At 51.7% G+C, this 55684-nt stretch overlaps 1 protein-coding gene across 2 annotated transcripts; it reads right to left on the bottom strand.

Annotated features, from left to right (window-relative positions):
* Positions 1–28709: 28709 nt before the first annotated feature.
* LOC144737365 (dual specificity tyrosine-phosphorylation-regulated kinase 3-like) lies at positions 28710–55374 on the bottom strand. 2 transcript variants are annotated; one of them, XM_078620033.1, is made up of 12 exons: positions 54682–55374; positions 53556–53963; positions 53081–53183; positions 51958–52106; positions 51183–51319; positions 50287–50426; positions 45512–45650; positions 43948–44029; positions 34482–34654; positions 33094–33154; positions 31480–31591; positions 28710–29173 (listed from the first exon to the last, which is right to left on the bottom strand). In XM_078620033.1, the coding sequence occupies exons 2-7, from the start codon at positions 53952–53954 to the stop codon at positions 45604–45606; spliced, it is 975 nt and encodes a 324-aa protein (XP_078476159.1). In that variant the 5' UTR covers positions 53955–53963; positions 54682–55374; the 3' UTR covers positions 28710–29173; positions 31480–31591; positions 33094–33154; positions 34482–34654; positions 43948–44029; positions 45512–45603. The 2 variants fall into 2 exon arrangements, with proteins under 2 accessions (XP_078476159.1, XP_078476160.1); XM_078620034.1 differs by lacking the exons at positions 28710–29173; positions 31480–31591; positions 33094–33154; ... (1 more) ...; positions 43948–44029; positions 45512–45650 and having other exon boundaries at positions 49189–50426.
* Between the last annotated feature and the right edge of the window lie 310 nt (positions 55375–55684).

Raw genomic sequence — 55684 nt, 5'->3', positions numbered from 1 at the left:
CCCACCCACTTACTCACCCACTCACCCACTCACCCACCCACCCACCCACCCACCCACCCACTCACTCACTCACTCAATCAATCACTCACCCACCCACCCACCCACCCACCCACTCACTCACTCACCCACCCACCCACCCACCCACCCACCCACCCACCACTCACTCACTCACCCACCCACCCACTCACTCACCCACCCACTCACTCACCCACCCACTCACTCACCCACCCACTCACTCACCCACCCACTCACTCACCCACCCACCCACCCACCCACCCACTCACTCACTCACTCACCCACTCACTCATCCACCCACCCACCCACCCACCCACCCACTCACCCACCCACCCACTCACCCACCCACCCACCCACCCACCCACTCACTCACCCACCCACTCACCCACCTCTCTCACCCACTCACTCACTCACTCACCCACTCACTCACTCAATCACTCACCCACTCACTCACTCACTCAATCAATCACTCACTCACCCACTCACCCACCCACCCACCCACCCACTCACTCACCCACCCACCCACTCACCCACCCACCCACCCACCCACCCACTCACTCACCCACTCACTCACCCACTCACTCACTCACCCACTCACCCACTCACTCACCCACTCACTCAGCCACTCATTAAGCCACCCGACCCACCCACCCACTAACCCACCCACTCACTCACCCACCCACCCACCCCACTCACCCACCACCTCCACTCACCCAACCACCCACCCACTCACCCACCCACACACTCACCCACCCACCCACACACCCACCCTCCCACCCACCACCTACCCACCCACTTACTCACTCACCCACTCACCCACTCACTCACCCACTCACTCACTCACTCACCCACTCACTCACTCACCCACCCACCCACCCACTCACCCACCCACCCACCCACCCACTCACTCACTCACCCACCCACCCACCCACCCACCCACTCACTCACTCACCCACCCACCCACTCACTCACCCACTCAATCACCCACCCACTCACTCACCCACCCACTCACTCACCCACCCACTCACTCACCCACCCACCCACCCACCCACCCACTCACTCACTCACTCACCCACTCACTCATCCACCCACCCACCCACCCACCCACTCACCCACCCACCCACTCACCCACCCACTCACCCACCCACCCACCCACCCACTCACTCACCCACCCACTCACCCACTCTCTCACCCACTCACTCACTCACTCACTCACCCACTCACTCACTCACTCAATCACTCACCCACTCACTCACTCACTCAATCAATCACTCACTCACCCACTCACCCACCCACCCACCCACTCACTCACCCACCCACCCACTCACCCACCCACCCACCCACCCACTCACTCACCCACTCACTCACCCACTCACTCACTCACCCACTCACCCACTCACTCACTCAGCCACTCATTAAGCCACCGACCCACCCACCCACTAACCCACCCACTCACTCACCCACCCACCCACCCACTCACCCACCTACTCACCCAACCACCCACCCACTCACCCACCCACACACTCACCCACCCACCCACACACCCACCCTCCCACCCACCAACCTACCCACCCACTTACTCACTCACCCACTCACCCACTCACTCACCCACTCACTCACTCACTCACCCACTCACTCACTCACTCACCCACTCACTCACTCACTCACCACCCACCCACCCACCCCACTCACCCACCCACCCACCCACCCACTCACCCACCCACCCACCCACCCACTCACCCACTCACCCACCCACCCACACACTCACTCACTCACCCACTCACTCACTCAATCAATCACCCACCCACTCACTAACTCACCCACCCACCCACTCACTCACCCACCCACTCACTCACCCACTCACTCACCCATCCACTCACTCACCCACCCACCCACTCACTCACTCACTCACCCACCCACCCACTCACTCACTCACTCACTCACTCACTCACTCACCCACCCACACACTCACCCACGCACCCACACACCCACCCTCCCACCTACCCACCCACACACTCACCCACCCACCCACACACCCACCCTCCCACCCACCAACCTACCCACCCACTTACTCACCCACTCACTCACCCACTCACCCACTCACCCACTCACTCACCCACTCACTCACTCACATCACCCACTCACTCACTCACACTCACCCACCCACCCACTCACCCACCCACCCACCCACTCACCCACCCACCCACCCACTCACCCACTCACCCACCCACCCACCACACACACTCACTCACTCACCCACTCACTCACTCAATCAATCACCCACCCACTCACTTAACTCACCCACCCACCCACCCACTCACTCACCCACCCACTCACTCACCCACTCACTCACCCATCCACTCACTCACCCACCCACCCACTTCACTCACTCACTCTCACCCACCCACCCACTCACTCACTCACTCACTCACTCACTCACCCACCCACACACTCACCCACGCACCCACACACCCACCCTCACCACCTACTCACTCACCCACTCACCCACTCACCCACTCACTCACCCACTCACCCACCCACTCACCCCACCCACTCACTCACCCACCCACTCACCCACCCACTCACTCACCCACTCACTCACACCCACCACTCACTCACCCACCCACCATCCCACCCACCAACCCACCCACTCACTCACTCACTCACCCACTCACCCACTCACCCACTCACTCACACACCCACACACACCCACCCACCCACCCACCCACTCACTCACTCACTCACCCACTCACTCACTCACCCACCCACCCACCCACCCACCCACTCACCCACCCACCCACCCACCCACTCACTCACCCACCCACCCACCCACTCACCCACTCACCCACCCACCCACCCACCCACCCACTCACCCACCCACTCACTCACCCACCCACCCACCCACTCACCCACTCACCCACCCACCCACACACTCACCCACTCACTCACTCACTCAATCACTCACCCACCCACCCACTCACTCACTCACTCACCCACCCACCCACCCACCCACTCACTCACTCACCCACTCACCCACTCACTCACTCACTCACTCACCCACCCACTCACCCACCCACTCACTCACTCACCCACCCACCCACCCACCCACCCACTCACTCACTCACTCACCCACCCACTCACTCACTCACCCACTCACTCACTCACCCACCCACTCACCCACCCACCCACCCACCCACTCACTCACTCATCCACCCACCCACCCACCCACTCACCCACCCACCCACTCACTCATCCACCCACCCACCCACTCACCCACCCACCCACTCACTCACCCACTCACTCACCCACTCACTCACTCACCCACTCACCCACTCACTCACCCACTCACTCACCAACCCACTCACTCACCCCTCACTCAGCCACTCACTCACCCACCCACCCACACACTCACCCACTCACTCACTCACTCACTCAATCACTCACCCACCCACCCACTCACTCACTCACTCACTCACCCACCCACCCACCCACCCACCCACCCACTCACTCACTCACCCACTCACCCACTCACTCACTCACTCACCCACCCACTCACCCACCCACTCACTCACTCACCCACCCACCCACCCACCCACCCACCCACTCACTCACTCACCCCACCCACTCACTCACTCACCCACTCACTCACTCACCCACCCACTCACCCACCCACCCACCCACTCACCCACCCACTCACCCACCCACCCACTCACTCATCCACCCACCCACCCACTCACCCACCCACCCACTCACTCACCCACTCACTCACCCACTCACTCACTCACCCACTCACCCACTCACTCACCCACTCACTCACTCACTCAATCAATCACTCACCCACTCACCCACCCACCCACTCACTCACTCACTCACTCACCCACCCACTCACTCACTCACTCACTCACCCACTCACTCACCCACCCACCCACTCACTCACTCATCCACCCACCCACCCACCCACTCACCCACCCACCCACTCACTCACCCACTCACTCACCCACTCACTCACTCACCCACTCACCCACTCACTCACCCACTCACTCACCAACCCACTCACTCACCCACTCACTCAGCCACTCACTCAGCCACTCACTCACTCACTCACCCACTCAATCAATCACTCACCCACTCACCCACCCACTCACTCACCCACCCACCCACTAACTCACTCACCCACCCACCCACTCACCCACTCACTCACCCACTCACTCACTCACCCACTCACTCACCCACTCACCCACCCACTCACACACCCAATCACTCACTCACTCACCTACCCACCCACCCACCCACTCACCCACCCACTCACTCACCCACCCACCCACCCACTCACCCACCCACCCACCCACTCACCCACCCACTCACCCACCCACCCACCCACCCACTCACTCACTCACCCAGTCACTCACCCACCCACTCACCCACTCAATCAATCGCTCAATCAATCAATCACTCACCCACTCACTCACTCACCCACCCACTCACTCACTCACTCACCCACCCACTCACTCTCCCACCCACTCACTCACTCACTCACTCACCCACCCACCCACCCACTTATTCACCCACCCACCCACCCACCCACCCACTCACCCACCCACTCACCCACCCACCCACCCACTCACCCACCCACTCACCCACCCACCCACCCAATCACCCACCCATCCACCCACCCACCCACCCACCCACTCACTCACTCACCCACCCAACCACTCACCCACTCACCCACCCACTCACTCACCCACTCACCCACCCACCCACTCACCCACTCACCCACCCACTCACCCACCCACTCACCCACCCACTCAATCACCCACTCAATCACTCACCCACTCACTCACCCACTCACTCACCCACTCACTCACCCACTCTCTCACCCACCCACTCACTCACCCACTCACTCAGCCACTCATTCAGCCACTGACCCACCCACCCACTAACCCACCCACTCACTCACCCACCCACCCACCCACCCACCCACTCACTCACCCACCCACCCACCCACTCACCCACCCACACACTCACCCACCCACACACCCACCCTCCCACCCACCAACCCACCCACCCACTCACTCACCCACCCACTCACCCACCCATTCACTCACTCACCCACACACTCACCCACTCACTCACTCACTCACTCACCCACTCACCCACTCACCCACTCACTCACTCACTCACTCACTCACTCACCCACTCACCCACTCACCCACTCACCCACTCACACTCACTCACTCACTCACTCACTCACCCACTCACTCACTCACTCATTCACTCACTCACTCACCCACCCACCCACTCACCCACCCACCCACCCACCCACCCACTCACCCACCCACCCACCCACTCACTCACCCACCCACCCACCCACTCACCCACCCACCCACCCACCCACTCACCCACCCACCCACCCACTCACTCAATCAATCACTCACTCACCCACCCACCCACTCACTCACTCACCCACCCACCCACCCACCCACCCACTCACTCACTCCACCCACCCACTCACTCACCCACTCAATCACCCACCCACTCACTCACCCACCCACTCACCCACCCACTCACTCACTCACTCACCCACCCACCCACTCACTCACTCACCCACTCACTCACTCACCCACCCACCCACCCACTCACTCACTCATCCACCCACCCACCCACCCACTCACCCACCCACCCACTCACCCACTCACTCACTCAATCACTCACCCACTCACTCACTCACTCACTCAATCAATCACTCACCCACTCACCCACTCACCCACCCACTCACTCACTCACCCACTCACTCACCCACCCACTCACTCACTCACTCACTCACTCACTCACCCACTCACTCACTCACCCACTCACTCACTCACTCACCCACCCACCCACCCACCCACTTATTCACCCACCCACCCACCCACCCACTCACCCACCCACTCACCCACCCACCCACCCACTCACCCACCCACTCACCCACCCACCCACCCAATCACCCACCCATCCACCCACCCACCCACCCACCCACTCACTCACTCACCCACCCAACCACTCACCCACTCACCCACCCACTCACTCACCCACTCACCCACCCACCCACTCACCCACTCACCCACCCACTCACCCACCCACTCACCCACCCACTCACCCACCCACTCAATCACCCACTCAATCACTCACCCACTCACTCACCCACTCACTCACCCACTCACTCACCCACTCACCCACACACTCTCTCACCCACCCACTCAGCCACTCATTCAGCCACTGACCCACCCACCCACTAACCCACCCACTCACTCACCCACCCACCCACCCACTCACCCACCCACCCACCTACTCACCCACCCACCCACCCACTCACTCACCCACCCACTCACCCACCCACACACTCACCCACCCACCCACACACCCACCCTCCCACCCACCAACCCACCCACCCACTCACTCAGCCACTCATTCAGCCACCGACCCACCCACCCACTAACCCACCCACTCACTCACCCACCCACCCACCCACTCACCCACCCACCCACTCACCCACCCACCCACTCACCCACCCACCCACCCACTCACCCACCCATTCACTCACTCACCCACTCACCCACCCACTCACTCACTCACTCACCCACCCACACACTCACCCACTCACTCACTCACTCACCCACTCACCCACTCACTCACCCACTCACCCACTCACTCACTCACTCACTCACTCACCCACCCACCCACCCACTCACCCACCCACCCACCCACCCACTCACCCACCCACTCACTCACTCACTCACCCACCCACCCACCCACTCACCCACTCACTCACCCACCCACCCACCCACTCACTCACTCACCCACTCACTCACCCACTCACTCACTCACCCACTTACCCACTCACTCACCCACTCACTCACCCACCCACCCACTCACCCACCACCCACTCACCCACCCACCCACCCACTCACTCACTCACTCACCCACTCACTCACTCACCCACTCACTCACCCACCCACCCACCCACCCACTCACTCACTCACTCATCCACCCACCCACCCACCCACTCACCCACCCACCCACTCACCCACCCACCCACTCACTCACCCACCCACTCACTCACCCACTCACTCACTCAATCACTCACCCACTCACTCACTCACTCACTCAATCAATCACTCACCCACTCACCCACCCACCCACCCACCCACTCACTCACTCACTCACCCACCCACTCACTCACTCACTCACCCACTCACTCACCCACCCACTCACTCACCCACCCACCCACCCACTCACCCACCCACCCACCCACCCACCCACTAACTCACCCACCCACTCACCCACTCTCTCACCCACTCACTCACTCACTCACTCACTCACTCACTCAATCACTCACCCACTCACTCACTCACTCAATCAATCACTCACCCACTCACCCACCCACCCACTCACTCACTCACTCACTCACTCACTCACTCACCCACCCACTCACTCACTCACTCACCCACTCACTCACCCACCCACCCACCCACCCACTCACCCACCCACCCACCCACTCACCCACCCACCCACCCACTCACTCACCCACCCACCCACTCACCCACCCACTCACCCACTCACCCACTCACTCACCCACCCACCCACCCACTCACTCACTCACCCACTCACTCACCCACTCACTCACTCACCCACTTACCCACTCACTCACCCACTCACTCACCAACCCACTCACTCACCCACTCACTCAACCACTCACTCACCCACTCACTCACTCAATCAATCACTCACCCACTCACCCACCCACTCACTCACCCACCCACCCACCCACTAACTCACCCACCCACACACCCACTAACTCACTCACCCACACACCCACTCACCCACTCACTCACCCACTCACTCACTCACTCACCCACTCACCCACTCACTCACCCACTCACACACCCAATCACTCACTCACTCACCCACCCACTCACTCACCCACCCACCCACTAACTCACTCACCCACACACCCACTCACCCACTCACTCACTCACCCACTCACCCACTCACTCACCCACTCACTCACCCACTCACTCACTCACTCAATCAATCACTCACCCACTCACCCACCCACTCACTCACTCACCCACCCACCCACTAACTCACTCACCCACCCACCCACTAACTCACTCACCCACCCACTCACTCACCCACCCACCCACCCACTCACCCACCCACCCACTCACCCACCCACCCACCCACTCACCCACCCACCCACCCACCCACTCACCCACCCACCCACCCACTCACTCACTCACCCACTCACTCACTCACCCACTCACCCACCCACCCACTTATTCACCCACCCACCCACTCACCCACCCACCCACCCACCCACTCACCCACCCACTCACTCACCCACCCACCCATCCACCCACTCACTCACTCACCCACCCAACCACTCACCCACTCACCCACCCACTCACTCACCCACTCACCCACCCACCCACTCACCCACTCACCCACTCATCCACGCACTCACCCACCCACTCACCCACCCACTCAATCACTCACCCACTCACTCACCCACTCACTCACCCACTCACTCTCTCACCCACTCACTCACTCAATCAATCACTCACCCACTAACTCACTCACCCACCCACTCACCCACCCACCCACTCACTCACTCACCCACCCACCCACTCACTCACCCACCCACTGACTCACTCACCCACCCACTCACTCACTCACTCACCCACCCACCCACTCACCCACCCACTCACCCACTCACCCACCCACTCACTCACGCATTCACCCACCTACTCACCCACCCACTCATTCACTCACTCACCCAATCAATCAATCACTCAATCAATCACTCTGTGTGTCTCCGTGTCTGTGTTTTGGCTATCTCTCAAATTTAGTTCTACCTGATGACGGTTGCTTGTGTTGCAATCGCAATGTCGTACTCTATTATTTAATTTATTTTCTTTCTACGTGACTTTACAGAAAGAAGAAGAGTAATTCCTGCAGTCACCAAAGCTTCAAATCAAGTTATAACCACAAACACCACAACCGCACATATAACCACAACCTACTCAACCACAATTATAACCACAACCAAAAACACCAAAGGCACCACAACCAGAGCAACCACAATTACAACCAACACTACAACCACCTATACAACCAAAACTAAAGCCAAGATTATAACCGCAACCAGAACAACAACCACCATAACTAAACAACGAAAACATTGATGCAGATACTACACAACCACTGCATAAAGGGTCTTTATCCCTCTGTGGGTGGGTGAGTGGGTGAATGACTGAGTGTGAAATGGACTCGAACCTGCACCTCTGCATTGCAAGTGCAGTGAGCTGACGCCCCCCGCGTGTGGAGGGGTAAAGTTGTGGGTACACCCACCCCGCTCCAACGGGTCTGGACCAGCGTGGAAGAGTAGACCAAATACCCCACATCGCGGCCTCTAGTGGAGGCCATTTCTGCCACGACAACAAATCCGTCCCTCCAGATACAAAAAAACTAAATTTAACTCATCCCATCAGCCACAATCTGGCAGTGCCTCTCATCATCAGCAGGACCGCGCTCTGCTTGGAGCAGCGCCGTGAACTCAGCAGGCGCCCAGAACGTAACGGCTGTGAGCCAGGCGCCTCCTCTGCCTCCCCTCTCCACCACCGCCACTGCTGATGTGTCCACACCATGCAAGGTTCTCACCTTCTTCGGGCTGAGTCGATGTAGAGGAGGACCAGCCAGCTAGCCGCCGCTTCAGCAGCTCGCGAGCCACCAATGGTGGCCGCGAGCGGGAATCCAAATCAGCCGCTCGCCACCCACAATGCACAGCGCTGCCTCCACTCGCCCCGGCCTCAGCGGGGGGAGGGGCGGGGAAGAGGGGGCGGGCCGAGGGGGGTGAAGAGGTGGGGCCAGGGGGTGGGCATGGGGGGAAGGCTCGGGTGAGGGGCTCAGGGCTCTACGTCTCGGTGGGCGTGGTCACCTGATACTGCCCCCTCGTCTCGAGTCACGCGCTTCCCCCTGGCAGTTTGTCCGTTAGAGGCGGGGAGAAACTCTGGCGAAGGTGAGGAGTGGATCCTAGCTGTGGGTGGGTGGTGCGGTGGTGTGAGTCTGTGTGTGGTGTGAGTCTGTGTTTGTGTGAGTCCGTGTATGTTTGTATCCGTGTGTGAGTCTGTGTGTGTGTGGAGTGGTTAACGCGCTGTCAACACCAGTGACGATTATATGAACCGGTCCTGGGCCTCCCCTAGGTCGACTCAGCCTCAAATGAGTACCTGGTGTGGTGTGTAAATATCGCCACTCGGAGACAAAGGCGTGGTGTTGGCCACCCACGCCCTCGTGTGCTTTTCCGGCCTTCATAGGTGATGCTGGCTAACAGCACTTGCCCCAACAGTTTATTTCAGCTATAAGGGGGATATTTATATTTGTTGTTCGTGGTGGTGTTGTTGGTGGTGTTGATGGTGGTGGTGTTGATGGTGGTGTTGTTGGTGTTGATGGTGGTGATGGTGGTGCTATTGGTGTTGTTGGTGGTGGTGCTGTTGGTGTTGTTGGTGGTGCTGGTGACGGTGTTGATGATGGTGATATTCTTGTTGGTGGTGGTACTGGTGTTGTTGGTGGTGATGTTGATGGTGTTAGTGGTGTTGGTGGTGGTGTCGGTGGTGGTTCCAACGAGCCATCCTGGGTTTAACCTAGCTGGATTGTGTGAGGAGCTCACAAATCCTTGAAGGATCTGGACACATTCCCACCAGTAAGCTCCTCCAGCAGGCAAGGCTGCGTTTGCTGGGTCTTGTAGCCCGCATACCCAAGCAGTTTCTTTTTGGCTGCATAAAGGGGGCTAAACGGCCACGACATGGGCTGTCGAAAATATGGACTGATACTGTATGGGAGGATGTTGAGTTGAGTAGACTTGTGAAAGACTGGTACCAGCGGTGTAAATAGCATCCTTCACGAGGAAGCTCGTGAAGGAGGCTACTGGACAGTTGGAGGCAGACTGCCTCCTACAACAACTGAGGGCAGAGGAGTGACCCTCACAACGAGTGGCGGATAAAATTCGGTAAGTTGGCAGAGTTGGGCATACAGCTGGTGTATCTACCAATCATCTCAGCCAACCTTTGGAACCTGGGTCTGTCCCGTGACGTCTTGTCAGCGAGCCTTCGACACTTCGTGTGGCCTGAAAGTGCACCTGGCCTGGCAAAGGCGCCGTGGTGACATCATCGCTACTAAGTGGCGAATTTCGGTTGTTGTTTTTGTGTTTCGTGTTGTGAGTGATTGGTGATGATGTGAGTCTGTGTTGATGATGTGGGTTCATGGTGTGAGTCCGCATTGTGACTTGACTCGTGTTGAGATGTGGGTGCCGTCACACCCCCTCGACTCTATGTGATCCTCGGCTTCGTCTCCTGCTTCGCACGCAGAGACCTGGACTGCTCGAGAGACGCTGTTAGTTCTGTGCACCCTGCTCTGCAATTGGCCACCATGGAGGTACATGTGGCTCTTCGACTCGTGTGGTGAAGTATTAATGGACGTGTGCTCTCCACTCCGCGTGTGGCTACCTGTCACCTATCCATACACCTAAGTGTGCATCTGCTTGGCTGCCTGAGTGTGTGTGCATCTATCAGAGTATCTCCCCAAGATCCTCTCTATGTACCTGCCTTTCTACGTTTTAATAATCTACTGTACTTTTATCTATCTACTACTGGATGAAGGCCTCCTTCCTTGAGACCCTGCTACCCCTCACGATCATGCGATGGAATAATCCACCAAGCACCGATTTTGTCGCTCCATCTTTCTAGCAGCCGTCCTCTCAGACGTGTTCCGATACTTGGCTGCACCTCCGTTATTGTTCTAGACCATCAACCATCGTTGTTCCTCGTGGCCGTGGCATGTCCTGGCCCAGCCCTACTTCTCTTAACAGTTTGAAGGATGTCATTAACCTGCGTGTGTCCTTTAAATACACACGTGTCTCATTGTCAATCCAAGTGTGACATCTGACATTGGCCAAATATCCGAACGCTGAGAACTGACATCTCAGCAGGACCCTCCTGAATGTGGAGCCCAGGATCTCAGAGATCCTGGCTCAGTGCTCGCCGCTTGCACTATCCCCCACATCTTGCTAAAGCCTATGTGGTGGACCTTTGTCTTTGTGTGTGTGTAGATGAGTCAATCTGGAGAGGCGAGGAATAAGGGCGAATTTTGTACCACGTGGAGGGCGCTGGGTTCAGAGGGCACCGCCTCCATCTGCATCAAATCACCGCAAGGTAAGAACAGGAATGAGGGATGTCACAGAGGGCCATGGTGAATGGTGGAACATCACGATGGCCATGTTGCATGGTGGTTGTCACAGTGGCCATGATTCATTGAAGATTTCATAGTGGCCATGATGCATGAGTGATATCCAGGTGGCCAAGTTGCATGGGAGACTTCATGTTGGCAGTGTTGTATGGGGGACTTAATGGTAGCCATGTTGCATGGGGGACTGCATGATGGTGGCCCTGTTGCATGGGGATGATTATTTGTGCTCTGGCACATCACACGCTTTCAGATGCGCTTCCGATATTAGGAAGCCACTGGAGCTATACACTTTTAAATCATCTAGATTGAAAACTAATTTCTTGAGAACTTATTTGGGGCATCAAGTCCGATTTAGTTACATTTAATTTGTATCCCAAAGCACCTCCATATTCCGTCACTAAGGCCAGAACGGCGGGGAATGAGGCCTTCGAATTTTGGTGATGAGCAGGCGTCGCCACCCCACGCCAGCAGGGGGCGGCATAAGGGTAGCCGGTTCGTGAAGACCCGGCCCACGGCGCCTGGAACCCCCCTCCCACCTTCTCGGAGCTCCGGACCCCAGCAAGCCTCCCGAGGAAGATGCTGAAGGCAAGCGCTGGTGCGTTCACGGAGGATCGCAGCTTCCCAGGTCCGCGCTGCCAGGGTCACCTTGTAGGGGAAGTGTGGCCACCGAATGGAGAACTTGGCAACTTGTGAGGAGACGGAGCATTGTAGGAGAGGAGCGCAGGGAGGGGGATGGAGGTCAGACGTTGCACGAGAGGAGGCGAGTCACGTCTGAATGCCTACGGGATGGAGGAGAGCACCGGCCTCGCTGAAACCGGGGGCTTCCATGCAAAAGAATCGACGAGATTAAAAAAAAACAAGGAAAAAAATCGAGCGTGTTGTGAGGATTTATAGACAGTGGAGAAGTATCAAGAGGCGTGATTAGGGAGGGTGGCTTGCTACAAGGGGTAGGAGTGGTCCCTTCATCGCGCCTTCTTCTCTCGTGATTAGACTGCTCTTTCTCTCCATCGCGACGCTCAATGTTTACTTTCAGCCGGAACGCTCCGGATCGCTTACACCGGGAATAATTTTGCACTCACACTCACCAGCGTGGTGAAATATGATCAAATGACCCCCATTGTTAACGCGACGTACGGGAGGGGCCTTCATCCGTTGTTGTGCTGAGAATGACTGGAATGGATTTTATTTTTGACGCATGCTGCAGTACCCTGCATTTGGGGAGTGGCGGTGCAGTGATTGGTGATCTCAAGCTGCATTTCCAAGAGGGTCCTGAGGGCAGGAGCTGAATTGGTCGTCGTGTGTGGCAGGAAACTGGAATGCCCGAACAAAGCCTACGTATATGGAGGGGCTAACACTCAAGGAACTAATTTTATTTTTGTTCATCAGACAGCCCCAATGACCCACACACACAAAACAGCCAGCAAAAAAACATGACTATTAAATGTGTCACCGATAAAGAGATAATAAGTGTCTTGAATTGAGCACGGTTATAGGAATATTGGAAATACAGGGGGTAAAGTTTACGTGTGTCTGTGCGTATATTGTGTCGTGTCGGATGTGTGAGGAAATTCCACTTCAGCCTTTGCAGTCTGTCACGAGAATTATAAAATGCACCACGTGACACCCAAGTGTTCAACAAAAGCTGGTAACGAGATAACGACACACCCATCTGCAGCCTTCTCTCTCAAGTGATATAATTTTGCTAAGTTCATTCCGAGCCTACGTTGCTCCCCCATTGGTTGTGTAAACACGGCGGCGTCTCCCAAGAACTTTAAACAACCCGCCGAGCCCTCCCAGCCACCGTCGTGTTCCGATCGAGCCTGGCAACACGTGGCTCGGCAACGCGAGCCCTCGATTTATAACGGGGCGCAGGAGCTCACTCAGCAGACTCCCTCGCGGTATCGCGGCGATTACTACAGCCTCAAGCTAAACAAGCGCAGAACCTGCAGATCGCTGTGACATGGAAAGATGAAATCGTGGGAGCGCAGCGTGCGTTGTGCACATTTTCCTAGGAGTCGCCCTCGTTTACAGGAGAACATAACTACGTGTAATGCACGTACAGGAGAACATACGTCCATGTCACTCGACCACTTCGAGCATGCTGTTCAAGGAACTACCCTCCTCACGGTGTGTATTAATTTATAAAATGTCAGGATAATTTTACAACTGGTCTTGTGCACGAGTGGTTTTAGTCAAATCCATTGGTGCTAAACTAGTTTTGCTTTGCCAGACGTGACATGTTGCCTCCACCACGAGCAGCTTCCATTTTGGAAAGATGAGTCCACAGACACTCCTGGGCTTAAACACGTGTATGGCAAAGTAATGGCAGTGGTGCCTAAACACGGAACAAAAACACAACATTAATTTATAATACCGGCTCCTCCTTCATAGCGGGGATAGCCTGGTGGGACAGTGGGTTTTTGGATTATTAGACCAGCTGGTCGTGAGTCTGAGCCTAGCTGGCAAGGTTATAGGGTCATTTGGTGGATCAGTATTTTGGCAGTAAGTAACCAGGTTACAGTGTTTATTGGATCAGTAGATCAGCTGATGATCCGGTAGATAGGCTCGAAGTCAAATGGGTCGATTGATGGGTCAGAGTTTCACCAAGTCGGTGTATTGTATTGGCCTCGGTGTCTTATAGAGTCAGAGGGTGGGCAAGTCGGGTGTCGGGTTCATATATATTGTTGCAAAAGTATTTTATTGGGTCATAGGATGGGGTGGCGAGTTATCGGTCTGTAAGTTATTTGGTCAGTGTGTCAGGATGATGCATATTGGGTCATTTACTCGGTGGGGGTACCCGTGGGCTGGCGGTTGGGTGGGGGTCGTCCGTCGGGTTGGTAGTTTGGCCGTTCGGAGGCCACGACGTCATCCGGTCATCCGTGCAAGCGTGGGTGGAGAAGCCCGTCCGCGAGACGGCTCTTCTCCTGCTCGTACCGCTGTACCAGCCACCTGCCGGAGTTGACTAGAGCCTCGGCTCGCACTGCCAACTCCTCCTCATAGCACTCGCTCAAGCGGCGGAGAGACACCAGTGCCGGTGTCACAAGCGTGGTGGCTCGACACGCACTTGGGCCGACCAGACTATGGCCCCGACTTTAATAAACAAAGCAAAACTAGCTTCGACCCTAACTGCACGATTGTTAATCACGCCACGCGATACGCACCTGATAAAAGCGCCGAGTTGCATGCGTGAGAAGTTATTATTTCCAATCGTTCAATATATTTGACATTTAGGCCCATGGTGGTGATGGTCAATGTGACACCGGTGCGGCAGGTTGGTTTGCGAGCCACCCCTACCACGCGAGACCGCGGCTAACAGATCACACAAAACTTAATAAGTTATTACATTTCATCGTTAAACTGAGAATAATTGAGAAACAATACGAATGATAACAAGACCATACAAATTATCTGATCAGGAATCGAATAGTGGCCTCGCAATGAGATTAATTGAGTTGCTGCGGAGGGAGTGGGGTGGAATGCCGGCCCCTTGTGAACACCACAAGAAGCCGAGAGCAGAATAAAAGCGCGATACTGCCATCGGTAGCGTCAGCGCAACAGACTTCACGACCAAGACCACATCTCATGGGCTCAAGAGGATGTCGAGAGTTTCTTGACAGTCTAATTGGGGATAGTGAAAACACAGGGGTTGTCAGATATTGCCACACTCGGAATGAGGAAACTGAGAAGTGATGGGAGTGGAGTGGAGGTGGAGGGCATTTGTTACCAAAGAGGACGTCGCCGATACGTTCCACGTCCTCATTGGGATTTCCTTCTGGCTCCCCGTGCGCGACCGTGAGGCTCAGCTCGCCCGAGTCCTGGGCCATGCGACCCGCGCTCTGTGGTGGCGACGTGGGCAGAGAGCCACGTCACTCAAACGATTGCTCGGTCACTAACTCAAGAGGACAGAGATCCCTCCCATCGCCTCAAGAGACCGCCGGGGCAAATGTTGCGAGCGAACATCTGCTAAGGCCGGGACGGCACATGAGGGGGTGAAGTGGCCAGCACAGAGTGGGTGGCCAGAACTAGGCCCGGCTCACTCTGTCTCCCCAGTGACCAACCCTTGCCTCCATTCGGACGAATGGCCAAGTGAGGGAACAGCTGATGGGAAGCAGGTGGCCAGGGTGGGTTGATGAACGGTCAGCTGGATGAGTTCTGAACATGTTGCAGGTCGGTGTGTAGAGACAAGGGTTAAAGCGTGACTGATAGAAACAAAATGTGAAAGCTGCCTTCTGTTTACCCAGGAGAGCCTTACTGAGTCTTAAGGCATTATCAGGAGGCTCCCGCTACATTGGAATGTTTGGCCAATTGCATGGAGTGGTGCGTGTGGGAGGAAACGGTACCAAGTAGAACGTCATGAATACGACGAGGATGCACCTCAATGATAAGGATAGATGGAATCAAGAATCCATCGATGCACGCCTTTGACTAGTCACCTTGTGGCGTAAGCCCACAACACCTGGTATTCCCAGGGAGTCTCCCATCTAAGCACTAAGCCCAGGCCTGCTTACTTTCCCAGAGCCAATGAAATTGTGTGGTGTATTCAAAGCCATTGGGTTGAAGGCAATCGACAGGCAGGCAGAGTGAATGGTGGGAGCATGGGTGGCAGTACAAGCGGCCGATGTAGACCGCTCTGATTGGATAGAGGTGGTCGAGCCAGATGATTGCGCAAGGAGTAGCGGAGTGGTGCATCGTGGCCATGATCGGACATCAAGTGGTCAAGTGGGTATTGTGTGCAATGCAGTAGAAACCAGTTCTGAACCGTTACACCGGTGGTGAGAGGCTGTTGACTTCGAGACGTTTTCCCCAGCTCCAATTCCGAGTTGGGCCAACTGTAAGAAGGGAGGACGCGCACTCGAACTTGGGCCGGCCGCGACCGTTTTACCAGTGGTCGAGATCCTCCCGCGAGCTCAGGGAGGCCGGCTCGGGGCGCTGGCACTGCGAGTCGGCCACGGCGAGGGTCTGAAAGTACGGGGACGTCCGCTGCGGGCGGCCGCCAGACGGGACGCCAGGTCGCTGCGTGGCAACAACGACAACGGGGAGGATGATGATGAGGGCGACGGGTGCGAGCAGTAGCGGCAACAACTGTGACAGAAACAACTGACGCAGCATCGGCGCTCATGTAGCGGATAGCGCACCGCGCTACTGACCCGGCGAGCCAAGTTCGAGTCAAACCCGTGGTTAAGAATGGCGACAGCAAACATCAAAACTGATTTCCCATCTCCCTGTGCGCTCCTCGTGATCACCTGACTTATAATAGTTGCGCATTTACAAATTTACCAACTTACTTAGATTCAGATGAATACGAGAACCTGGTGTGGCGTGTAGTGAACGTTAGCACGGGGGAGACGAAGGCGGCCGGCAATGGTGCTGGTCACAACACCTCCCTTGTGTTGCAGTGCCATCCTTGATAGCTGCGCACTTGACCTAATATTCTGTGTAGGCTATAAGACCTTGTCTTTACGTGTGTACATGTGTGCGAGTGTGCACGTGTGTGCAAGTGTGTAAATGTACAAGTGTGCACGTGTGTGTGTGTGGCCTCAAGGTGCACATAGGTTGGCACAAACGTCGTGGTGACGTCACTGCCACTTCGTGGCGAATGGCGGTTGTTGTTGTGTTATCTACAATGGAGCATTTGTAGAGTGGAAAGTGGAAAGTTTTCCCATATCTGGGCAGTGCGCTCATGACCAGCTCCGGTTTTACAGCTGAGGCGGCATTATCTATTCATCGGCTGTGTAATGCTGTGTGGAAGCTACCTGATCTGTCACTCCACACGAAGCTTTGGATCGACTCAACCACAGTCATGCCTTTCCTCTTCTATACTTGTGAAATGTTGACCCCTCATGGAACATCTGCGATGGTTAGAAACATTTAGGCTGACCTGCCTATGATCCATCCTTGGTTTAATCAGGCTAGATTGTGAGGAGCTCACAAATTCGTGAAAGACTGTGACAGTCCCATCAATGAGCTCCTCCGGCAGGCAATGCTGCATTCACAAGGTCATGTAGCCCTCATGCCCCACCACCTCATGCCCAAGCTGTTTCTGTTTGTCCAGTTAGAGAGGTTAAAAGGGCAAGAAACGGGCTGGAGTAGAGATGGACTGATTCAGTACTACGGGAGGATGTGGAGCTGAGTGGACTTGCTGAAGATCGGTCCCAGCGGTGTCAAGATCGACCTCTATGGAGGATGCTCGTCAAAGACGCTACTGGGCAGTTGGAGGCAGATTTCAGCCGCATCATCTCTACATAACAAAAAAAGGCTCAGTCCCTTTTACACGCACCTTTACATCATCTGCACCTAGTTTACACAACAAAGGCCCATTCCTAACAGCGTGTTTCAGCCGCACCGAACCTCACAAAAATAATATTCAGGGCCTACCTTGGCTCATCCCACCCTCAACCAGTATATATACAAATACTGTGTTCTTGGAATTTCTCTCACTTGATACAGCTATCGTGCTGTGACAGTTCCACCTGAAGACGGAAGCTTGTGTTGCCTTTCGAAACGTCGTGATTTTTATTTTATTTTTATTTTACATTTATTAATTTTAATTTTTTACCTACGTGACTTTACCGAAAAAACCTAAGAATATGAATCCTTGCAGTCACGAAAGCTTCAAATCTAGAATGTATGACTTACTGTTAGTAGCTCAGCATATTGGAGAGTATATTTAGTATACTGATGATATTGATGCAGTTTATCTTTTAGTTTTTTATGTGGTGGTCTGGCTGCTGCAGCGCCTTACTATTAAAAATTCCTTCCCTTTATTACTGCTACTTCCTCCCTTTGTTGCTGCGAATCCTACATAATGCACGGGCATAATGACTTTGAGACCCCCCCCTCATCTCCCACGCATTCCACAAGTAGTGACTAATCCCATATCTGCATTTTCCATAAAAATGCTAAATGCCTCTTGATATGCAAATTCCTTTGTCAAGGCGCCCTTCCTCTAAACCCAGCTTAAATATACGCTGCCAAGCATGGTGGTGCTCATTCAGACGCTGTCTTTCTGTGAGTGATTGGTGATGATGTGAGTCTGTGTTGATGATGTGGGTTCATGGTGTGAGTCCGCATTGTGACTTGACTCGTGTTGAGATGTGGGTGCCGTCACACCCCCTCGACTCTATGTGATCCTCGGCTTCGTCTCCTGTTTCGCACGCAGAGACCTGGACTGCTCGAGAGACGCTGTTAGTTCTGTGCACCCTGCTCTGCAATTGGCCACCATGGAGGTACATGTGGCTCTTCGACTCGTGTGGTGAAGTATTAATGGACGTGTGCTCTCCACTCCGCGTGTGGCTACCTGTCACCTATCCATACACCTAAGTGTGCATCTGCTTGGCTGCCTGAGTGTGTGTGCATCTATCAGAGTATCTCCCCAAGATCCTCTCTATGTACCTGCCTTTCTACGTTTTAATAATCTACTGTACTTTTATCTATCCACTACTGGATGAAGGCCTCCTTCCTTGAGACCCTGCTACCCCTCACGATCATGCGATGGAATAATCCACCAAGCACCGATTTTGTCGCTCCATCTTTCTAGCAGCCGTCCTCTCAGACGTGTTCCGATACTTGGCTGCACCTCCGTTATTGTTCTAGACCATCAACCATCGTTGTTCCTCGTGGCCGTGGCATGTCCTGGCCCAGCCCTACTTCTCTTAACAGTTTGAAGGATGTCATTAACCTGCGTGTGTCCTTCAAATACACACGTGTCTCATTGTTAATCCCAAGTGTGACATCTGACATTGGCCAAATATCCGAACGCTGAGAACTGACATCTCAGCAGGACCCTCCTGAATGTGGAGCCCAGGATCTCAGAGATCCTGGCTCAGTGCTCGCCGCTTGCACTATCCCCCACATCTTGCTAAAGCCTATGTGGTGGACCTTTGTCTTTGTGTGTGTGTAGATGAGTCAATCTGGAGAGGCGAGGAATAAGGGCGAATTTTGTACCACGTGGAGGGCGCTGGGTTCAGAGGGCACCGCCTCCATCTGCATCAAATCACCGCAAGGTAAGAACAGGAATGAGGGATGTCACAGAGGGCCATGGTGAATGGTGGAACATCACGATGGCCATGTTGCATGGTGGTTGTCACAGTGGCCATGATTCATTGAAGATTTCATAGTGGCCATGATGCATGAGTGATATCCAGGTGGCCAAGTTGCATGGGAGACTTCATGTTGGCAGTGTTGTATGGGGGACTTAATGGTAGCCATGTTGCATGGGGGACTGCATGATGGTGGCCCTGTTGCATGGGGATGATTATTTGTGCTCTGGCACATCACACGCTTTCAGATGCGCTTCCGATATTAGGAAGCCACTGGAGCTATACACTTTTAAATCATCTAGATTGAAAACTAATTTCTTGAGAACTTATTTGGGGCATCAAGTCCGATTTAGTTACATTTAATTTGTATCCCAAAGCACCTCCATATTCCGTCACTAAGGCCAGAACGGCGGGGAATGAGGCCTTCGAATTTGGGTGATGAGCAGGCGTCGCCACCCCACGCCAGCAGGGGGCGGCATAAGGGTAGCCGGTTCGTGAAGACCCGGCCCACGGCGCCTGGAACCCCCCTCCCACCTTCTCGGAGCTCCGGACCCCAGCAAGCCTCCCGAGGAAGATGCTGAAGGCAAGCGCTGGTGCGTTCACGGAGGATCGCAGCTTCCCAGGTCCGCGCTGCCAGGGTCACCTTGTAGGGGAAGTGTGGCCACCGAATGGAGAACTTGGCAACTTGTGAGGAGACGGAGCATTGTAGGAGAGGAGCGCAGGGAGGGGGATGGAGGTCAGACGTTGCACGAGAGGAGGCGAGTCACGTCTGAATGCCTACGGGATGGAGGAGAGCACCGGCCTCGCTGAAACCGGGGGCTTCCATGCAAAAGAATCGACGAGATTAAAAAAAAACAAGGAAAAAAATCGAGCGTGTTGTGAGGATTTATAGACAGTGGAGAAGTATCAAGAGGCGTGATTAGGGAGGGTGGCTTGCTACAAGGGGTAGGAGTGGTCCCTTCATCGCGCCTTCTTCTCTCGTGATTAGACTGCTCTTTCTCTCCATCGCGACGCTCAATGTTTACTTTCAGCCGGAACGCTCCGGATCGCTTACACCGGGAATAATTTTGCACTCACACTCACCAGCGTGGTGAAATATGATCAAATGACCCCCATTGTTAACGCGACGTACGGGAGGGGCCTTCATCCGTTGTTGTGCTGAGAATGACTGGAATGGATTTTATTTTTGACGCATGCTGCAGTACCCTGCATTTGGGGAGTGGCGGTGCAGTGATTGGTGATCTCAAGCTGCATTTCCAAGAGCGTCCTGAGGGCAGGAGCTGAATTGGTCGTCGTGTGTGGCAGGAAACTGGAATGCCCGAACAAAGCCTACGTATATGGAGGGGCTAACACTCAAGGAACTAATTTTATTTTTGTTCATCAGACAGCCCCAATGACCCACACACACAAAACAGCCAGCAAAAAAACATGACTATTAAATGTGTCACCGATAAAGAGATAATAAGTGTCTTGAATTGAGCACGGTTATAGGAATATTGGAAATACAGGGGGTAAAGTTTACGTGTGTCTGTGCGTATATTGTGTCGTGTCGGATGTGTGAGGAAATTCCACTTCAGCCTTTGCAGTCTGTCACGAGAATTATAAAATGCACCACGTGACACCCAAGTGTTCAACAAAAGCTGGTAACGAGATAACGACACACCCATCTGCAGCCTTCTCTCTCAAGTGATATAATTTTGCTAAGTTCATTCCGAGCCTACGTTGCTCCCCCATTGGTTGTGTAAACACGGCGGCGTCTCCCAAGAACTTTAAACAACCCGCCGAGCCCTCCCAGCCACCGTCGTGTTCTGATCGAGCCTGGCAACACGTGGCTCGGCAACGCGAGCCCTCGATTTATAACGGGGCGCAGGAACTCACTCAGCAGACTCCCTCGCGGTATCGCGGCGATTACTACAGCCTCAAGCTAAACAAGCGCAGAACCTGCAGATCGCTGTGACATGGAAAGATGAAATCGTGGGAGCGCAGCGTGCGTTGTGCACATTTTCCTAGGAGTCGCCCTCGTTTACAGGAGAACATAACTACGTGTAATGCACGTACAGGAGAACATACGTCCATGTCACTCGACCACTTCGAGCATGCTGTTTAAGGAACTACCTCCTCACGGTGTGTATTAATTTATAAAATGTCAGGATAATTTTACAACTGGTCTTGTGCACGAGTGGTTTTAGTCAAATCCATTGGTGCTAAACTAGTTTTGCTTTGCCAGACGTGACATGTTGCCTCCACCACGAGCAGCTTCCATTTTGGAAAGATGAGTCCACAGACACTCCTGGGCTTAAACACGTTTATGGCAAAGTAATGGCAGTGGTGCCTAAACACGGAACAAAAACACAACATTAATTTATAATACCGGCTCCTCCTTCATAGCGGGGATAGCCTGGTGGGACAGTGGGTTTTTGGATTATTAGACCAGCTGGTCGTGAGTCTGAGCCTAGCTGGCAAGGTTATAGGGTCATTTGGTGGATCAGTATTTTGGCAGTAAGTAACCAGGTTACAGTGTTTATTGGATCAGTAGATCAGCTGATGATCCGGTAGATAGGCTCGAAGTCAAATGGGTCGATTGATGGGTCAGAGTTTCACCAAGTCGGTGTATTGTATTGGCCTCGGTGTCTTATAGAGTCAGAGGGTGGGCAAGTCGGGTGTCGGGTTCATATATATTGTTGCAAAAGTATTTTATTGGGTCATAGGATGGGGTGGCGAGTTATCGGTCTGTAAGTTATTTGGTCAGTGTGTCAGGATGATGCATATTGGGTCATTTACTCGGTGGGGGTACCCGTGGGCTGGCGGTTGGGTGGGGGTCGTCCGTCGGGTTGGTAGTTTGGCCGTTCGGAGGCCACGACGTCATCCGGTCATCCGTGCAAGCGTGGGTGGAGAAGCCCGTCCGCGAGACGGCTCTTCTCCTGCTCGTACCTCTGTACCAGCCACCTGCCGGAGTTGACTAGAGCCTCGGCTCGCACTGCCAACTCCTCCTCATAGCACTCGCTCAAGCGGCGGAGAGACACCAGTGCCGGTGTCACAAGCGTGGTGGCTCGACACGCACTTGGGCCGACCAGACTATGGCCCCAACTTTAATAAACAAAGCAAAACTAGCTTCGACCCTAACTGCACGATTGTTAATCACGCCACGCGATACGCACCTGATTAAAGCGCCGAGTTGCATGCGTGAGAAGTTATTATTTCCAATCGTTCAATATATTTGACATTTAGGCCCATGGTGGTGATGGTCAATGTGACACCGGTGCGGCAGGTTGGTTTGCGAGCCACCCCTACCACGCGAGACCGCGGCTAACAGATCACACAAAACTTAATAAGTTATTACATTTCATCGTTAAACTGAGAATAATTGAGAAACAATACGAATGATAACAAGACTATACAAATGATCTGATCAGGAATCGAATAGTGGCCTCGCAATGAGATTAATTGAGTTGCTGCGGAGGGAGTGGGGTGGAATGCCGGCCCCTTGTGAACACCACAAGAAGCCGAGAGCAGAATAAAAGCGCGATACTGCCATCGGTAGCGTCAGCGCAACAGACTTCACGACCAAGACCACATCTCATGGGCTCAAGAGGATGTCGAGAGTTTCTTGACAGTCTAATTGGGGATAGTGAAAACACAGGGGTTGTCAGATATTGCCACACTCGGAATGAGGAAACTGAGAAGTGATGGGAGTGGAGTGGAGGTGGAGGGCATTTGTTACCAAAGAGGACGTCGGCGATACGTTCCACGTCCTCATTGGGATTTCCTTCTGGCTCCCCGTGCGCGACCGTGAGGCTGAGCTCGCCCGAGTCCTGGGCCATGCGACCCGCGCTCTGTGGTGGCGACGTGGGCAGAGAGCCACGTCACTCAAACGATTGCTCGGTCACTAACTCAAGAGGACAGAGATCCCTCCCATCGCCTCAAGAGACCGCCGGGGCAAATGTTGCGAGCGAACATCTGCTAAGGCCGGGACGGCACATGAGGGGGTGAAGTGGCCAGCACAGAGTGGGTGGCCAGAACTAGGCCCGGCTCACTCTGTCTCCCCAGTGACCAACCCTTGCCTCCATTCGGACGAATGGCCAAGTGAGGGAACAGCTGATGGGAAGCAGGTGGCCAGGGTGGGTTGATGAACGGTCAGCTGGATGAGTTCTGAACATGTTGCAGGTCGGTGTGTAGAGACAAGGGTTAAAGCGTGACTGATAGAAACAAAATGTGAAAGCTGCCTTCTGTTTACCCAGGAGAGCCTTACTGAGTCTTAAGACATTATCAGGAGGCTCCCGCTACATTGGAATGTTTGGCCAATTGCATGGAGTGGTGCGTGTGGGAGGAAACGGTACCAAGTAGAACGTCATGAATACGACGAGGATGCACCTCAATGATAAGGATAGATGGAATCAAGAATCCATCGATGCACGCCTTTGACTAGTCACCTTGTGGCGTAAGCCCACAACACCTGGTATTCCCAGGGAGTCTCCCATCTAAGCACTAAGCCCAGGCCTGCTTACTTTCCCAGAGCCAATGAAATTGTGTGGTGTATTCAAAGCCATTGGGTTGAAGGCAATCGACAGGCAGGCAGAGTGAATGGTGGGAGCATGGGTGGCAGTACAAGCGGCCGATGTAGACCGCTCTGATTGGATAGAGGTGGTCGAGCCAGATGATTGCGCAAGGAGTAGCGGAGTGGTGCATCGTGGCCATGATCGGACATCAAGTGGTCAAGTGGGTATTGTGTGCAATGCAGTAGAAACCAGTTCTGAACCGTTACACCGGTGGTGAGAGGCTGTTGACTTCGAGACGTTTTCCCCAGCTCCAATTCCGAGTTGGGCCAACTGTAAGAAGGGAGGACGCGCACTCGAACTTGGGCCGGCCGCGACCGTTTTACCAGTGGTCGAGATCCTCCCGCGAGCTCAGGGAGGCCGGCTCGGGGCGCTGGCACTGCGAGTCGGCCACGGCGAGGGTCTGAAAGTACGGGGACGTCCGCTGCGGGCGGCCGCCAGACGGGACGCCAGGTCGCTGCGTGGCAACAACGACAACGGGGAGGATGATGATGAGGGCGACGGGTGCGAGCAGTAGCGGCAACAACTGTGACAAAAACAACTGACGCAGCATCGGCGCTCATGTAGCGGATAGCGCACCGTGCTACTGACCCGGCGAGCCAAGTTCGAGTCAAACCCGTGGTTAAGAATGGCGACAGCAAACATCAAAACTGATTTCCCATCTCCCTGTGCGCTCCTCGTGATCACCTGACTTATAATAGTTGCGCATTTACAAATTTACCAACTTACTTAGATTCAGATGAATACGAGAACCTGGTGTGGCGTGTAGTGAACGTTAGCACGGGGGAGACGAAGGCGGCCGGCAATGGTGCTGGTCACAACACCTCCCTTGTGTTGCAGTGCCATCCTTGATAGCTGCGCACTTGACCTAATATTCTGTGTAGGCTATAAGACCTTGTCTTTACGTGTGTACATGTGTGCGAGTGTGCACGTGTGTGCAAGTGTGTAAATGTACAAGTGTGCACGTGTGTGTGTGTGGCCTCAAGGTGCACATAGGTTGGCACAAACGTCGTGGTGACGTCACTGCCACTTCGTGGCGAATGGCGGTTGTTGTTGTGTTATCTACAATGGAGCATTTGTAAAGTGGAAAGTTTTCCCATATCTGGGCAGTGCGCTCATGACCAGCTCCGGTTTTACAGCTGAGGCGGCATTATCTATTCATCGGCTGTGTAATGCTGTGTGGAAGCTACCTGATCTGTCACTCCACACGAAGCTTTGGATCGACTCAACCACAGTCATGCCTTTCCTCTTCTATACTTGTGAAATGTTGACCCCTCATGGAACATCTGCGATGGTTAGAAACATTTAGGCTGACCTGCCTATGATCCATCCTTGGTTTAATCAGGCTAGATTGTGAGGAGCTCACAAATTCGTGAAAGACTGTGACAGTCCCATCAATGAGCTCCTCCGGCAGGCAACGCTGCATTCACAAGGTCATTGTAGCCCTCATGCCCCACCACCTCATGCCCAAGCTGTTTCTGTTTGTCCAGTTAGAGAGGTTAAAAGGGCAAGAAACGGGCTGGAGTAGAGATGGACTGATTCAGTACTACGGGAGGATGTGGAGCTGAGTGGACTTGCTGAAGATCGGTCCCAGCGGTGTCAAGATCGACCTCTATGGAGGATGCTCGTCAAAGACGCTACTGGGCAGTTGGAGGCAGATTTCAGCCGCATCATCTCTACATAACAAAAAAAGGCTCAGTCCCTTTTACACGCACCTTTACATCATCTGCACCTAGTTTACACAACAAAGGCCCATTCCTAACAGCGTGTTTCAGCCGCACCGAACCTCACAAAAATAATATTCAGGGCCTACCTTGGCTCATCCCACCCTCAACCAGTATATATACAAATACTGTGTTCTTGGAATTTCTCTCACTTGATACAGCTATCGTGGTGTGACAGTTCCACCTGAAGACGGAAGCTTGTGTTGCCTTTCGAAACGTCGTGATTTTTATTTTATTTTTATTTTACATTTATTAATTTTAATTTTTTACCTACGTGACTTTACCGAAAAAAACCTAAGAATATGAATCCTTGCAGTCACGAAAGCTTCAAATCTAGAATGTATGACTTACTGTTAGTAGCTCAGCATATTGGAGAGTATATTTAGTATACTGATGATATTGATGCAGTTTATCTTTTAGTTTTTTATGTGGTGGTCTGGCTGCTGCAGCGCCTTACTATTAAAAATTCCTTCCCTTTATTACTGCTACTTCCTCCCTTTGTTGCTGCGAATCCTACATAATGCACGGGCATAATGACTTTGAGACCCCTCCCTCATCTCCCACGCATTCCACAAGTAGTGACTAATCCCATATCTGCATTTTCCATAAAAATGCTAAATGCCTCTTGATATGCAAATTCCTTTGTCAAGGCGCCCTTCCTCTAAACCCAGCTTAAATATACGCTGCCAAGCATGGTGGTGCTCATTCAGACGCTGTCTTTCTGACAGACCTGTTCTTCACATGAGGACGGCTGCTTGCGTTGTGGCCGAAACGTCGTGAGAATTGTATTTTATTATGTTTTATTTTAATTATTTTATTATTTCCCTTCTACGTGACTTTACCGAAAGAACCAAGAAGATAAACCTAGTAAACTTAGAAATATAATGCAATACAACACATGTTAACACGCGCATACCTTCCACACTCGACATCACACTCCCCACACATATCAATCACATATACGGAGGGTGATGGATGGCATAGACACAGTCCCATTTAGTGAGCTCCTCCTGCAGGCGATGCTGATTGGCTAGGCCATGGTAGCCCGCAAGCCAAGCCACTACACATCCTAGCAGCTTTTGTTTGGTCGGATAGAGGGGACTAAATGAGTGTGGCACGGGCTTGACAAGAGAACCGATGTGCGACAGAAGCAAATGAAGATTATTTGATTTGTCGATGATTGGTAACAGCGTTGTCAAGATAGGCCTCTGTGGAAGAGGTGCATTAAAGCTCCTACTGGACAGTGCCGGGCTGGTTGTGGTTTGATATGACTGGGCCATTGGAGGGAGTTGCTCTGCAGTACAGGTGGACGACCCAGGATGCCTCACACAAGCCAGGGTATCTCACACAAGCCAGGGTATATCACACAAGCCAGGGTATCTCACACATGCCAGGATACCTCACACAAGCCAGGGTACCTCACACAAACCAGGATACTTCACACAAGCAGGGTATCTCACACAAGCCAGGGTACCTCACACAAGCCAGGGTACCTCACACAAGCCAGGATACCTCACACAAACCAGGGTCTCTCACACAAGCCAGGATACCTCACACAAGCCAGGGTATCTCACACAAACCAGGATACCTCACACAAGCAGGGTATCTCACACAAGCTTAGATACATTTCATGCAGGCCACACTAGCAAAATAGGCAATGTCTCAATGGGTTTATTTCATCTCTTAATTAAATATAATTCCTGTACAACAATAATAACACTTATCAGATTGATCATAACTCCTAACGAGTGGCCTTGGGACTTGCCATGTTTGGCTTCGTCCGTATCTACACCAACAGGCCACCTCCAGCTCTCACAGCCCTAATCAGCTGCCCCTTCCATGTCCTCGAAACCGTGGCCAGGTCATCCTCTGAGGATTGCCAGGATGAAAACCAGCATGGAAGGGCCCGGGATGGGGCCGTCTGATACTGGGCTAGCTCCGTGTGTGGTGTGTGTGGTATGTGTGTGTCGAGTGTATGTCGAGTGTATGTGTGTAGAGTGTGTGTGCAGAGTGTGTGTGTGTTTAGATTGTGTGTAGAGTGTGTGTGTTGTGTGTGCATAGAGTGTGTGTAGTGTGTAGTGTATATAGTGTGATGTGTGTGGTGTGTGGTGTGTGTGGTGTGCGTGGTGTGTGCATGTGCCAATGGTCGTGGTGTTTACACCAAGACATGTCCATCGTCCGCCCCCCCACCCCCGACTGCCTCCACCACTCGCAGCTACTTTGTGGTGGACGCTCGCCCTCACAGAGCAGCACACGGCAGAAGAATAAACCGATTGCTCTTGATGCACGGTCCAGATGCGACCTCTTCTTCTTCCTCTTACACACCAACTCTGTCTCCTGCTCCACTGCCTCCATCTCCTGCTCCACCATCTCCTTGTCCTCCTGTTCCTCTGAGGTCACGGCGAGTGGGGAGAGCAGCATGGTGGTGGTGGTCGTGATAGCGGCGGTGGTCATGGTGGTCGTGATTGTGGTGGTAGTCGTCCTGGAGATGGCTGACCCTGGTTCCTGCAGCCAGCTGTGTGCCAGCGCCTGTTCAGGTGTCAGGCGCTCGGCCGGATGCCACCTGTTGTGATGCACAGACACACGTGGCGCACGTGGAGAGGGTGAGAATGATTGAAGACTTCACGTTCATCTCCAAGTGCCTCTTTGAACTTACAGAAGCAGAAGCAGCAGTGCTCTGCTGTTGTCAACACCATCTTAGACCATCTGCTGCTGAGAAGGCCGTCAGATGTTCCACTTGTGCTCCCCACTGTACTACTTCGCTGAATGTTAGCCATCCGTTGCTCTGCTCATTTGTGAGCGTCTCTCCTGTGTCCCCTGTTGCTGGAGGGCGACTGCCTCCAACTCCCTAGATGCTTCAAGTGCATCTAGCCTGGAGCTGCCCAGAAGTGTCCTTCATGTGCATCCTCTACAGAGGGTGATTGTGACATTGCTGGCACCAGTTCTTGGCAAGTCCAATCAGTTCCATATCCTCCTGTACCGCATCCGTCCATCTCTTATCTAGCCTGTGTCATGCCTGGTGAATCCGCTCTATCTAGCCAAACAAAAGCTGCATGGGCAGCTGGCCAAATAGGTGGGAATGTGTCCAGACCTTCAAGCATCTGTGAGCTTCTCACACAATCAAGTCTGGTTCGACCTAGGATCGTAGGCAGGCCAGCCTGATTGTTTCATACCAGCGCAGATGTTGAAACCTGTTCAGATTTCACAAGCATAGCGAAGGGAGGACATAACTTTGGTTGAGAAGACCTGTTGCTTCATATGGAGTGATACACCAGGTAGCTTCCAGACAGTGTAACACAGCCGAAAGAATAATAATGCAGCTCGATTGAATCAATCACCTACACACCTATACACAGAAAAGACAAAGACACACCCAATCACCCGTAGACATACACACACAAATACAAAGATCCTCCATATAGTCTGAACAGACTTTTGGGAGAAATGCTTTTAGCGAGTACCTATGAAGGCTGACACAGCATATGAGGGGGTAGTTGGCCAGCACCACGCACAACCACCTTTGTCTCCCCACAAACAGCACCAAGTGCACACACACACACACACTTACACCCACTTCTCCACACATGTGCTGGTCTCCGTTGGTCTTTTATTTAGTTTCTTTCTCCGCACCCCGCTGGTCCTGTCAGCGGACCAGCGTCTCCTCGCGCGCGCCCCGCACGCGCTCCCTCGTCAGCTCCTCCGCTCTTCCTCACACCCCGCTGGTCCCGACAGTAGACCAGCGTCTCCTCGCGTGCGCCTACGCACGCTCCTCCGTTAGCTCCTCCACTCCCGCACTCCGCACACCGCTGGCCGACGGCGTGCTGAAGGTCCTTCGGCCACGTGGCCGATGGCGCGGATCCCCTCTCACCACCCAACGTGGCTCAGCCTCTTTACTCCCACAACTGACCCCGATCCCTTCTGGGCTCCCACCTATATCCTCTCTCCCACGTGACCCTGACTCCTCCCCTTCCGGATCGTCAGATCCGGCCTTCCCATACTGCCCTGCTGGCTCCACCCCCTTTCACCTCGCTTCCAATTGGAGCCGAGGTGAACGGCGGCCCCTCCCACACGCCCCCCATAATGGGCTCCGCCCCCCAATACCCCGGGCCGTGTGATTGGGCCAAGCCCAGCAGCAAACCCCATTTGCGCTCGCATTACACATGCATACAGTATACACACACAGATGCAGCGGTGACGTGATATAGCAGTGGCGTGCTCACTGCTTGTTGCAAGAGGTTCGTCATCAAATCCAGTAGCTGTCCTAAACAAGATTGTGGGTGTATTAACCGTAAATATATGCGCCCTTTGTCAATATCTTGGTTTGTATGTAAGCATGTGGTTCTCTGTGTAAGCAGTGGCGGAGCCAGTCGGGGGGGTGGCACGTGCCCCTAATTTTGATCGGATTATTGGGGTTATTAGTAATAAATTGGCATTTTGTGACCCCCACTGCCACTGTGTAGCATATTATTACGTGCCAGGGAATCTATGAGATGATAAGACAATAGTCTGAGTTCATAATTGGCAATAAGTAACGGCAAAACAGTTATAAGTGACTCACAAAATTGTGCGCAGTTGTGCATACAGTACACGACTTCCCTGAAGGCATACCTTCAGCGAGCGCGATGCCTTCCGCGAGCACACGCGTCGAATAAAAAGCAAGGGACAAGTTCTTAATTACTAACAACTCCTATCATTTTTCGTGGCTGGAGGGCTTGCCCCCCTACCTGAAAATCTGGGCTCCGCCTCTGTGCGTAAGTATGTGTGACTATGGATATCTATGTAAGTGTATGTGACTCTACGGGTCTCTATGTACGTCTATGTGACTATAGGTGTCTCTTGGGGGAGTGACAGGTGCAGGGGGGTTGTTACCGTAGGCAGCTGGAGACAAAATCTACCAAGGTGGGGTCACAGGTGGCGAGCACCTCGTTGAGTGGGTAGCTCCCTGAGAATATTCTCTCATTCCGAGGTATCCCCGAGCCGTCTGTGGGAATGACGAGATGCAGGAGGAACACTGTCACAAACCACGTCAGCCTCGCACAGCTACCACCGCAGAAACGCAAAAAACGTAGCATGATGACTTGGCGCAGGGTTGGGATCCGCCACACCACCCTGGGTTTTTACTGCGGTATGAATTTTTACCATGAAATATATTGAGCCGTTTGATTTGCAAGTGCCAGTTAAATACCCCCATAACATCACTCCAAAGGAGTAGACCGTTGTGTGCCAACATCATGGTCCGAATTAGAAAATTTACACTGACAATGACTTAATTGGGATGAGACATGGCGACATCCTGACTTGCCATTACTGCTTACTTAGTCTGTGATTTCCCGAACCTTCGATTATTCGATTAGCACTGTTGGCTTTGTATGGTGTGAAAGAAATTCAACGTATATACATAGCCGTGCACTTTCGGAAGAACGCACATACTAAATACGCGACATTTTTATTAACTATTATGTTAAACCCTATAGGATCAATAGATGGGGTTTAATAACTTTCATTTGACTTCACAAATCATATTTTTACCATTTAAAACCTATAGCCCAAACAACCAACGTGATTCACAATGGTGCATTAGGTATACTAAGTTTAACACGTAGGCTTTCGCGACCAATATTGTTCATAATCAACGATTTTTGGGTTTAGATCGCGTTATTTATAAATGTGTCGTAACCCTCCACCACCCGACACGGCCAATCAGTAAAAAAGTGTCACGTTGACAAAAGACAAATAGTTCACTGCTTTAGCCCACCGGTGTGTTGAAGCGTGAAACCACAACATTTACAATTTGAGTACGACGTTTCGCTGGTAATTGCATCCAGCATCATTGCCCGATGATGCTGGATGCAATTACCAGCGAAACGTCGTACTCAAATTGTAAATGTTGTGGTTTCACGCTTCAACACACCGGTGGGCTAAAGCAGTGAACTATTTGTCTTTTGTCAACGTGACACTTTTTTTTTACTGATTGGCCGTGTCGGGTGGTGGAGGGTTACGACACATTTATAAATAACGCGATCTAAACCCAAAAATCGTTGATTATGAGGTATACTAAGGCATGGGTGGTGGGAATATTTTTTTCCATCGGGCCAAGATGTCCAATTTTGTGTCGTAATACCCTCCACCACCCAACGCAGCCAAACAAAACAATTGGTCATGACGTGTTGTTTAATCGTTTGATGGCGACTTCCTGAATTTTGTTCTGACTTATGACCTCATGTTCTGGATATGTTTGATGCAGTGTATAGCGCAGCACCATTATCTAGTTGGCAAATTTGGTTGTTGTGAGGATTTCTCTTCAATGTGTCCCAGTGATTGAGCTGAAACGACCATAATTGGTGTGTCGTTCTGAAATTACCATAATTGGCGTGTCGTTACAAAGCTTGTGCATGTGGCCATTGAATTTGTTTTGGCTTTTTGGGTGGCGGATGGTCCTGAGGACACAAACATGACCAGATTTCACCATCCCCTGCAACTCACCAAAGTATTGATCCCTGCAGGGAGCTTTATCCCACACATACTGAGGAGGCACCCCCAGGACCTACGCACGAGTCAGACAAAGACAAAGGTTCCCCATAAAACCTTAACAGATATTTGCAGAAAGTGCTATTAGCAATCACCACATTAGGTACTCGATTCAGGCTGCGCCAATCTAGGGGAGACCCAGGACTGGTTTTAATAGTCAGTGGAAATGGAACTCGGGTTGTGCACTAACCACTAGATTACCGTTCCCCATGGTTTTGGCATAGGCAGCGTTAATAGCACGGTCCAACCTCAGGCCACTCGCCACGAGTTTTAGCGGTTCTAATCTGGTGGCTGTCCTGGATAATTCTAGGATTTGTATTATTAACCGTAAAATACTCGGCATGGTCTGCTTCATTCACAGTGCGGGTTGGAGACCCCGTGACGTCACTGGAAGATAGTCAGCGATTTTGGTCCCACGTCACAGCTCAAATTTGCCAAGTTACTTGTAAATTAATAAACTGTGGCTACACAGCTGAAGCAATCATTGCTTTATACTGGCAGGCTGACGCCCGTTTGTAGGCCAGCTTCTGGCTCGCATTGTGCCACACAGGAACAGCTGCCACTGGGCGTGCCCAATCAGCTGCTGGACAACATTTGTCGTGAAAGTCATTGCATGCCAAGTGCTCTGAGATGCTCAGAGTAAACGGTGCTCTCTGAAAACCAAATAAGTATCTTAAAAAACTACCACGAGTGATTGCAGCAATCCCTGGCAAGCTGTGAATTTATCAACTGGGAAGTTTGAGTAAATGCGAATTTATTTCTATATACCTGCTTACCAACAGCGGCCTTCGAAATTTGAGTAGCCACAGGTAAGGTGTTAAGCAAGTCACATTACATGTGTATTATGTCATTACATAACAGCATGATATCATGGTATTGGGTAAAGCCATTATGAACGTACTGCGTATCGATACGTTTTTTTTTCATAAGAGGTTTTTTTGGGTTAGATCGCGTAAATATATAAATGTGTCGTTAAAATCCGCCACCACCCAACACAGCCAACGAATAAGGGTTGTCACGTAAACAGAACATGCCAATTTGTCACTAGTACAGCACACCGGTGTGTTGGAGAGCCAAGCCACAATATTTACAATCTGATTACAACGTTTCGTCAGTAATTACAACTAGCTTCATCAGGCCACAGCTAGATTTGTGGAGAAGTCCAACTGTTTCGTTCCTTATATAGAGGCGTGGGCCCAGACTTACAACTGCCTTCCAGCTGCTCACAACGAGTCTGTTGTGAATACGTCTCTTACACGTATTACACACAATGTAGAATGACCGCTATGCGCCATATCATTACGTAAGTTTGACCAAAAAAATAACTGCAGTGTGTGTCATACCTCTATGTAGCACAGGAACAGGTCGTTGAAGTTAAAGACCTTGAAGAGGAGCTTTCCCGAGGCCATCTCTGCCACCACACAGCCGAGTACCCACATGTTCACTATGATTCCACAGTTCAATCCAAGGAAAGCCTCTGGAGCCAGGTATTGGTATGTACCGAATACCTTTAACCCTGTGCATGACAAACACAGAGAATCACGTAAAGCCTTTAATAACATCATCACACAGTATCACCACCCACAGCGTCATCAGACACACACAGTGACAAGTACACAAAAATAAAAATATCACCCATATAGCCTTTAAGACTGTTGGGGCAAGTGCTGTTTGCAAGTACCTATAAAGGCCAAAAAGGCACATTGAGTGGTGGGTGGCCAACACCGTGTCCGGCCGCCACCTTTGTCTCCCTCATGGCAATGTTAATGCACCACATCAGGTACTCATTTAAGGCTGAGTAGACCTAGTGGAAGCCCATCACCGGTTTACGATAATCGTCACTGGTGTTGAACGTGAGCGTGAATTGAACTGAGGATAATGGTTTCATAGCGCAGCACAAGGACTGCTATACTACCGCTCCCCACACACATGCTTGTGTAGTGGTGGTGTTGACGTGCGCCGACTGTGACAGTGATGGATCACGGGGCGGCGCGAGGTGCGGGGTTGGGCACGCGTTGTGGGCGTGGTGTGGACGCGCGCGCCGGGAGTGACAGATGACGGGGCGGCGCGGCGTGGGTGCTGAGGCACGCTGAGATGTGGGAAAACAGGATCGTAGCCAGCGCCCAGTGATTGGTCGAATAGGATGGGTGCTCGCAGCGACGTCCGCAGGTGGGGTATAAAGGGGGACGCGCGAGAGCACTCGGGGAGAAGTTACCCAGTTGAAGACCAGAAGACGGAGCTGAAGACCTAGTGCCCCGAGACCCCTAGTCCCGCCGTCCTTGTGGGGACCGGGGCCCTGTGTGGCTCGGAGGCGAGACTGTGGGACCCAGGGTCCGACGCCCACGTGGGTCGGGCTGGGGACCCACAGTCAAGACGGACACCCCGGGCAGGGAGTGTCCCGAGTAGCTCAGTGGGCGTTAGTCGCCAGGGTATCTAAGTGGGTGTTGGTCACCCGAGTAGCTCAGAGGCGTTAGTCGCCGAGTAGCTAAGTGGGTGTTGGTCACCCGAGTAGCTCAGTGGGCGTTAGTCGCCGAGTAGCTAAGTGGGTGTTGGTCACCCGAGTAGCTCAGTGGGCGTTAGTCGCCAGGGTAGCTAAGTGGGTGTTTGTCACCCGAGATACTAAGTGGGTGTTTGTCACCCGAGATACTAAGTGGGTGTTTGTCACCCGAGATACTAAGTGGGTGTTTGTCACCCGAGATACAAAGTAGGTGTTAGTCACCTGTGAACGAGTTTGGTAAAATAAAGAGTGTGTTACCCGTGAAGTCGTCTCCCGCCGAGTTACTACATTACAACTGGCGTCAGAAGTAAACCTGTCTTCAAGAAGTATGGACACGAGGAAGACTACCCGTACCCACGAGCGAGGTCGGGACGACGACGGCGTACCGGGGACACCAACCTCGGGAGGAGAGGACGAGGAGTTGCCGCCGATGCAGCACTTCGCGGTGATGGCCGACGCTCCGCTCGCCTCCGACACCAGCCTCCAAGACGCACACTCCCGGTTGGCGGAGTTGCTACTCGCCGCCGCCGCTGTCTTGGCGGACATCTCCGTTCCGGCGAGCGGAAAAACGGCTGCGGGGTTGGTGGAGAAAGCGACGTTGGAGGGATCCCGCCAAAAGGCGCTTCGCGCCAAAAGTCTGGAAGTTGCCGCCGTTTTTGAGGGGCCGCCATCGATTGGCGGGAAACACGGACACCACGTGGCCGGAGACCTCCGCTCAGCGCAGCCCACGTCATCAGCGTGCGCCGGAGCTCTCCATTTTGCGCCTGACAACCGAGCCGACATTTTACACAACTACAGCGGAGCGCGGGAAAATCTCTCCGACGTCGACGACGATCGGGTCCTCCAGCAAAGATTGCCCGCGCTGTCGGCGTTCAAGGCGGATGGGGGCGACTGGGGAGCCTTCCAACGAAGGTTCCTCGCTCATCAGGAGATGTCGGGGTGGTCCGACACCACTGCCCTGCGTGCGTTGCCAGCGATGCTCGACGACGACGCGCTTGCAGCCTTCACATCTGCTGCAAGGTCGTCCCGCTCTACGCTCCAGGCCGCACTACACCTGATGGCGAAGGTGTTCGGACCGCCCTCCACGTGTCGCCACCAGTTCTACGATCGGCGGAAGGTGGCTGGAGAAACGACGCTCGCCTATCGCACGGCACTGCTCGCCTTGGCGGACGCAGCTTTTCCCCGCATGGATAAGGAGGGGAAGGACGCCATGGTGACGGAGCAGCTGCTGGCGTTGGCCCACGAGTTGGGGGTCCCCATCAATGTGGCGGACGAGATGGATATCTGCTCCCTGGCGATCGCCACGAGCATTCACGCGTACGAGGTCCTCAAACGCAAGCCGGGGGTCGTCTGCAAATGGGCGGGGAACGCGGCACTGGCCGCCACGATCGCCGAACCTCAGCCAGCTGCGGATCAGGAGCAGGCCTTCGCGGCATCGCGTCCGGGGGAGTGGAGAACGGGAGGTCGTTCGCCCACACGTTCATCCCGCAAGCTGGAGCAACCGAAACCTACGACGTCCCTCGTCGTCTGCTACAACTGCGGCCTTCGGGGTCACGTCGCAGCCGGGTGCCGGGCCCCGCGTCAGCGTGCCACAGGACCACGTCGGGACGACGACCAGGCCCACAAGTCATCCCAACAAAACCCGGCAAGTCGCGGCACCTCACACGTTCGGTCCACAAACACGGCACATTCGGGTCGCCGCTTGGCGGTGGGGGGTTCGCGGCTGGGTGCCGGGGGTTCACTTCGGCGAGGGGGGTCCGTACACGGCCCGCAAGCAGTCGAGTGGTCCGAATTGGCCCACAGGATAGTGGCTGCGTCGGCCGGGTCGTCCGTGGTAACGGGGTTTATTGACGGGGTTGAGGTCCGGGTGCTTGTGGACACGGGTGCGTCGGCCACTATCATCTCGGACCTTATTTATAACATTCTTCCCGTCCAAAGTAGACCCCTTCTGCCAGTAGACGTGCCATTTTATGCGGCGAATGGGGGATCCCTGGGGATCATCGGCCAGATTCGGGCGACTATTTGCATTGGGGACATCAAATTGGCGGGCCCTATTTTTGTATCATCATCGCTGGCCGTTCCCTGTTTGCTAGGTACGGACTTTTTGTCCAAAATGCCCATCAAAATTCTTATAGATCAGGCCTGCATTGAGCTTCCGTCAGGTCGGCGGGTTGCGTTCTTGTCGAGCCCTACCAAAATACGCACGGTTTGTGCGACGGTGCAGGCGCTGGCAACTCACACTGTACGGGTGCCCCCGGGATCGCAAATGTTGGTACCCCTTCGGTTGAGGAAACCACTCGAGGTGGGTGCGGAGGCACAGGGGGTGCTGTTGGGGCCGTCTAACAGGGCCAGAAGGGGCCTCGACTTAGCGGTTGCTCAAACCATGGTGAGAGGGGACAGTGAGCCGTTCGTAATGGTCCTGAATACGGGGTCGCGGCCGGCCGTAATTGCGCAGGGAACGGTGCTGGCTCACGCCGCGCCGCTACCCGTTGAGGAACGGCTCGTGGCTCAAGCAGATTTCACTGTCGAGTCGCATCCTCCAAGTGATGAGGGGACTGAGTGGTTGGACTCGTGTGCCGGTTCTGCTAACTTGTCCAAGGTGCAATTGGGAGCATTGAGGGGTTTGCTACTCGAGTTTGCTGACGTGTTCAGCAAACATAAGTACGATATCGGCTGCACTGACCTGTTGCGCCACCACATAGCTACAGGGGACGCGGCCCCTATTCGTCAGAATCCCTTCCGGCTCAGCCCAGCCGAGAAGGGGCATGTGCAATCGGCGGTTAATGATATGTTGGCGGCCGATATCATTTCGCCCTCTTCTAGTCCGTGGGGTGCTCCTATTGTCCTAGTAAAAAAACAGGACGGGTCCTTGCGGTTTTGTGTCGATTTCCGCCGCTTAAACAAAATCTCGATGGCGGATGCGTATCCGCTCCCCAGGATGGATGAGTCGCTGGATGCCTTGGCGGGAGCACAGTTTTTTTCCACACTCGATCTGCTTTCCGGATTTTGGCAATTGCCACTCGATAACGAATCTAAACCTAAAACCGCTTTCCGGACACCTGGTGGCCTATTTGAATTCAACCGTTTGCCCATGGGCTTACATTCCGCTCCCGCCACGTTCCAGAGACTCATGGAATTGGTTTTGTCGGGCCTCCAATGGGATACCTGTTTGATTTATCTCGACGATATCATCGTCTTCAGTCGGACTTTTGAGGAGCACCTCCAGCGACTGAGAGCGGTGTTCCTCAGGATGCGTTCCGCTAAGCTTAAATTTAAACCGGCTAAATGTTTTCTGCTTCGGGAATCGGTCAGGTATTTGGGCCATATCGTGAGTCGTTCAGGGATCTCGACGGACCCTGCTAAGACGCACTGCGTCAGCTCATGGCCAACGCCAACCTCGGTCACGGAGGTTCGCAGTTTCATTGGTTTCGCCTCCTATTACCGTCGTTTTGTCAAGCAGTTTGCCACCATAGCCAGGCCCCTGCACGCTTTGACGGCTAAGGGTGTGCGGTTTCACTGGGGGGCGGAAGAGGAGGCTGCGTTCTGCTCCCTTCGTGACGCCTTGGTGCAGGCTCCCCCCTTGTGTTACCCCGATTTCACACAACCGTTTTTGCTTGACACAGATGCCAGCAACACGGGTATCGGGGGGGTGCTCTCACAGGTGGTCGGGGGGGTTGAACGGGTGGTCGCCTACGGTAGTAGAGTTCTTTCCCCCGCCGAACAACGCTATTGCGTAACTCGTCGTGAATTGTTAGCGATTGTGTTTTTTACACAGCAATTCAGGCCGTATCTTTACGGCCGTCATTTTACGGTCCGTACGGACCATGCGGCTCTACAATACGCTATGCGCGTGGCACAGCCATCGGGCCAATTGTCCCGATGGTTGGAGGTCCTTCAGGACTACCAATTCACGACGATTTACCGCAAGGGATTGCGACACTCAAATGCGGACGCCTTGTCGCGGTTGCCACCGTGCACGGACTGCACATGTTTGTTGGGATCGGCGCGGTGCAAACCCCCGGTCGCCGGCACCCCGGGAGTTGCGCTCGCCGCCACTGACACCCCGGGAGTCGACGCCCCCACGGGGAGGGATTCGCTGTTGTCGTTGCCCCTCATTGAGTGGGGCCGTCTCCAAATGTCCGACAGCTCCCTACTTACGCTACGTCGAAAAGTTGGCGCTCCCGAGGTAGGGGATGCGCGGGTTGGTTCCTGGGTGTGCAGACAGGGCCTTTTGATGAAGTGGGACAACATGTCCCGGCGTCACGTGCTCGTTGTGCCTGTTGCTATGCGGGGTAGGGTCGTTCTGGCAGCTCATGAACGGCTCATGCATCTGGGTTTTCACAAAACGCTCGCCCTAATCCAGCGAGACTATTATTGGCCGGGGATGGGTAACGACGTGGCGAATATTCTTAAGGGATGCGTAGAGTGCGCCAAAAGAAAACCGCCACCATTGGCAGCTAATCCACCGCTGCAATCCATTCAAGTTTCGCGCATAAACGAATTAGTTGCGTTGGACATCTTGGGGCCCTTTCCTGCTACACCAAGGGGAAATAAGTTCCTGCTGGTTGGCGTATAATACTTCACCCGATGGCCCATGGCATGGCCACTCGCCAACCAGTCGGCTGCAGCGGTGGCGGACGCCTTCGTCCAGGGCTATGTTTTGGACAAGGGCGCCCCCGAACGCTTGCTGACGGATCAAGGAAATAATTTTTCGAGCGTTTTGTTGCGCGAGGTGTGCGACCTGTTGGGTACGAAGAAAGTGCGTACTTCCCCCTACCACCCGCAGACTGACGGGATGGTTGAGCGTCTGAACAGGACGATTACGTCTATGTTGTGCCAACAGGTCTGCGACGATCAGGTTGATTGGGACTTACAGGTGCCGGGGGTACTCGCGGCCTATCGAATGGCCCCTCATGCGGCGACGGGGTTTTCCCCATTTTTTCTTATGTATGGGCGGGAGGCCGATCCGGCCATGGACGTCCAACTGGGGATTTCCCAGCCACGTGCAAAATCAAAATTGGCAGACCACATCAAATTTAATATCGCCAAATTGACTGAAGCGCGGGAGGCGGCGAGGTTGAATTCGCGGTCTCGGCAAATTGCGAACGAGAGATTGCATGGGCGGAGGGTGCATACGCATGATTGGAAACCAGGCGATAAGGCCTGGCTGCATTGTCCACATGCACCGTTGGCTACGTCCCCCAAGTTGTTGAGACCTTGGAGGGGACCGGTGGAAATTGTGCGGGTTGCACGACCCCAGAGTATACAGATTAAATGGGAAAAACGCCGTTGGTACGTGCACCCCTCCCGACTGAAGCCCTATGCGGCACCGTGTGACCCCGTTCTGTGCCGTAACGACCGGGCGTGTGATGTGACCGTCGACTCGGGGAGGGAGGTGTCGCAGGGTGATCCTCACGTGTCTCCACCTGACCCACCCCCAGGTGCCTCGGGCTTGACGGCTGCTGACCGTCGGGAGCCTGAACCCCGCGGCACGCACGGGTCCTCGATGCCTGGCCGATGTCTTCCTGAACCGCCGGCACCACCGGACGTTCAACCGCGTCTGGTGCCGTACGACGGACCGGCAAGGCGGACTCGGGCTAGGGCACAACAATTTTCATGAAGACGTTTTTTTTTCGACACCGAGCTCGCCCGGTGTTCCCCTCTGCCGGGGTAATGTCCCGTTGTAGGGACGCTCGGAAAGAATGGGACGCTGCACGAGTCGAGAGAGAAAAAAAAAAAAAAAAAAAAAAAAATCCATTTATTTTTCTTGCTGCATACACATTGCTATTGTCACTCGCCGGATTGTATATATTGTTCTGTTGTCGCGGTGGCATTGGTTGATGGTTGCGGATGGTAGTGTTCGCGTTGTGTTGGGTTGTTACGTTAGTTGTTGTTCTTGTTGTTGTGTTGTGTTACGGGGCACACAGGGGGGTTTGTATATTTTTATAGCAGCCGGGTCGGCTGCGAGCTATGTGGTAGGGGGTGATGTAGTGGTGGTGTTGACGTGCGCCGACTGTGACAGTGATGGATCACGGGGCGGCGCGAGGTGCGGGGTTGGGCACGCGTTGTGGGCGTGGTGTGGACGCGCGCGCCGGGAGTGACAGATGACGGGGCGGCGCGGCGTGGGTGCTGAGGCACGCTGAGATGTGGGAAAACAGGATCGTAGCCAGCGCCCAGTGATTGGTCGAATAGGATGGGTGCTCGCAGCGACGTCCGCAGGTGGGGTATAAAGGGGGACGCGCGAGAGCACTCGGGGAGAAGTTACCCAGTTGAAGACCAGAAGACGGAGCTGAAGACCTAGTGCCCCGAGACCCCTAGTCCCGCCGTCCTTGTGGGGACCGGGGCCCTGTGTGGCTCGGAGGCGAGACTGTGGGACCCAGGGTCCGACGCCCACGTGGGTCGGGCTGGGGACCCACAGTCAAGACGGACACCCCGGGCAGGGAGTGTCCCGAGTAGCTCAGTGGGCGTTAGTCGCCAGGGTAGCTAAGTGGGTGTTTGTCACCCGAGATACTAAGTGGGTGTTTGTCACCCGAGATACTAAGTGGGTGTTTGTCACCCGAGATACTAAGTGGGTGTTTGTCACCCGAGATACAAAGTAGGTGTTAGTCACCTGTGAACGAGTTTGGTAAAATAAAGAGTGTGTTACCCGTGAAGTCGTCTCCCGCCGAGTTACTACATTACACTTGCATACGCACATACACAGCTACACACACTCACACACAGCAACAACAGTTGCCATTCGTCACTAAGTGGTGGTGACATCACCAGGGTGCTTGTGCCAGTTCAGGTGCACTCCCAGGCTACGTAAAGTGCCGAAGGCTCGCTGACAGGTCACAGGACAGAAAAAATTGTTTTTTATTTTACCAGGTAAGGCCCACTGAGCTATTTATCTATTTTTCAGAAGCCATCTGGCTACAGATGATAGCTCAGCAAAGTTGCATATTATGTGCAAATGTATAGCAGCCAAAGACTCTAAAAGCATGTTTCTAAATTTACAGGGAAAAACCGGAGGACCCAGAGAAAAATCCATGTGACCACGGCAAAAAAGGCATGCAAACTCCAATATACAGGCGTCAAGATCGAGATCGTACCCACAACCTCCTGTATACTAGGGGAGGTAGTCAAAATCTCGCCACCGTGGTGTTGGGTTGGCTGGATTTGTGTGCTCCTTGCACAATACTCTTCCAATTTTCTGCATTTTAGCGATTCGACACTCCGATCATTGTCGTGAGGATCGCTCTTCTGCCCTCTGTTGTTGGGGGATAACTACCTCCAACTGCCCAATAGCGTTCTTCATGACATCGCGAGTCTTGAGCAAGTCCACTGAGCTCCACATCCTTCCCATATTGCAACAGTCCACTCTTCTCCAGGCCGTACCGCGTCCGTTTAGCCCCCTCTGTCCGGCGAAACAGAAACTGCCTGGACATGCGGTGGCTGGGCATTCGGGCTACATGACACAGCCAATGCAGCATTGCCCATCGGAGGAGTTCACTGATGAAAATGTGTCCAACTCTTTCAAGGATTTGTGTGCTCCTTGCACAATCCAGCCTGGTTAAACACAATATGGATCATAGGCAGGCCATCCTGAAAATTTCGAACCGGTGCAGATATTCTAGGAGATGGGTCCACATCCCAAAAGCAAAGAGAAGGGAGGGCAAGACTGTTGCCAAAAATACCGGTATATTTGTGTGGAGTGACAGACCAGGTAGTTTCCACACAGCGTTAAGCAGCTGATCAAAAGATAATGCTGCTCGACTGATTCGGAGTGAGACCTCTACTGCCAATCTGGATTTGGTCATAAGCACACTGCCCAGGTATGGACACTTCACTCTCTCCACAACTGCACCATCACGATGGGGAGTTGACTCAGTGGAGTATTGGATTATACAAAATACTTGAGCAGGTGCTTAATTTGGTGGGGCTGATAGTAAGGCTCATCTCTTAGTGGCACGCTGCAAGTTCAGCAGCAGAACATCCAACTCATCAGTGAGTAGCAACCACCAGATCATCACTGTGCATAGCATGGTTGACCAGGAGGATCAGCCTCCCATTGTATCTGTACCAGATTAAAATTCCACAGGTACAGCCATGGAAGGCTTCTCGAACTACGTAGTCGAAGATGATGTAAACAATGGAGGAGCCAGATGAGATGCCTGTCGCACCGCAAGATGAACAGGGAATGGCTCTGACTGGTGTTGCTCATGAGCGAGAATTGAACTCGGGTCGCCAGGTTCGTAGCGCAGCACGCTAACCGCTACACCACCGCTCGCACACCCACACACATACTCATGCATGCAGTTGAGGTCACTTACTTTGAGAAGTCTCATGGAAGCTGCAACCAAAGTCCGTTACCCGCACGGTCCCAGCCACGGGGTCCTTGACCAAGATGTTGCCCTAGACCAAGGGTCGGTAACGGAAATAACAAGAAGATACATTTTTATATAAATTTGGTGAATAAAACTCAATATTTCAAGAGCCGTGATGCACTGTGTGGTGAATACGATACGGTGGTCCTGAATAAATAACATGACGAAGCAGTCCTTAAAGAGCCGCACACAGCTCTGGAGATGCAGGTTACCTATCCCTACCCTAGATGAAGAGCGGCAGAAGTCGTTCACGCTCAGAGGTTATGATAATCAAAATTTCGGGAAGCAAAGGATGGATCATTTAAAAGGTGTCCAATGAGGTGAAGGTCTGTCGACTTTAGAAAAGGGAATATATTTTTTTCTCATGGAAGCCACTCGAGGTGCCCCTTTTAAATGTGATGAGATGCATGTTTAATATTGCAAGCTGTTACATGAAACCCTAAGCTGAGAGCTGTAAGTACGAGTTAATGATTACGCAAATTCATCCACAGCATGGATTTAACAATGCTATCCACCGCGCTTTTGTATTTGAATATATCCAAATAGCACCATAGAAGCCGCTGGATGATAGGTGTTGGGCAAATGTGCGATTTCAAATCGTGCTTTTTCCTTTGGGTTGTCTCTCTAAAGATGCATTTAAATTTTTTTATACTTCTACTGATGCTCCTGCTGTTGTGGAGTGACTCATGCAACCAGCTATGGCTACAGGGTTTGTTCTAGATTTGAAGCGTTCGTGACTGCAAGGATGCATACTCTTAGTTCTTTCGGTAAAGTCACGTAAAAATGAAATTAAAATTAATTAATTTTAATTTCATTTTTTACCTACGTGACTTTACCGAAAGAACTAAGAGTACAGGGTTTGTTGTTTATGTCGTTTATTGTGAAATTTCGGTCACAGTTCCTATGATCACTGTTACATTGCTTTTATGGCTTTATTTTGGAGATTTCAAAAAGTTTTTGGTTTGACCATGTTTGTTTGTTGTAGTACAGAGTTAGACTGATGGCTTTAATCTAAGTTGTCTTGTGGTTGTTGTTGTTGTTGTTTGACTTGCATCCCATTGGGATTTTTGTACACAGCATTGGTGTACGGTGCTTTTTCTGGAAGATTTTGCTGTTTTTTCCTGGATTTTTCTGTTTGCGCAGTCACTTTAAGATGTTTTCTTGTTCCTGTTTTTGTTTTTTATTTGTTGCGGTTGCACCCGATTCAAGAGCCGAATGGCTCACAGGGCTATACCAAATAAATGAAATTGAAACTCTCCAAATGTGCTGCGACTTTTTATTCGATGTGGCCGGTTTTCTCTCAGGTGAGTCCCTAATAGCACCACAACTTTACACGAAAAGTGTCATGATTCATATTGGATCATCGTAAGCAGATTTGATCGTGACTCTCCCACTGCAGACAGATGGACAGAGTTAACAAATTTACCCTTTGATTGATGTGGTCGCTGTTCTCTGCGGAGAGGATCTCATAGCAGCAACTGGAGTTGCGCTGCCCATTGTGTCCCCTTACCAGCTTGAAGTCTCCATGAATGATCCTCTTGTCACGGAGGTGGCTCAGGCATTTCAGGATTGACTTGGTGTATTTTTTAACCAAGCCAATGTTCAACCTCCAGACTCCCGCCACTTTGATGACATCGTGGAGACTGCACCTGTGAAATAGGTAACGAGATAAAGTCAGTGGTATGCTGTGAAATGCGTCAACTATTTGTTGTTATTCTGCTTGTCCCCCACGAAAACCCTCACCGAGTCTCAAAACTCTTGTTCAAGAGGGTCCTGCTAAATTTGTCAGAGTAGTGGGCGATGTTGCTGTGTGTAATTAAGAGTTATAAATTTGCAGGGAATTTTTCAGCATTGGGATGTTTGGCCATTCACAGTAACATTGTGTGGTTTAGTTTTAGCTGCAGAAAGAAACCTGAGAAGCCAGAGGGAAACCCATGCATAAGCAGAGGAGAACACACAAACTGCACACATAAAGGAACTTGAGTGAGAAAACAATCGCAGCCTTGTTCGTATTGTGGTCACAGGCATGCTCCATGTCTGTACCTTACCCGGAGTATGGCGGTGACCACCTATGAAAACCAGATGAAGGGTGAGCACTAATATTGAGTATTTATTACTGTGAGGCACAAGTGTTAACACTGTGTCACCCTGCTAGTTGAAGGGGTATATTCTTTGGTTCTTTCGGTTAAGTCACATAGATATCAAAAATTATGAAAATAAAAAATAACGTGAATAAAAATATCACGACGTTTCGGTCGCAATACAAGCGGTCGTCATCAGCAAAAGGGGTTAGCCTCTCAAGGCAAACTGTTTATAAAGGTTTGGAGATGGGCGTAGCCCAAGTGTATCAGCAGCACGACCAGCATGGGTAGGGCAGCAATGCCAATGCAGCAACAATGGCAATGCAGCAACAATGGCAATGCAGCAGCAATGCCAATGCAGCAAAGGGCCGCCAATAAATCACTGCACCCCACTCCACACACCACACTGCTGACGGTGGAGGTTGATTGACAAGAAAACACAAGTCAAGTCAAGATCCAAAGTGGTTGATGACATCTTTCCAATGATTTCTGAATCTATAACCATCTTCTCGGTTGAAATTGTGTCTGTGTCTATATATATGTGTAATAAAGGTCGTTGAAGCGACTTCTGGAATCCGGTCTTTATTCGTCTTTCATTACAACACACTTTCGCGCTGCTGACAGACAGCATGAGAGGGATATAAAGAGAGAGACGCGCGCAGCCACATGGCAGCCTGGACCCCCACTCTCGCGTGGCCTCTTCCCTTCGTTCGTTCCAGTTCTGACCACGTGTTGCTCGTCTCCACCCCTATTTAATACCCGGGTCACGTGGTACCTTTCCACCAATCCTGGTTAGCCTCTATGGAATCTTCCAGACTCCACCGTAGGCTCCCGGGACCACGCCCCTGACTCGTCTCCCCATTGGCTGTGGCTAAAGCCAGCAGAACCAATCATCTACTTACAGCTGTCACCTTTCCATTACGTCAGGGCCACGCCCCTAGGCTTCCCCCCATTGGCTATGGACCAGGACCGGCAGAGCCAATCATCGTGACGAGTTGTGATCCGTCAACGACCCGGATATATCCTCACATTACATATGGATGGCTTCATGAACGAATCTTTGTTGATAGCCAGTAGGCTTGCAAAGTACAATTGTCTTAGAGAAATCAATTTCGTGTGAGCCAGCTTCATTAAAATAATGATCAGCCACAGCAGAAGTATTAGTCCTACCGTGTGACAAATCTGCCTTATGTTCACGAACACGGTCCGAGACATGTCGCTTAGTTTCCCAAATGTAACTGCTGTCGCAGATACAGCTGAGTTTGTAGACGCCGGGGTATTGCATTTCAGGAATCGTTTCCTTCACAGATGGGATCAGATCACGAATTTTATGTACTGTGTTAAATCAGACCTGGATCTTGTGTTTGTTCATGATTTTGGAAATCTTTTTGGTTACCCCTGCTATGTATGGCATGGTCATGGTGTTGATTGGATCATCAGATGGCTCCTTCCTCACGGTTGGGGTGATGGCTTTGCGGATTGTGGAGTCAGAATAACCATTCGCCTTGAGAGCTTGGTGTATGTGTTTGAGTTCACTGGTTAGGTGTGCATGGTCAGAGAAACATTGAACTCTATGGTGTAGCGTTTTGATGAGGGAATTCTTCTGGGATGGGTGGTGGTGGGAATCAGGTTTTAGGTAGGCGTCAGTATGGGTACTTACCTGGAGACAGAATGGCTCATTGAGCCATCTGGTCTCTTTTTGATTAGGTAGCATGCCATCCTTTCTACCTCCATGGTGAATTTGATGGCTGGGTGTATGGAATTGATGTGGTTGAGGAATTCGTTTAGAGCCGGTCGGCCATGTGGCCAGATAACAAACGTGTCATCCACGTACCTCTTCCACAAGGACGGGCGTAGAGTGGATGCCTAGATGGCGTCAGTCTCGAAATTTTCCATGAAAATATTGGCTACAACAAGAGATAAGGGAGAACCCATTGGGGTGCCTTCAGTTTACTTGGGCCTTTCGGTAAAGTCACGTAGATAGTTTGAAAGAAAATGATAAAAAATAACAAAAAACTACGACGTTTCGATCGCAACACAAGCGGATGTCTTCAGGAAACGGGGGGTTAGCTTCAAAGGCGAACTGTTTATAAGGGTTTGAAATGGGCATAGCCCAAATGTCAGCAGCCAATGATAATGTGAGTGGTGGACAGCCAACCCGACGGTGGTTGATTTTCCACCAATCAAAGGGCAGCCAGGTGAAAATTCCCTCATCAAAAACTCTACACTATAGCGCGCGATGTATTTCCAACCATCATCACCTAGCCACCGAACTGGAACACGTACGCCAAGCTCTCAAGTTGAATGGATATTCAGACTACACAATCGGTAAAGCTATCATCCCAACCGTTGGGAAAGAACCATCTGAGGACGCAATCCAAACCATCACCTAGCCATACATAGCAGGGGTCACTAAAAAGATTTCCAAAATCATGAGCAAACACAAGATCCAGGTTAGATTTAACAAAGTACATGAAATTTGTGATCTGATCCCATCTGTGAAGGATGTGATCCCTGACATGCATTATCCCGGGTGTCAATAAACTAAGCTGTATCTGCGGAAGCAGTTACATTGGGGAAACTAAGCGACATGTCTTGGATCGTGTTTGTGAACACGAAGCACATTTGAAACACGGTAGGACCAATACTTCTGCCGTGGCTGATCACTATTTTAATGCGGTGGGCTCACATGACATTGATTTCTCTAAGACGAAGGTACTTTGCAAGCCCACTGGCTATCCACTAAGATTCGTTCATGAAGCCATCCATATATATAGACACAGACACTATTTCAACCGAGAGGAAGGTTATAGACTCAGCAATCATTGGAAAGATGTCATCAATCACTTTGGGTCTTGACTTGACTTCTTGTCAATCACCCTCCACCATCAGCAGTGTGGTATGTGGAGCGGGGTGCAGTGATTTCTTGGTGGCCCTTTGCTGCATTGGCATTGCTGCTGCATTGGCATTGTTGCTGCATTGGCATTGCTGCCCCACCAATGCTGGTGGTGATGCTGATACACTTGGGCTATGGCCATCTCCAAACCTTCATAGACAATTTGCGTTTATAGGCTAACCCCTTTTCCTGATGACGACCGGTTGTGTTGCGATGAAACGTCATGATATTTTTTATTAACTTTATTTTTTATTATTACAGATAATCCCCGAGTTACGATGGTCCGACTTACGATATTTCGATCTTACAATGGTGATAGCGATACGACAAAATTGTAAAATATTTTAAATTTCGCGCTTTATCATCGCCATCTTCCTCTTTTGACAATTAAGTTAATGTAGCCATCAACAACCTAACATTATTCAAGTATGCAGACGACGGACAGAATCTTGGCGAGTACAGTACAATATGATACGTGACGATACGTTCAATGCATGTATGATACGTAGCTTTAGCGATTTCATTTTAGGGTTACCACGATACGATACGTTCAATGCATATTAAAAGTTTTTTTTTATAGCAGATAGGATTGTTTCCTGAAAAAACTTTATATTAAATTGCAGTTCATATAGGTAGGCTAATAATTTACCTTGTTTTTTTACTTTACATTTTACTGTGCAATACAGTATTGTAATTAATAAATACATACAGTATATCGTTTATACAGTACGGTACTGTAAATTTCTCTGTTTTGCTAAATTATCACCATTCTTTAAGACTCCTGGGTAGGCTAGGCCATCTTCGACTTACGATATTTTTGACTTACGATGGGGTCATCGTAACGCATCTCCATCGTAAGTAGAGGACTACCTGTATTATTATTTTTTTTCTATCTTTGTGACTTTAGCAAAAGAACCAAAGAATATGAATTCCTGCAGTCACTAAAGTTTTAAGTTAAAATTTGAGGGGGCATGGCAATGTAAAAGTGGGCAGGGCTGATGGAGAAAAGGGAGTTCTGGGGATGGTTTAGTTGTATATTTGTATGTGTTGGGTGATTTGTTTACCTTTCTTTTAATTTGCACTCCTATTGTGTGTTTGTATTGTTTGTTGTTGTAATATTCTTACCCACCCCTGCTCGACATCTGTGAAAAAGAGCTTCACAGCTCATCAGATTTCTCCAGTAAAAATAAATATTCTGATTCCCGGTTGAGCCTCCCAAAAACACGTGGCAGCGTCACAGTGTGATCACAATGTGTGGCATCACGAGCAAGTAAAATAGAGGACACTAGCGGATTCGCGGTACGTAACTCATGAGCTCCATGACAATAAAGTTGTGCCTCCGAAAGTGGAAGGAGTGGAGAAGTTTGACGACGTTGCTGTTGTCCTCATCATCACTGCTCTGCATCTCGAACAGAATTAACAGCTCCTTCTCCTGGTTCTCCGAGACGCTGCACAGAGGAAGGACCCCATTTATCAATCATGATCAGTAATAACGTCGATGTGTGATGCACCACATGGTTGTCACTTGCTTTTGAAGACAGATAACTCCGCAGATGGCCGAGGAACCAGAGACGAGCGGGAAGGCAGCAGTAGCAGCAGCCAGGAGGGGAGCCAGCGCCAACAATTTCCCAACCTCTGCAGCTCAAAAGCCATGCTGGCTCGGAACACGGTCCTAGGCATGCTCAGAATTCCCATGAGCTGAGCCGAGCCATGGCTGAGCCGCTCATGCGTCTGTGAAAGCAACTGAGTAGCTCAAGCCTGAGCTGAGCCTGAGTGATACCGGCCAATCCAGAGTGATTCCATGACAAAGAATCGAGCAAGGCTTCCATAAAGGAAGGCATGATGTCTCATGGCCACATAGTGCAACCGGTTCACAGTCAGGGGGCATGTTGATCATGTGTGATCCAAGTTGAGTAATTTGTGGGTATTTTTCAGTATTGGAATGTTTGGCCAACACCGGTTACATTGCGTGTAAGTGTGGGAAGACATTGGAGAATGCAGGGGAAACCCATCTAGAACAGGATCGAATTCATACAAACTCCATGAGTAAAGCACCCTGGTCAGGAATTGAACCCTGGAACTACACTCTATGAGACACTACTTGCTATGAGTCATAAGTGTAACCACTGCGCTGCCACCCTGCCCCCTACTATAGTAAAATGAACGATGACAACCTCATTGTGATGCGTGCCACTTTGATTTACCTGAATGCATTTCTGAATATCTTGATGGCCACCTGGGTGTTGGTTTTGTGGTCCACGCACTGCAGGACCTGCCCGAAGCCTCCATGGCCAATCCTGTGCAGCACCTCATACCTGAAGTACAGGTACTCATGTTCGACCTGCAACAATCACACAATCGCACGACGATTAATCAACGTTCATTCAGTGCTCATTAGACAAAGAAAAGAGAGACCAAATCCATGCTACGATCAGAACACTGGGTGTAGAATAAGCCTTGCTTTGTCAATTATGGTGAAGGATGAAATGTCTTGAAGTGCTCTTGTCTGCTGTGTCAGATAACTGAGCGTCAGATGAAATTTGGGTGGCAGGGTGGTGCAGTAGTAACACTCATGCTTCACTTGTAAGGAAGGGAGTCTGGGTTTGATTCTAGACCCAGGCACCTCTTTCTGTGTGAAATTTGTGTATTCTCCCCCTGCTCTGCAGAGTGTGAGTGGATGTGTCGAATACTTGAACCAATCCTGGGCACCCCCTAGGTCAACTCAGCCATAAATGAATACCTGAAGCAGTGTGTAAGCATCAACACTGGGAAGAGCAAGGCGGCCGGCATGTGCTGCTCGACACACCACCCGCACATAAGCCATGTGGGCCTTCATAGGTGCTCGCTAACAGTACTTGCCCCAACAGCCTGTAAAGACTATATGGACGATATGTCTTCATCTTTGTATTGTGCGAGTGTGAGTGTGTGGAGTTTGTATGTTCTCCCCCCTAGTTTTGCATGGGTTCTCCGGACTCTTACCGAATTATAATGGTCATCTATCGCATCATAGCCATCGTTCTTGGAGCCCACTGCTTGATTGTGCATCCCAAAATACCAAACCTCACGTGTGGACAGGACCTCCTTTATCTGGCCGTCACTTAGTAGGTGACCATAGAGTTGCAAGATGTCTGCAGACAAGAACAACAGCAGCAGTATTGTACAGTAGAGCTCTTAATGATGTTAAATGGTTCCATGAAACTGGTCATTAAGTGATTTGGTTGTTAAGCGAGCATAGGCAATGCAAGTACCAGGCTCAATTCGTTCCGATAGGATCGAAAGTTACCCCCTTTGCACCCAAAAAACTTACTAAATAATATTTAAACAATGTATATTAATACATGAAGATATTAACAACATAATAAACACATAATATCAAAATAAACACGGTTAATCAATGCATTGATTCATATTTACTGTACCTCCAACAGCCCATCGATAACAGGAAAATGGTCGGTAAGCGAACACATTGGGCTCTATGGGGGCCGGTCGTTAAGCGATTTGTTGTTAACAGGGATGGTCGTTAAAAGGAGTTGTACTCTGCACTATTTACACTACACTATATACTACTATACGTGACACTATACACTACACTATACACTACCATAAATTACTATACTCTATGGAGGCCTGTCGTTAAGCGATTAGTCAATAACCGGGGTGGTAGTTAAGAGAGGTTCTACTGTATTGTTAATGATGACGCTCGTTTACCCAGGAAAGCCTCAACGTGTATCACGAGGCTCCTGTCCGTGCTCTCACGGCAGGGAATAGTGGGGGGGGGGCAATGTTCCTGTGTGGGACCCCGACTGCTGAGTCACTTGCCAGGTGACCTTTGTAGCAATATGACGTTTGGCCAATAATACTCCGCACACGGTCGCAAAATAGCCTGTGCCACTCACTTGCCATTGGACGTTAAAGATCCCGCAACGTCACTCGTCACGTTCCAGGTTTGGCCCAAATATTAAAAGTTACACCAGAAATCACTCAATTGGGACAAAGACAAAGATCCCCGGAATTGAACAAGAAGGGTGTGAATACCAAATGTGCTCAATTATTCGTGTTGATAATAATACTTTTTTTAATTAATTGTTATTGGCGAGATCACCTTCGGGCGATTTGCTGACGAGGGGCATGCACACTGGACGGTTGATGGTCGCACCCTGGGTCACCTCCCTTATCAGCTCTCCGAACAGCTGCTTTTGGTGGGACTGCTCCATACACAGAGACAAAGGGGGCCGGTGAGTGATAGGTGAGTGATGGGTGAGTGAGGGGTGAGTGAAGGGTGGGTGATACTTCAGTGATTGGTGAGTGAGTGATGGTTAAGCGAGTTGTGAGTGAGGGGTGAGTAAGGGGTGAGTTATGTTTGAGTGATTGGTGAGTGAGGGGTGAGTGATCGTTGGGTGATGGTTGAGGGGTGGCTGATGGTTGAGTGGTGGGCGAGTGGTCAGCGATGGATGAATGATGATTGAGTGGTGAGTAATGGGTGAATGAGGAGTGGGCGATGGTTGATTGGTTGGTGAGTGAGGGCAGGTGATGGTTGGGTGATGGGTGAGGGATGAGTGAATCGTGAGCTCCCCCACCTGCAGCACCTCCATCTCCTGCTCCACCATCTCTGTCTCCTTCACCACCTCCAGCTCCTCCTCCACCATCTCAAGCTCCTCCACCACCTCCAGCTCCTCCATCTCTGTCTTATCCACCACCACCTCAAGCTCCTCCATCCCCTCCCATTCCTCTTTCTCCATGCCCCCATCCTCCCACTTTTCCATCATTTGCCACTCTTCAGCTGTCTCCCCCTCTTTGGCTGTTTGCCACACTTCCTCCGTATCGCACTCTTCCTCTGTATCCCACTCTTCAGCCATATCCCACTCTTCATCGGTATCCCACTCTTCAGCCATATCCCACTCTTCAGCCATATCCCACTCTTCAACGGTATCCCACTCTTCCTCTGTATCCCACTTTTCCGTGACTGGCAAACTCATGCAGAATCTCTGCAAAGGCACAAACATGACGAGAGTAATTGTTATTTATGTTATTGTTTATCACAACTTGGCTTGTTTACCCAGCGACGCCTCACTCGAGCCTCAAGACTCTATGTGCGAAGGTTCCTGCCAGGTTTTGCTTGCTGTATGCGCAATGAATCCAACTGAGTGATTTCCAGATGATTTAGTTTCAGCCTAGGAATGTAGGTTTGGTCGATACTGGTTACATTGTCAGTGGTTGTCTAGGTATGGGAGGAACTTGGAGAACCGAGAGGAAGCTCTTGTAGAACAGGAAGAGAATGTAAGACAGACTCCACGCAGAAAGGGGCGACCCGTGCCAGCAATCGAACCCAGGGACTTTTTGCTGTGAGACACGAGGGTTGTCACTGCACTGACACTCGTCCTCCCCATTCTGGTTCATAATTCAAGTTTGGGTTTGGCCACCGCGTAATTTGGCCAAATGTAATAAGACATTCCCAACCAATATAGGCAAACAAGTAACATTGTAATGTGTACAATGTTAATGAATGAATCAGCCACATGGCTGACATGATGTCCCCCATGCAGCATGGCCGATGAGAAGACCCAGAGAGAAGGCCATGTCGGCTGATATGTGGAAAGCAAATACTGTTTTCTGTTAACGTGGAGGTACCGATGTGTGAAGGAGACACTATCTATCCAATGATAATACATCATTATTTACAATAAAAATTGTAATTGTGATCACCTTGCGGGGTTTTTCTGATGATAGAGTTGTCCTCCAAAGGTGGCAGTCGGCTCCACACCAGGGCTTTCTCCCCACACTGCAATGACAAGACTCCCTATATAGACTCTGACAGATCCGTAGATGTATAAAGAAACCCACAGACTCACACAGATACCCAAAGACTCACACAGATACCCACAGACTCACATATACCCATAGACTCACATAGAGACCCATAAACTCACACAGAGACCCCTAAACTCACACAAAGACAATATACTTGCACAAAGACCCATATAATCATACAGAGACCCAGAGACACACACAGAGACATAGAAAACCATATACTCACTGTGCGTGTGTGCTGTTAACGAGCACCTATGAATGCCGGGACAGCACACCAGAGGGTGGTTGTGGTCAGGACCCACGTCTGCCCACCTTTGTCTCCCCAATGGTGATGTTTACATACCATATCAGGTATGTAAACATGCTCAACAAACACCAAAAATGTTATTTTACCAGGTAAGGCCCACTGTTGGGTTTGTCTATGGCAGTATATAGTATGATGTAAGAGAAAAAAGTTTAGCTGGAAGCATATTATATTTTTTGCGACATAGAATTGTAATGTATTACTTACTGTTAGTAGCTCAGCTTATTGGAGAGTATATTTAGTATACTGATGATACTATGTAGTTTATACTTTAGTTTTTTACGTGGTGGTTTAGTTACTGCAGCTACATACTATTAACATTCCTTCCCTTTATTAATGCTACCCCTATCCCCTCCCTTTGATGCTATTAATCCTGCATAATGCACGGGCATAATATGACTTTGAAACCCTCCGCCCACCTCCTACGCATTCCACAAGTAGTAATAATCCCATATCTGCATTTTCCATAAATATGCTAAATTCCTCTTGATATGCAAATTATTTTGTCAAGGCGCTCTTCCCCCTCCAACCCAGCTTAAATATACGCTCCAAGCCTGGGGTATTTCATTCAGACGCTGTCTTCCCGACAGACCT

The sequence above is a fragment of the Lampetra planeri genome, chromosome 69, assembly GCF_965212315.1.
Source record: "Lampetra planeri chromosome 69, kcLamPlan1.2.h2, whole genome shotgun sequence".
Lineage (NCBI taxonomy): Eukaryota > Metazoa > Chordata > Hyperoartia > Petromyzontiformes > Petromyzontidae > Lampetra > Lampetra planeri.
Note: the sequence above shows the minus strand (reverse complement) of the source record. Positions and strands in the feature narration are given on the sequence as shown.

Bases quoted from the DNA above. Each gene is read 5' to 3' on its own strand.
- LOC144737365 (XM_078620033.1), bottom strand. From the start codon at position 53,954: ATGAGTTTGCCAGTCACGGAAAAGTGGGATACAGAGGAAGAGTGGGAT. The intron at 52,107-53,080 runs GTGATCTCGCCA...TCTTGTCTGCAG, and splicing joins CGTCAGCAAATCGCCCGAAG to ACATCTTGCAACTCTATGGT. The intron at 45,651-50,286 runs GTTACGTACCGC...CCTATTTCACAG, and splicing joins TATTGTCATGGAGCTCATGA to GTGCAGTCTCCACGATGTCA.